The following is a 72,089-nucleotide window of genomic DNA, read 5'->3' as shown; positions in this document are numbered from 1 at the left end:
GTAGAGCCATGGTTTGAATTCAGATCTTCTGATATGAAATCTCAATTGGTTAGTGTCTGTTAAAGTTTTATATGTAGAATCATGTAATTTCCCCATAAAAGACACATTTTCCTCTATAATATACTCAATAAAATTTAGCCCATATTTATTACACCTTATATTTGCAAAGCACAATGCTTGGTAAGTGGATAGAAATCCCAGCTCTCAAGGATCCTATGTTCTATTGAAATATACAATCTGTAGGCAGGCATTTCAGGCCTTCCCTAAGATAGCTGAAATCTATTTTCCTCTCCTTATTGCACAGTCCTCCTCTTACAGATTCTAAATTCCAAGCCACCACTCTAGTCCCTAAGCACATTTTGTCCTCCAGCCCCATGTCTGTAAACACAATCTACACATTTAGAAATTATTCTCTTCCTTCAAATTCGATCTCTGGTTACCAGTTTCTACATAAACCAGGAGCAAATTCTACTGTTGACTTCCTTATAGGAGGATCTTATAGTTAGAGTTGGAAAGGACCATCATTGTCCTCAAGTATAAACCCTTGATTTTTTTAACTAAGGAAATTGAGTCTCATAAAGATTAAATGACCTATCAAGCTGACACAGAAAGGTTAGTCCAATAGCTTTTTTTTATCAGGGCAATGAGGGTTAAGTGACTTGCCCAGGGTCGCACAGCTAGGAAATGTCAAGTGTCTGAGGCTGGATTTGAACTCAGGTCCTCCCAAATCCAGGACCAGTGCTTTATTCACTGCACCACCTAGCTGCCCCAGTCCAATAGCAATTTGAAAGTAATTCATCCTAAGTAAAATTTTACTGTTCTGTCCACTGTGATGTACTACCTTGAAGATAGAAACTATGTCATATTTCATCTTTTCTTTCTTAGCTCAGAACACAATATTTTGCAAGTAATCAGCACATAATATATTTTTAAATGAACCAAATCATATTGGACAGAATGGAATTCTTGCTTTACTGCCTCACTAAAGTACCAGAGAATCAATGTTTATTGAGAGCAGAGTCTATTTTTTTTTCTTTTATCCCCCAGCACCTAAAACAGTGCTTATCTCTTAGTATATACTTAATAAATACTTGATGTTTTGAATGCAATTTTATTGAGCCAAGGTTTGGTTGTACATGGTTTCTGCTTGGTGTGCCTGGTACTGATTCCAAATGGCTTGTATTTCAATTCCTAGTTATTTTTTGTTAATTGGTACTTGACTGGTTTTGCCAAACATCACTGTCCTGAATTTTTGTTTTGGATTCCCTATAGTAAAGGAGTTCTTAAACTGGATCTTATCACCTTGATACTTATATACATAAATATATATATATATATATATATATATATATATAATATATTATTTCCTTTGTAATCATAATAATTTTCTACATTGAGGTATATTGTCCTCATAAGGGATCCATGGACTTTATCTACATGCAGAAGAACCCATGACATAGAAAAGCTCAAAAATTTCTAAAGGAAAATACATACATAGAGGTCTTAGAGGAGGAATGGACTTCCCTCCCATATGATGTATGCTGTCTCTTTTCACTCACTATAATAGAGTAGTGCAAAGTCTATGTCCCTTTCTTCATCATATATTGACTTTGATCCTTTTCTCCCTCTATTTACCATTAGCAATAGGGGACATGCTTATGATCTTTTTATCTCATCATCACTTACATTGTTAAACATTTTTTATCAATAATGTCAGATCCCCAAACTCCTGAACTTGTAGATCTTCATGGGAAAGCCTCCGAGCCTTATATTACTTGAGAAAAAACTTCTCCTCTAATAAGATAAATTTCTTGGAGTAAGCTTACCAAAAAAATCTTTTCTGTTCTAGCTCCAAGGAAGGGCTTAGGGAATCATTTTGCTTGGACTCCTCCTTGGGCCACATGTACAAGTTTGTTTCTGCCTCTCAGTTAAAGAAATCATAATAACCATCTTCCCCAACTTCCATATATATTTATTTTTCTCTCAATATCTCTATGGGAAAAAGACAGATGGGAAAAGGTCAATCCATCAATCCTTCAATAAACATTTACTAAGGGTCTACTAAGTGAGAGACACCGTGCTAAGGTAAAAGGTAAAAATATTTTATGTCCTCAGTGAAGATTGATACATAACTCTTGGCTCATCTGAAATTTGTTTGTCCTTAAGAGGTTTAGCTTACACATTCATCTTGGGGGTGGTCTCTATCCATGAAATTGATCCTATAGAAGGAATGGAGCAATAACTCTGAAACCAATGCCTTAATCTTGGGGAATCCAGTCTCTGACATGTAATAAGGAGAAACTTTTTCCTCTCAAAAAGGTGGCAATAAGTATGCCCACACCTTCCATTTTGGGGTGCTTCTAAAATTCTCAAACCAAGTAACCCAGTAAGCTCAATAAATTGATTGGACAACTACTCTGATCACTTGACTTATTTATATGATATACTGAAATCAAATTGGTGAGTACTACTATGCTGCCAATCCATTTCAATCTTTGGGTCTTTCCCATTATCCCATAATTAGAAACATTTTTTTAGATGAAGTCTGGAAGATAGGCAGCTTTCAGTGCCCAAGGTTTGTTGGATCAGCTGAGGAAGCATAGCTATTGGAAATATTTTGGTTAAATAATTCCAAAAGAATTAAATCCTTTAGGAATGATTGTTTAGAGTAAATTTCTTAGATTCCAGAGCTTTTTTGAGTAAGTAGAATAAGGTGCTTCCGTCCATACTTGAGTGCTGCAACAGATTGACTACCTCATTTTCTTGGCCACAGAAGAATAATTTTCTCATGGCAAAACATTCCAGTATCTTTGCCAAGAAAATCTTAAATGGACATCATTGGGGGCAGAGCTAAGATGGAAGATAGAAGCAAGTGATTTGCCTGAGCTCTCCCTTGGTTCCCTCAAAAAGAATATTAAATTAAGCCCCTGTATGGATTCTGAAACTACAGAACCTGCAAAGAGACAGAGAGACACAGTCTTCCAAACAGAGATAATTTAGAAGACTTCACCAAAGGTCAGTCTCACTCAAACAAAAGGGAGGTGCAGCACACCACAGCTAGGCTCAGCATGGAGGGGGTCAGGGCAAGTCAGCAGGAAGCTGTAGGCCACAGTTGAGCAACTGAGGCCCCTGTATCCTGGCTCAAAAAGCTGGTGGCACAGCAGGCCAGTGGTGAAGCCTACAAGCACCAGTTGAAAGGGCAGGCTAACAGCTGGAAGGCCACCCACTGGACAGGCAAGAACAGACCAGGCCATTCTAGTGGGCTGGGAAAAAGCCCAGGGTGGTGAGAAATCCACAAACCACAGAAGCCTCAGTGCAGAAATCCAGTGAAACAGCCCCTATACCACAGCACAAGAAGCTTGAAACAGGACCCTAGTGCCCCCAGAGCAGACCTCAATTAAAAAAAAAAAATAAGCTGCAATATGAGTTAGAAGAAAAAAATTAGCTCTTACCAATGAGATCATCTGTGTCAAAAGGGAAGAGGCAAACATAAACTCAGATGAGGACAATACTCTCAAATTGCCTACATGTGACTCCTCAAGAGGGAACATGAATTGGTCTCAAGAAGAAAAAGCCTTCCTTCAAGAGCTCAAAAAGGATTTTAAGAACCAATTTTGAGAGGTAGAAGAAAAAATGGGGAGAGAAATGAAAGCAACACAAGAAAATTATGAAAAAAGAATCTGCAGCTTGGAAAAGGAAGCAGAAAGATTGACTGAAGAAACCAATTCCTCAAAAAATTCATCTGGCCAAATGGAAAAAAAAAGGTGCATAATCTCAATGAAGAAAACAATGTCTTAAAATTAAAATTGGACAGTTGGAAGATAATGTCTCCATGAGACACAAGGAATCAGTCAAACAGAATCAAAAGAATGAAAAAAATAAAAGAAAATGTGAAATGCCTCATTAGAAAGACAACTGACCTGGAAAACAGATCCAGAAGAGATAATTTGAGAATTATTGGACTACCTGAAAGCCATGATCAGAAAAAGTGTCTAGACACCATATTCCAGGAAATTATCAAGGAGAACTGCCCTGATATTATAGAATTAGAGGATAAAATCATCATTGAAAGAATCCACCAATCACCTCCTGAAAGAGACACCAAAAGGAAAACTCCAAGGAATATTGTAGCCAAATTACAGAATTATCAGGTGAAGGAAAGAATATTCTAAGTAGCCAGAAAGAAGAAATTTAAATATCCTGGAGCCACAGTCAGGATTGCTTAGGACCTGGCAGCTTCAACACTAAAGGACTGCTAGGCTGGGAATATGATATTCTGGAAGGCGAAGGAGCTTGGATTGTAGCCAAGAATCTGCTACTCAGCAAAACTGAACATTCTCTTTCAGGGGAAAAGATGGAAATTCAATGAAATTGGGGACTTGCAAGGCTTCCTGATGAAAAGAGCAGAACTGAATAGAAAATTCTATCTTAAGACAGAAGACTCAAGAGAAGTTTAAAAAAGGTAAATGGGGGGGTGGGAGTTACTCAATAAGGTTAAATTGTTTACATCCCTACATGGGAAGATTATACTTATAATGCTTGAGAACTGTATATGTATTTGGGCAGACAGAAGGATTATACACAGAGGGTATAAATATAAATTGTCTTTGATGTGACGATATAAAGAAAATTAAGGGTTTAAAAAAGGAGTTTATGAGGAGAAGAGGAAAGGGGAGGTTGAATGAGGTTAATTACATCATATGAAGAGGTGAAAAAAACCTATTACAATAGAGGGAAAGAAGGAAGGGGTGAACATGGTTTCAACCCTACTCTCACTAGATTTGATTCAAAGAGGGAATACCATATACGTTAATTTGGATAATGAAACTTAGATTATCTTTAGGGAACTAAAAGGGTAAGGGGAAAAGGGGGGAACTGATAAAAGGGAGGGCAAAAGCAAGGGGGAAAAGGGTAAAGAAAAGGGAGGGGGTGATAAAAAGGGAGGGCAGATTAGGGGAGGCAGGGGCAAGAAGGAAAATGTTGCTGAGGAGGCATAGGGTAAAAGAAGCGGGGAAATACAAAGGGGGTAAATAGAATGGAGGGGAATAGACAGCTAGTAATAATAACTGTGAATGTGAATGGGATGAAGTCTGCCATAAAATGGAAGCGAATTGCAGAGTGGATTAAAAACTAGAATCCTACAATATGCTGTTTACAAGAAACACATTTGAAGCAGAGAGATACACACAGAGTAAAGGTAAAAGGCTGGAGCAGAATATATTCTGCTTCAGCTAAAGTAAAAAAAGCAGGGGTAGCGATCCTTATCTCAGACAAAGCACAGGCAAAAATAGATCTCATTAAAAGAGATAAGCAAGGAAACTATATTTTGCTAAAAGGTACTATAGATAATGAAGTAATATCAATATTAAATATGTATGCACCAAGTAGTATAGCATCCAAATTCTTAGAGGAGAAGTTAAATGAGTTATTAGAGGAATTAGACAGTAATACTATACTAGGGGGTGATTTGAATCTCCCCCTCTCAGAATTTGATAAATCTAGCTGAAAAATAAATAAGAAAGAAGTGAAAGAGGTGAATAGATTACTAGAAAAGTTAGACATGATAGATGTGTGGAGAAAATTGAATGGGGATAGAAAGGAATATACCTTTTTCTCAGCAGTACATGGCACATTTTCAAAAATTGACCATGTATTAGGGCACAAAAAGATCATAGTCAAATGTAGAAAGGCAGAAATAGTAAATGCATCCTTCTCAGTTCATGATGCAAAAAAAAAAAAAAAAAAAAAAAAAAAAAAAAAAAACATGTAACAAAGAGCCATGGAAAGGTAGACTGAAAATCAATTGGAAACTAAATAAATTCATTCTAAAGAATGAGTGGGTCAAACAACAAATCATCGAAACAATCAATAACTTTATCCAAGAGAATGACATAATGAGACAATGTATCAAAATCTATGGGATGCAGGCAAAGCAGTGCTTAGGGAAAATTTTATAGCTCTAATTGCTTACATGAATAAAAAAGAGAAAGAGGAGATTAATGAATTGGGCATGCAACTTAAAAAGCTAGAACAAGAACAAATTAGAGATCTCCAATTAAATACTAAATTAGAAATCCTGAAAATTAAAGGAGAAATTAATAAAATTGAAAACAAGTAACGTATAGAATAAATCCATAAAACTAAGAGCTGGCTTTTTTGTTTTTTGTTTTTTTTTTGTTTTTTTTAGTGAGGCAGTTGGGGTTAAGTGACTTGCCCAGGGTCACACAGCTAGTAAGTGTTAAGTGTCTGAGGCCGGATTTGAACTCAGGTACTCCTGACTCCAAGGCCAGTGCTCTATCCACTGCGCCATCTAGCTGCCCCAGAGCTGGCTTTTTTGAAAAAAAAAAAACAAGAAAATAGATAAACCATTGGTTAGTTTGATTTAAAAAAAAAAGAAAGAAGAAAACCAAATTACGAGTATCAACAATGAAAGGGGTAATTTTACCACCAATGAGGTGGAAAATAAAGCAATAATTAAGAACTATTTTGCATAACTGTATGTCAATATATGTGACGATCTAAATTAAATGGATAAATATTTACAAAAATACAAACTGCCCAGGTTAACTGAAGAGGAAATACGATCCTTAAATAAGCCTATATTAGAAAAAGAAACTGAGCAAGCCATTAATGAACTCCCCAAGAAAAAATCCCCAGGCCCAGATGGGTTTAGAGGAGAATTCTACCAAACATTTAAAGAACAATTAATTCCAATATTATACAAATTATTTGAAAAAATAGGTGAAAAAGGAGTTCTACCAAATTCATTTTATGACACAAATATGGTGGTGATACCAAAACCAGGCACAGCAAAAACAGAGAAAGAAAATTATAGACCAATTTACCTAATGAATATTGATGCTAAAATCTTAAATAAGATATTAGCAAGTAGATTACAGCAAGTGATCACCAGGATAATACACTATGACCAGGTGGGATTTATAACAGGAATGCAGGGGTGGTTCAACATTAGGAAAATTATTAACATAATCAACCTCGTCAATAAGACAACTAACCAAAATCATATGATTATCTCAATAGATACAGAGAAAGCTTTTTACAAAATACAGCACCCATTACTAATAAAAACACTAGAGGGCTTAGTAATAGGTGGAGTTTTCCTTAAAATAATAATCCATATCTACCTAAAACCTACAGCAAGCATTATACGTAATGGAGATAAGTTAGAGGCCTTCACAGTAAGATCAGGGTGAAACAGGGATGACCATTATCACCTCTACTATTTAATATTGTACTAGAAATGTTAGCTTTAGAAATCAGAGAAGAAGGAATTAAAGGAATTAGAATAGGCAAGGAGGAAACAAAACTATCACTCTTTGCATATGATATATCATGGTATCCTTAGAGAATCCTAGAGAATCAACTCAAAAAATACTGGAAACAACAACTTAAGTAAAGTAGCAGGATATAAAATAAATCCACATAAATCATCAGCATTTCTATACATGACCAAAAAAGTCCAGCAGCAAGAGATAGAAAAAGAAATTCCATTTAAAGGAATGGTACATAATATAAAATACTTGGGAGTCTACTTGCCAAGACAAACCCAGCAACTCTATGAACACAATTATAAAACATTTTTCACACAAATCAAATCAGATCTAAATAATTGGGAAAATATCAATTGCTCATGGATAGGCTGAGCTAATATGAAAAAAATGGTAATTCTAACTAAATTAATTTCCCTATTCAGTGCCATAGAAATTGGACAACCTAAAAATTATTTTATAGAGCTAGAAAAAATAATAACAAAATTCATCTGGAAAAACAGAAGGTCGAGAATATCAAGGGAACTAAAAAAAATGCACAGGAAGGTGGGTTAGCTATACCAAATCTGAAGTTCTAGTATAAAGTTGCAGTCATCAAAACTATGTGGTACTGGCTAAGAAATAGAGTGGAGGATCAATGGAATAGGCTAGGCACAGGAGACACAGTAGCAAATGACTTTAGTAATGTAGTGTTTGATAAACCCCAAAACTCCAGCTTCTGGGATAGGAACTCAGTATTTGAGAAAAACTGCTGGGCAAAATGGAAGAGAGTATGGCAGAAATTAGGAATAGACCAACATCTTACACCTTATACTAAAATATGGTCAAAATGGGTACATGATTTAGACATAAGAGGTGATACCATATGTAAATTAGGAGAGGAAGGAGTAGTTTATCTCTCAGATTTATGGAAAGGAGAACAGTTTATGACCAAACAAGAGATAGAGATTATTATGAAATTCAAAATGGATGATTTTGATTACATTAAATTAAAAAGGTTTTGTACTAACAGAAGCAATGCATCCAAAATTAGAAGGGAGGCAGAAAGCTAGGAAAGAATTTTTATAACCAGTGCTTCTGATAAAGGCCTCATTTCTAAAATATATCAAGAAGTAAATCAAATTTATAGGAATACAAGTCATTCCTCAATTGAGAAATGGTCAAAGGATATGAACAGGCAGTTTTCTGATGAAGAAATCAAAGCTATCTATTGCCATATGAAAAAATGCTCTAAATCACTATTGATTATGGAAAGGCAACTTAAAACAACTCTGAGGTACCACCTGACACCTATTAGATTGGCTAATATGCCAAAAAGGAAAATAATCAATGTTGGAAAAACATGGGAAAATAGGAACACTAATGCATTATTGGTGGAGTTGTGAACTGATCCAACCATTCTGGAGAGCAATTTGGAATTATGTCCAAAGGGATATAAAGCTGTGCATACTCTTTGACCTAGCAATACCCGTATTGTGTCTTTTTCTCAAAGAGATCATAAAAAAGGGAAAAAGGACCTACATGTACAAAAATATTTATAGCTGCTCTTTATGTGGTGGCAAGGAATTTGAAATTGAGGGGCTGCCCATCATTTGGGGAATGGCTGAATAAGTTGTGGTATATGAATATAATGAAATTATAATGTGTTTTAAGAAACAATGGGCAGGTAGATTTCAGAGAAACCTGCAAGGACTTGCATGAATTGATGATGAGTGAGATGAGCTGAACCAGGAGAACATTGTACACAGTATTGACAACATTGTGTGTTGATCAACTGTGATAGACTTGATTCTTCTAAGCAATAAAATGGTACTTGATAGTTCCAAAGGACTCATAATGGAAAATGCTCTCCAAATCCAGAAAGAGAAAAAAAAAGAACCATGGAATATGGATGCATATTGAACCATACTATTTCTCTTGTTTTTGGTGCTGTTGTTTTTCTTTTTTGAGGTTTTTCCCTTTTGCTCTGTTTCTTCTCTTATAACATGACTAATATATAGTTTATATATGACTCTTATAACATGACTAATATATAGTTTATATAACATCTGACATAGTATATATATATATATATATATATATATATATATATATATATATATATATATATATATATATATATATATATATCTTGCTGTGTTGGGGGATGGGAAGGAGGGGAGGCAGGAAGAAAAATTTCAAAGTAGACATCTTATAATAACAAATGTTGAAAACTATCTCTACATGTAACTGGAAAATAATATACTTTTATAATTATAAAAAAGAAAATCTTAAATGGATTCACAAATAAGCATACATGAGAGAAAAATAATTAAAAAACAATAAGTATGTAATAGAAACTATGCTAAGTGCTTTTACAAATAATATTTCAATTTATCCTCACAAGAACTCTGAGAAATATGTACTATCAATATCCCCATTTTACAGTTGAAGAAACTGAAGCAAATGGAAGTTAAAAGACTTTCACATTACCCACATAGTAAGTTTCTGAGGTGGAATTTGAATCCAAACTGCACCACCTAAGAATCAGTGACACAGCTTGGGATCATAGTTGTTCAGAATTGTAAAAAATTACATTTGGCTTAATTTAGACATGAACAGAAATTTTTTTCCCCAATATGCCCATTCTAAGTAGTGATGTACACCAATCATTTCCAGAGGAGAAGCTAATAAATAAACCAAAGGAATGTGACAGCAACTAATAAGAAAATGAGAAAATTGTTTGCATTCCATCCTTTCCTTCCCTAAAGTCAACTATTGACCTTTGTCCAATATACCACTTCAATCAACATACTTACCCTCTAATTCTGGCCTCCCTTGTTGCTACCTGGGGTGTGAGTCATCTGGGTAGTTATATGCTAACCAAACCAGACAACTGCCAATTCCCATTCTCTTTTTAATTCTTTACTGTTTACTCAGTCGAAATTTATTCTTTTTAGAGGTACCAGTGCTATCTTAACTGACAAATGTGATGGCCATTTCTTAGTCCTCATCCTTCTCAACATCTCTGCAGCATTTGGTGCAGTTTACCACCCTCTCCTATTGGGTGATCACTCAACTCTCTCTGGGATATCGTGGCATTTCTTTCTCTTCTGATCTGTCCAATGCTTATACTCAGAATCCTTTGTTGACTTGTCCATATAACACTCTCTAACATTAGAAATTCTTATCTCCTTGGGGCAGCTAGGTAGAGCAGTGGATCAAACATTGGCCCTGGATTCAGGAGGACCATAGTTCAAATCCAGGCTCAGACACTTGACACTTACTTGCTGTGTGACCCTGGGCAAGTCACTTAACCTTCATTGCCCCGTCAAAACAAAAATAGAGCAGAAATTCTTGGCCTTTCTTTTCTCTGAGCATTCTAAAAAGCTTTGTCAGCTCCCTTAAATTTAAATATCATCTCAATGTAGATGACATTTAGATCTGTATGTGGAGTCATAATTTGTTTCCTGAACTCTTGTGTGACACTACCAATTTCTTATAAGACATTTCAAGCTCAATGTCCCAAAGGTTTCACCTTCATGCTTAACATGAGTAAACTTTATAATTCAGGAGCCAATAAAAGTTAATACAATCTTAGGAGAAAAAGCAAGGAATAGTGTCCTACCCAGGGATGTTATATTCCCATAGTATCCTGCCTTTGCCTGAACTAAGCAATGGACTTACATTCAACAACAGGTGTTACATTTCAGTGAGGTAAATGTGAAATTCTCATTTCCAGGACATCTGCTCTACATCATGACTTCTAGGAGAACATAACATATTCCCTCTCCCACCCTTACGCTTTATTGTTTTATAATTCTACTTTGTGTGTTTTCTTCTTTCACTTGAACATGATATCTTTGAGGTCTGGAACTATCTAGTTTGTTTGAATCTGAATCTTCAGCGGTTAACACAGTGCTGGTATATGATGAATGCTTAATAAAAGTTATCTGTTCATCTTTCATTGATTTCCCTATTTCTCTCTCTCTCTCATAAAATGAATATCTCAAGATAATATCTGGATAAAATAACATATCAAATAAATAGCCTTGAGTTCAATCAATTTGTTTATTGATGATTTGGGAACTTCTTGATGTTTAACCTGGAGAAAAATAGTGGAATCCTTATTTAGTGATATTCAAAGGTCAAACATTTCAATGTTCATATACTAGACAAATTGGATTTATTTTTCTTGGCCCCCAAAAGAGGGAGAAATACACACACACACACACACACACTCAGATATATATACATACATATATACACATATGCACACACATATATACATTCAGACATATATACATACACACACACACACACACATATATATATATATATATTCAATCATAAATTATAGTATATGGTCATTGAGGACCTTACCTTTCTGAGGTTTTGTGATTGTGATTGATTGCCAGATATTCATGTCCTTGCTCAGGTTTTCATGATTCTATAATCAAATGTCATTGTGCCTTTCTGCATACACAAGTCATCTTCAAACACTCTCTCCTGAAATTCTATTAATTTTCAATTAAGCTTCAAGTAAACCAATTAGCATTTTTGTTTTTAATGAATAGCAAAGTCAGAATCACTAATGAGTCTGTGTCATCATTAAAATGTAGATAGATGGGTCAGATGTGCAGCATGGCCAAGCTTTCCACTATATTATTGGTAATAGAATCATTACTGATATGTATCTTTATGTCCTTTTATATTATTTTTATCCCTCTATAATAATGTTTCCAATCTCCAACCCCCCCCTTTCTCTAGAACTTTTAGGATAAAAAAACATTCATCACAGAAACACTGCCAAGAAATGGATTATTATGATCATTTTACAAATGAAGAAATTGAGTTCCAGAAAAATGAATTCAGTTACATGTGGATATAGAGTTCATTTCCAAATATACTAAATATTTCAGTTCCACACAATTTAATGTGTAAGCCTGAAGAGCTTTCAGAAGTTCATAGAGGGTATGTAACTTGCCCCAGGGGATGTAGCTGGTTAATTTCAAAATAAGGATTTGAAATCAGGTGTTTCTGATTCTAAGCCTAATAATCTATTTCCTATAAAACCCAGGTAATAAGGAAAGGTCCAAACTAACCATACTACCTTTTCTAAGGATTATTCTATAGCAAAGGTTCTTAACATGGGGTTTGTGAACTTGTTTTCTTTTTGTTTTTATTCTGATACATTTATTTCAATATAATGGTTTTACTTTGTAATTCTAAGTATTTGATTTTATGCATTTAAATGATTATTCAGACAATAGGTCCATAGGATTCATTGAATTGCCAAAGTGATCCATTACACATACACACACACACACACACACACACACTTAAAAAAATAAGAAAACCTATTCTCTATGGACATAAGAATAAACTAGGAGAGTCAGAGAAGGAAAGGGTGCATATGTTTATGTGTATGTGTATTTCCATCACTGTCCACTGACCAAACAATGTTGTACCTCAATTTTCATTGTAAGCAGATGGATCTGAAGAGTTTTCTCATGAGTTGGATAAGCCACTGAAAGGTGAACATTGGTTTATAACCATGCATTATCCATTCATCTTCTCATGTCTAATTGTTAAGAGAAAAAACAGAAACTCCATATAGAGTTTCAGTTCCTGATTCAGTCCCAAAATGAATTATTTGGTTAATTCATTTGGAATCATGGAATTTTTTTTGGAGAAACAACTGTTTGGTCTTGTCAATGGCTTCTACAATGTGTCTTCACTGAGGAATCAAATTCTTGTTTTATCTTTTCCAACCTACCTTTGTCCTAGAAATATCAAAAAATTCCACATTTGTGGGGGACAAGAACTATCATCCCCCTCCACTGAACAAAGGCTAGAATCAATTAATTAGTCAATCAAAAAAGAACAAAGCATATTTTGTATTCACCTACTGTGAATCAGGCACTGTAACAGACAAAGGTGTTTCAAATACAAAGCATGAAACAGTGAAGAGTAAATGGAACATGGCATAGTTTCTTTGAGATTTGGAGTGATTGCCCTTTTCACTCCTTTTGTATTTCCCATTGTATCTCAATCAAATTAGGATTATTGTACATTCATGGTAAAATCCTTTTCTCAAGTACACTCAGTAAATAACACACTATTATATCCATATAACAAAGAATGCTTTCCAGCTGTACTTGATGCTATTTTTGCATAAGGATGAATTGGTCAGAAGAGGAATGCATAAAATCATGCTAAGACACCCATTTCCAGAGGAATCTCAATGAATTTCACTCTTAGATTTGGAAGTCTTGATTGGAAGAGGGTGGTAATCTGAAAGAACTGTTATTCACTACCCTCATCAGTCAGTCCATATTCCATCCGAAAAGTTATATATTTTGCCCATAATGGAGTTCATATGGTCGTAGATCTATAGTTGAAAGGTGCCTCCGAAGTCATCTAGTCCAATCCCTAATTTTACAAATGAGGAAATTGATGCAGAGTTAAAATGGCTTGCTCAAAGAAGACAAGTAATAAGAGTTGGGTGTTAAATATTAACCTAGGTCATTTCAATGTAGAAGCAATACACATTTCTGCCTCCTTAGCACATTAAAAGAGACTGTACTTGAGTCCATGAGTTTTATTAAGCATCTACCATATTCCAGTTACTGAGCTAGGAAGAAAATAATGCTAAGCATTGTGCATGGCATATATTAGTTCTTAATAAATGTTTATAAACAAACTGGGAAAGTCTACATTTTAAGTAGACTAATGAGCATTGGATATGTTAGCTGAAGTAGACCAGCAACCCATGCTGTCCTGGATTCTTTGTTATGCATTGAGCAATTCTTAATGACACTGTTGGTCCTAAAGTCAGAAAGACTCATCTTCATGAATTAAAGTGAATTAAAATATGGCTCCAGACACTTACTAGCTGTGTAACCCAACTCACTTAACCCTATTTGCCTAAATTTTTTCATGTAAAATGAGCTACAGAAGGAAATGTCGAAACATTCCAGAATCCTTTCCAAGAGAACCCCAAAAGGTGTCAGGAAGAGTTGAACATATCTGAAAATAACTGAACAACAATAAAAGCAGATAGTACTGTCCAATGATAGATAAAATCTTTAAGGTAGCATTTATCTTTCCAGAAAGATTATACTATTCTTAGTGTATGTCTTCAAACCTACCATTTCAAATAGATTATGTGGATTGTGGGCAAGTTATAAACTGAGTAGCATTCTAGGTTTCTTTATTTGATTGACTTCATGGTCTTTGGGAAACCATAGGAAAAACTAGATAAAAGATGTATAATAGTGCCGGATTAGCTATAGCATGCTCTTCAGTTTGGAAATACCCTGTCAAGTATCCAAGTTAAATCATATCTCATTTTTCAATTAGATTTTATCTAGGAAATCTATCAACTCTCATCAGGTAGGTATATCTAAATAACTCTTTAAATAGGAAATTCAATATCTACCACAGTCTTCAGAGTTGCAATTTTTTCTGGTAATAAATAGGGTGGGAACAACAGGAAGGAACCTGAAGAAGGCTGAAGTCTCTCTCCATACCCACCCCCTGCCCTTAGGCCAGTCTTCCTCACGCATCAAGTATCAACAACATTTTCCAATCTCTGGAACATCTTCCCATTTTAATTAACTTAAGTTTATAGATAGGAACCAAAATGTGAAATGAAATCCCACACTCAGTTGGAAGTCTTCTCTTCTGGCAATGTTTCTTTTCATCAGATGACTTTTTTTTTTTTTTTTTTAGTCAGGCAACTGGGGTTAAGTGACTTGCCCAGGGTCGCACAGCCAGTGTCAAGTGTCTGAGGCCAGATTTGAACTCAGGTACTCCTGACTCCAGGGCCAGTGCTCTATCCACTGTGCCACCTAGTTGCCCCCATCAGATGACTTTCAAAGGGGTTGTTGTTCTTAGTCTAAGGTCTTTAGATTGAGAAATTGTAATTTGTTTTCATACTGTTAAGGTGTTAGACTAAAATTGGATGTATTGATTTTGACCCAAAACTTACACATGAAAGGGCAAATAAGAAACTAGGGCTTCTCTTCTATCATATGTCACCGATATTTGTGGACTTTTTTTGTGTTGAACTGACACTTTTTGTTTCAGTTGTATTTGAATGACCAGGAATCTTAACAACTGTATCATGAAGGTATATAGGAAAGGATTTAAAAAAAAAAAAAAGAATTAATAGAGCCACCTTTGGGAATTTACCCCACCCCCAACCAAGTGTGGGATTTATTATTGAAACAATGGCAGAAGTTAAAACTATGTGATAAAGTACTATACTGACGGTAATTGGTCCCACCCACTGTAGGGACAGTTGGTGCTACCTAAGCTTCTGTAATATATGGTCTTCAAATAACACATGAAGACTGGGCATTTGAGTCAAGAGAGATCACTTGAGGTTTGAATTATAGTAGATTATACTGACACAAAGTGCAACAGATTTTTATAAGCATGATAAATATTGGATATGTTCCAATTAAAGTATTATGAAATTGTATAATTCAAACACATATGTATATATATGTATATGTGTATATATATATATATATATATATATATATGTGTGTACACATATATATATATACACAGTCCATTCATGACTGAACATTTCACCTGATAAGTTTGCACGAGCAAACTTTATCAGAAATTATAAAACTTTTCCAGTGGCTAAGGTACTATGTAAGCATTAACAACTTCTAGGATCAGAAAGGGCATCCAATATGATTGTAATAGAACTGAATATTAAAGGGTGATTTCCAAGGTGATTCCTTGAGGTGATTCCAAGAGGCCAAGGTGAACAATTCAGTTACAGGGATAGTCAGACAAATAGAAACGGACAACAATCCACTAACTTGTGTTTTGATTAGAGAGATGGATGATGCCAGCCATAGAAGTGTAGTAGTAGCAGTCACCTTTACTTTATGCTTGTCCCACCACCAAGGAAAGTCTGCTGGGAGCTATGGACATAAAAGAGAGCATCACACATAGGAAATAAGGATTTGGACAGCTTAGCTAGAATGGGAGAATGTGAGATGGAGCTATGTGAAATTGATCTGGAAAGATAAGTTAAAGCTAGAGTGTGAAGGGCTTTAAATATTTGATTGTTTTAACCATAGAGGAATGTTTCCTGATTGTCCCTCCTGTATTCAGTGGCTGACTTAGAGGAGTTATTTTATAACAAAAACACACTGAAAATGATGACCCTGGCATATGAGATCATATGATCATAGGTTTATAGCCAAAAGGGAACAGTGAGGGAAACACTGTTTTTGTTTGTTTATTTAACAGCTGAGAAAACTGAGTCCCCAAGAATTTAATTGATGGTTCTTATTCCCAGGTATAGATATACCCCTTCCACATGAATTTAATTATTTTAATTTCCTCCTTTCCAACCATCTTTTCCAATGGCTTACCAATTATGAAGATTCCTCCCTAAAACATCGTTTTGGAACCATGATCAAATCAGCTTTGCCACTGTTGTTGGATGGCATCTTAGAGGTGATTAATAAATTATTTTTCATTCAGTAATTTACATATACATGAATGCATACATACATACATATAGCCATTTTCTCAATGAAAAGAAAATTCAATCTCATTTCATTTCCTCTCAAGAGAAACTCCAGGGATTCATTGTGTCCCCAAGGATAGAAGATGATGGGAAGGAGCTGAGTCCTGGACGGAGATTTTGAATAGTAATGGCAGCAGAACCAGTCCCAGCAGCACCACCACCAGCAACAACAACAGCAACACTGAGTCAAAGATGGTTTGATAACTGAGAATGATTCTTATACTTCTTCCTCTTGTAATATGAAATTTTAACTTATATTATGGAACCCAGATTGTCCTGTAGGTTTTTCAGTACTTTAGTAGGAAAGGCTACAGATTGTCTTATTTCCACAAATGATCTCAGATCATCCTTTGTGAGACAGTTGCAATACTGCTGTTTATATAAGAGCGACAAGTTGTAGAACAGAACGTCCTGTGTCAAGAGAAGAAATTCACTCCATTGGAAAAGAAGTAACTGATTACTAACGAGCTGATAATTATTATGCAATTCTACCTGCCCTGTTTTTTTTTTTTTTGTTCAGGAACCTATATCTTGGGGCCCAGTTCCAAATAGAGAGGGTGAAGGAGAGGCATTTGAGGCTGGTATTACATTCAGGGTGTGATAAAAATATTGTCCTTCATTCTGGAGTTGGGAATCTTTCCTAAGATGTCTGGTTGAGAAGTAGTAATTCAAGCTTTAAGAGATCCGCAGAATCCTAAATCACTTCAATTTTGCTCCTGTACTTTATGAGATCATCAAAACTCTTCAAGTAAATTACAACTTTAAAATCAATTTCTCTCCTTGCTCCCTCATCTATTACCCTATCCGATTGAAGCTTGGATTGCTTAACTGGTGTATTATCCCTAGGCAAAGTCAATCCCCCCTCCCCCACCTCAGCCCTTATTTAATGCCCTTTCTTGAGTTCCTTGGAGAAATAGAAAATAAAAATGCCAATCCATATAAGTCACTTTGTGCTGTTGTGTTAAGTTTTTATTTTTATGGGAATGGGAGGCATTGGAAATGGCAGGAACTGGAAAGTTTTCTTCCTATTAATTGAAAAAAGGGTTCATGAGAGAAAAGTGAACAAAATGCAGAATATTTGGATTTAGCAACCTTAGTTTCAAATCAGGTTGGTATTTACTTCCTTTTAAGCCTTTCACAACTTTCCTCACCTGTTTGTGTCTCAGTTTCCCACCACATAAAATAAGTGGTAGCCATGAGATGACCTCTAAGTTCTTTTCAGACTCAAAATACATTTGTATACAAATTCATGCCTTTCAAGTACAGGCCACCATTCTAGGAACGTGAAGGAGTTCAAATAGAAGTGTTAAATAGAAACCCTGACTTTTAGGAGTTCATAATATAGATGGAAAAATAAGAAATAACAAAAATAACTTATAAAAATAAGAAAAAGTACCATGACACCCCCCAAAACCAAACCAAAACCAAACCAAACCAAAACAAAAAAAAAATTGTTGTGTTTTTGTTGTTGTTTTTTTTTTTATTTAGAAGTTGAGATCAACGCAGAGTAAAACTATCAGGGAAAGACAGGTTTGGAATTGAACTTTGTTTTATTTTTTTAATAAACAAAAATGAAGTGTGTGTGTGTGTGTGTGTGTGTGTGTGTGTGTGTACACATCTGTCTGTCTTTGACTTCATAACTGTTAGAACCCTTTCTTCCCCTTATTCTCATGTTAACTGAGTAGGATTCCCTTCATCTTTCCCCAATATTAAACCATTTAAGTTATTCTCTTGTGTTCTTTATTTCTCTCTTAAGATCCCTGCATGACAAATAGTTATTTCACATTAGCAATGTTTTTTGGTTTTATCCCCTGCATCTTGGAAACAGACCAACATAGACACAGGCCTTTGCATTTTAATTTGCCCCTTTGGGTGTACTTAAGATGTTTGTCTTCAAAGATTGACTTTCACCCTTCTAAATGCATAATTTATCATATACCTGTCTGAACACTGTCAGGTCCATTTCTATGTTCACCACCTCCATTGTACATCTGAGCTTTGAACACCAACTGGCAAACATAAAATTCTCCTCGCCCTATAGTTCTCTTCACAGAAAGATCAAGAGACAGGCCTTTTGATTCCTAGTCTCAATATCAGGAAATGGCCTGGATATACTTTGTTGAGTCATATCTGTCTTCACAGGGGTTTCCCATGAAAACAAAAGCAAAAATTACAGCTTAATCATAATGGTGATGGGAATAGATGGAAAGTGATGAGTATTTTCATTTTTCATTACACTAATATATTTAGCCACTAAATATATAGTTTTACTTTTCCAAATAGTAACTCCAGGGGGGAAAAAAATCAGTCCTCCTTTTTCTGTAGACACAGCTGATCTATTCTTGCAAACTTCAGGTGCTCCCATAGATTTGTTATTTTAATTATGTTTTTAATGATACATGCTATCTGAGATGACAGGGTGGTTGGATTATTCTTTGGCATGAAACAAAACCTATTCCAAGAGGAATGTTAAGAGAAAATAGATTTATTAATAGAAGGTACCATGAATATGTATGAGCACACAATGAAGGAGAGATGTTTTCAATATCACTAACAGAAAATTCATATATTATGTACTATAAGGCATAATATATAATAATAATGGATGAGAAAGGGCTATAATTCTATTGAGTGCCTTTGCTACCTACATAAAGCATAAGAATCAGACATTTTTTTCTTCTCTATGAAGGATGGCAGAAAGGGAGGGCTGTCTGAACCCACAAAACAGCCACCAGCCATCTGTAGATTATGTGAGAGTAAGTGAGACCAGTAAAATTTGTTGTTTGGCAAGTGCATGATTTTTAGCAGCAACTCTTTTCTAATCAGCTACTGCTGATGAAATAGGGTTGCTTAATTTCTAGGGATTTAAGAAGCATCTATGCTGAAATAATGCCTAGCACATGAGAAATCATGTGAGTTAATTACTATCATATTAATAAGCTCATTGAGGACAGAAATTGTGAGATATCCACATATCTATATCTATAAAAAATCCCCTATGACTAAGACAGTCCCTGGCACATGGTGGACACTCAAGAAATGCTTATTTTTGATTGATCAGTATTGATAGGAATATTGTTGAAGAAATGGAAGAGACCTTAAAGATAATGTAGCACACTTGACTACCCTCTCTTTCCCATCACACTCATGGAGTTATTCTCTCAAGAGTCCTATAAACCCCCCCACATCTCTCTTCCTCAAAGGATCTATAATGGGATCTACATGGGATCTATAAAGAAAATATGTAGATACAATACAAGAGACACATGGCTGGATGATGATTATTGTAAATTTTTTCATGTTTTTTTATGAATTTTAAGAGGAATTTACAATATATGGTATGATATGATAGTCCTTCCTCTCTCCAAAAACAAACAAACAAACAAAAATAAAACTGAAAACACAAAAAACTAATTCAACTCAGGAATCATTTATTAGGCACCTAAGATATTCATGGTCTTGTGTTAGTGCTATAAATATGAAGAACCAACAAAAAAAGAATCTAAGTCAAAACAAAACAAACAAACAAACAAAAATAATAGCCCCATTCTAAAACAGTTTATATTCTGTTGGGATGGAAGAAGAAATACAGCAAATGCTTCCTTTGCCACAGAAAACTTCTCTTTTTATCCTAGATGTAATGCAAAGTCCCTCCACCATGGCTACCCCAGGATGCACATTCTTCACAATACTCCTACTTCATATTAACCACCCGCCCTGAACATAAGATGCATGTCTAATTATAATGTTAAATATCCACCAGGGGTGTGTTAGATATTATGCATGAGGCTTATTAAGTGCAATTTGAGATTAACTGGGGGGTACGGTGAGACTAATTTGGGTTAGAATCCTAATTTCCCTGATTCTGAAGAGAAATTGTCCTTTTGGAACAACTTCGGAATGGATGGGGATTTTATGGTCTTCTTGTTATCTGCCCAAGGCAACTGTAACTCACAGCTTAGTATAAGGGAGAAAAGAGAAGGGGAGGAGGCCCTGGGACTTGAACGATATGGCCTGTCCTATGTAAGGAGGCAATTGTAACTGCTAGCTCAGCAAGAAAAGGAAGAGAATGGAGGGTCAAGGGAGACAAAGCCCCCTAGATTTGCATAATGTATCCTGCCTACTAAGGAGGAAACATTTAATTCTCTCACTAGCTTGTCAATGGTCCAAAATGGAAAGAATTTTCTTAAGAGTTAGTAAATTCTGCATGTTGGACATTTTGAAGTTGTCCTGGATAACCAGATCCAGGATTGCAGGAGATACAGTGATTTTACTAAATTAATACTTTAGGTAGAAGATTGAACTAGTAATCCCATGAAGACCCTTGCCTCTTCATGGTATTATAATTAATTTCCTTTTAAACTTTTTTTTTCAATTCAATTCAATAAGGGGGAGTCATCTATTAAGTATTTAATATGCATATAACTATGACACTCAGCTAGGTTCTGGGGTTACAGATAAAAATCATCCCAAGTCTTCAAGTATCTTCTGTTCCATTGTGTCAATGCAAATTATACACAGATAATGCAAACAAAACACCTGTTTATATAAATGTGTAGACATATATATCTAAAATCTTTGTTCTTGATCATCCAAGTACGAATTGTTTTCCATTGCAAAACTTGGCCTCCTTAGGATCAGAAAGTTCATTTTTGTCAGTTTCCCTCATGCCCAGAACAGTATTTTTAAAATAGTAGATATTTAAAGAATACTTGATGAATTGGATTGAATTAAATGGAAATTAATCATATATCTACTAATATACTCATTAATATAATCATACATCCATTAATATACTCATATTCTGTGGCAAAATTTATCTCCATGTGTATCTAAAAACATGTAGCCTCTTCTCCCATCTATATACCCACAGTTTTTGGTGTGTGTGTGTGTGTGTGTGTGTGTGTGTGTGTGTGTGTGTGTGTGTGTGTTTAATATTCATGTAGTAAATGACCTCCTACCTATATTTTAAACTAGTAATGATTTGCTGGACATTATCTAGACTCTTCCTCTCCACCTCTAATATAACATTCTGACCACTAATATTTTTGGACACAGAGGGTTTTTCCATTCAAACTGTACAAATCCCTGTTCTTAGTATCATAGTGTAAAAGAACTTTGAATTTGGAGTCAGACAACCAAGATTTGAATTCCAACTTTGCTGTGTACTGGCTGTGTATCCTTGAACAAAATGTTTAACTTCTCTGAGTCTTGGATTCTTCATATCTCAATTAATGTTCATAAACTCTTCCCAATCTATATTATAGGGTTTATATGATGATCAAATAAGATAAAGGTGAATATTATATTTTTATTATTTGTAAAAAAAAATCTTTTAAACAATCTCTTTGCTTTGAACTAAAAGAGATCACAGGATATAAAGCTTAAAAGGACCAAGGGATCTTACACTCTAACTGGCTTTCTGACCTTGCATAACTGACTCAACATTTGTGTTATGTTTAAAATCTAATGGGATGTTTAAAAATTCTAATGTGTGGTTGCCTTAAATTAGAAGCTTTAGCTCTAGTCTTTGGGCATTAAGCATTTATTAAAGCATACTAGGTATTAGAAAAAAGACAACACGTGGTGTTCACAAATTAAGAAAAGGCCTATCTAGCCTAGAGTTCCAGCCTGGTCTGGATCTTCTTCAAGTCCTCCACCATGAGCCTGCTTCAACCATGAACTGCCCAGCAAACTGAGTGTGGAAGTTTTTTATTGGTCTGAAGCAAAGGCGGTCCTTACATACTGCTTCAAGCTGATTGGTTAGCATTATCCAAATCCATTGGTTCACTGGACTTGAAGGTGGTCTCCTGTTGAGTTCAAAGTCCTGAGCTATTGAGAACAATACCTTCTTTTTTTTTTTAATTTTTTTTTTTTTTTTTAGTGAGGCAATTGGGGTTAAGTGACTTGCCCAGGGTCACACAGCTAGTTAAGTGTTGTGTCTGAGGATGGATTTGAACTCAGGTACTCCCAACTCCAAGGCCAGCGCTCTATCCACTGTGCCACCTAGCTGCCCCCGAGAACAATACCTTCTTAAGGGCAGCCATGTGTGGTTACAATCTATTTAACTTTAAGTAGGCTAATCAGCAAAGACAATCACTCTCACTTAATTCAATCAGTTTAGATTAATCTCCAGGTGGGGCCTTTGAGTATCTGCCAAATCCCATTATTTTCTCACATTTGTGAACATCAGACCATTCCCTGACAAATCAATTCAATTACCTATTTAGGTGGGTTGTGAGGTCTGTCAGTGGCCTAGGGTTCCATATACTAAAAAATACCCCACTTTTTTTTTCCTTCATGAATTAAACAAAACACAATACTCATATCAGTAGCCTATAATGTTCCAGGCACTCTTTTGGGTCACCTAAATATCCACATGGGTTATGTAGCCCTTCTCACATACACGTCTCACTACACAATCCTCTCATTTCCATTTCCAGTTGTGTTAATTAAATTAAGGGGGTTCCAACTATTTTTGGTGGCAACCAAATTGTGTGACCTAAATTACTGGGGAGCTAAGCTGTGTTTTCTAAAATATTGCTAATTATATATTAATCAATATTTATATATTAATGCCTGTTACACCTATTTTAGTGGTATTTATTATTAAAGAATTGACTGTGTGGCATTTAACACAAGCAGAAAAAAAAAACAAACCCATAACATTTTGTCTCTACATTACCAATACTGCTCACCAATTGGAAAGCATTCTGAGCCTAGAGTGCAAGCCAAGAATGGCACTAGCCTCTTGATTGAGTTTTTTTTCCTCTTTTCAATAGAGGCTGCTCCTTGCACACTGATCAAAGCTAATTGGCTAGCATCATTCAATTCCATTGGTTGACATGACTTGAAAGTGGTCCACATTAAAATGAACACTATGGTGATGACATCAGGTTCTACTGGGAGAGACCCCCTGAGAGCCGAATTCAAAGTCCAGATAGGTGTGACTTAATCCTATCTGTTCACTGAACTAGTCACAAAGAGTCTATCTCCATTTACATTGTATGCCCTGAACAGGATTAGAACTTTCTCCTAAAAAATGATCTTTCTAAAGTGGGGGGGAGGAAGAGAAAAATCCCCCCCAAAACCTATTTTTAATAATTATTTTCTCACAGAGTCATACACAGCTATCTGATGTACTGGGACATCTCTATGTGAGGTTAAAACCCTATAGACAACAATAACCTATATGAACTCATACTTCAATGACTAACATATATTGTCTGTTGAATATTAAAATATAGTTTTTTGTATCTGCCTGTCTCCTACAAACCAATCAGAGAAATAATGTTTAATCTCTCCTACAAAATTAATAAAGAGATCAGAGAAATTATAATACCTTATAATATCTGCTACTCACTAGATCAGAGAACATGATACCCATACCTGTCCTCCTATGAAACATCAGAGACAGACAGAAAAAAAAAAAACATAACATCAATTTAACATTTTGTCCCAAGAAGAAAGATAATACAACATGAACATGTGGAGACTCCCCTCCTAAAATTAAAGCTTGGGGGACTCCCCATTTCTGAGGGTATATATGGTTTCAGTCCACTCATTACAGGACATTGTCAGTTTCAATTGTATGATACAGCAATCAACCCAGAAGCAAAAAAAAACAGTTTAACAATCTTAGTTATAACAAGTATGGAGGGAATACAGAAGCCCATGATAAGATTGCAGGATTGCAAAAAAGGATTTGGCAAGGATGATGAGGCCCAGATGTTATCATAAAATAGGGACTTACTATTCTGAGGGGAAAAAAAGTCACTAGGTAGGGTCTTTTATCTGCTAGCAATTTGGTTTCAGGTTTGGAGTTCAGTTGAAGGATATCTTGCTCCTATTAATGCAGGGCTTCATAAAAATACTTTGGGATAATAAGGTACCTCCATCAAATGCTGGTGATCTATATATTCATATTAATACCACCCATAATAACCACCAATTCAATATTTCTAAACCTCTAATTGCCATCATTCAAATTATATTCCTTTATTCTCATCGAACTCAACCCAATGCCCCATTCCCAAATCCCAATTGAAACCAACTATTTCACATTGCAGAAATGCAGAATGCCTACTCCATAGGTAAAAACCTCACTTTCATCTTAAACTTCTTTTCTTCTTCCATTTATTTGGACTTACTAAGACTTAGCTTCTCTCCCCCACCACTCCCATCATGACACAGCTTCCTCAGCTATCCTTTCCAAGACTGGATGCACTTCCTCTTATTTCCCAAACTGACTTTTCTTGATGGGACAGTTGGGATAATTCTTTCTCCCCATCACTAATTTCAGCCTGTCTCTATCACCATCGCTCAGTGACCTATCTTCCTTTGTGATTCATTCAATTATTTATCACCCAACCAATTTTCTGGTAGTTACTGACTATCAAACTCTGAGACACTCTTTGTCCTTTATCAATGAATTCCATGCCTGGCTCCCAGTGTTTCTCTCTTCCCCTATTCCTGTCCTTCTATTATAGGACTTCAATAGATAGAATGACATTCCTCAAAAAAATTGGCTTTCCAATTCTTCAACTTATTTGTGACTTATTCCTTAAGCAACTACTTAGCAACCACATGGCACAATAGATAGAGCACTGGACTCAGAGGTATGAACACATCAATTCAAATCTAGTCTCTGGAGTATACCTAAATTTCCCCATGTGAAAAATGGGTATGATAATAGGTCCTATCTCTAAAGGTTGTCATCAGCATAGTATGTGATAACATTATCAAGTACTTTGTCAATTATAAAGTTCTATATAAGTGTTATCTATTGTTATTGTTACTATTGGGATTCCTCCACCACTCCACAATTATATGTAGAAATGCTCATACTCTGGATCCTACAACCTGCTACAAGTCTTCCAAATTCATATTCATGAACTCTGAATTTCCTCTATCTCATCATAATTTGTTATCCTTCTATCCCTTCTACTGTTGTGCTACTCCAAATACCACTCTTCCTCATCACTACCTATAATCCTTCAACTTGGATTCCTGTTGCCTTCTTAAAACTCATATCCGTTTAATTCTTTGTTCTACCCTGTAAGGACAAACAGAACAAGTCTAATGTGTCCTCCATGTGAAAGCCTTTCATATCCTTGAAAAATACACCTCCTATCTCATTTTTTTTTACCAGACATATTACCTCTACATTTGTACCCTTTGTTTGAATGACCAATTTTGAACACTTGAAAATCAGTTACCCTGTAATAATAGATTCCCATGACCTATTTCAATAGCCAATATCTAATTTGACTTGAAATGTTTTCTGCATCATTTCCAACCTAATCAAAAAAGGAATAGTATTGATTTTCCTTTTTGCCAATGACATTGTAATGTTGGGAGGCATTTTTGTTACAAAGAATGGACAAGTGTGACCACTCATGGTCAATAAGCAAATCCACCAATTATATTTACCAGAGCATCACTGAAATACATGGAAAGTACAAACAGGTGTTTTTGTTTGTTTTTTGTTTTTGTTTTTGTTGTGTTTTTAGGGGTATCATTCTGTTTTTCTTTGGCTAGTTTAATTTTGTTTTGTGTTTGTGTTTGGTTTTAGTTCAACAGCCTGAGGGTTCAACTCCCCTGCACCATTATCCAAATGACTTCTCCATTCCATACTGAACTTAGAATTGAGGACCTGGGCATATTCTTTCAGCTAACTTTTCTCTCTACCCATTTCTATCCCAATAGCTGATTCCTTTCACTATCTCAAGAAGAGAATACCAATTTCTTTCTTCCAGGACTCTTCCTTAGATTCTGTTTGTCTTCCTGAAGGACTTGAGGTATTTGTTATGGTGAGGGAAACTAGGCCCTGCAATTTTCCCAGATCATGCTAGAGTTGATCCAGAGACAACAACAGCTCAAAAAATGCTCATGTCCTATTCTCTGCAATACTGTATCAAGCATGGTGTCACTCTAATAAATTATCCAGCCAGGGAGACAGCTCCTTTCAAGCAGCCCAAACTGAACAAACTTAAGTTTTAAAAGGATTGGGGGAGAAGGGAAAAAAGCCCTTCCAGGCACTGGTTCTGAATTCTAGGGTTTTGACAAATGAAATACTGCTCTGAACTTTTGGAAAACTCTAAGGCAATCTCTTTCAGTCATGGCTCCCACCTCTACTTTGAGATCTTCCATTCTCATCACTAATCCTCTACATTTATAACATTACTGTGATGGGTAAAAGTAAAGGTGTGTGGTTACCCTATTTGTCCCTTTGTGGAGAAAGCTAACTAGGACAACAGTTTAATAATTTAGGTATTATAAATATATTAGAGGTTAACAAAGAGAGATCAAGTGTTTCTGAAAGAATAAGAAAACCTAATCTACCCTTGAGGAGAAATCAGAGCTACCAACCCCACAATGTTCCAACCACCCACTCTGAAAACCAACTGACAAAATCCACTGCCTTACACAGTTCTTCAAGCTGATTGGTTGAGAGTGGTCACATGCTCACACAGCAGGGGGCCCCAGTAATATTAATATTCTCAAATTACACAGACTTTGTAAACCAATGTGGTTTCATTAAACATCAAAGTTATAGGAAATTTTTTGCATTATTCCATTGCTAAGTGCTTGATAAAATCTATCTCCCAAATCCTTTCAACTTCCTTTTTAGGGATGGGGTACAGAGATGTTACATGACTTCCTGAAGATATTTTTCCTAAGTTGTTATGGGATGGGAGAAAATAGCTGAGTCTGATCTATTGTGGCTTCTACTACTCCAAATTCAATTTAAAGAATTATTTTAAAGTTGTTTGGAGGGGCATTTGGGGAGAGCCTAGATGCAGTGCTTCCTCTACTCTTTTGTCAAGACTCCACCCCTGGAAATCAGAAGGTGGAGTTGTAATTGAGACTTGAAAAGAAAATCAGGAAATCAAAACATTGAAGGAGGAAATTGCAATCTCCCAATCAAGCCAGGAGAAATGTGTGGGGTCTATACATAGACCATCAAGTCCAAGGCATATTAAAGGAGGCTGGGACAATACATGGCAAAAGGGGTAGAAATTGAAAGACTATTGGAAATGTAAACAGGGGTCAGCATAGGTAGAGCTTTAAAAACCAAAAATATTTTATATTTGACCCAAGAAGTAATAGGGAGACACTGAGGTTTATTAAATATAGGAGAGATATAGTCAAACTTGTGTCTTCAATACCATTTGCCCTTTCCCTTCTGATTACCACTGCCTTTGTTCATCCCCCCTATTTTAATCAAGTGCTAGCTTATGCAATGGTGTCTTAACTATGGCAATTGCCTTCAGTCTGTCTCAGTTTTAATTCATTCTGCAAAGAGAATAATTATCCTCATGTAAAGCCACTTGGATCCTGTATACAGAGTCAAGTAGTTTGCTTCTCTTCCCTCCCAGAAGACAAGGAAGGGTAGCATAAAATAATCCTTTTCTACCAGGAGCAATAAATATACATACATACATACATATATATATATACACACACACACACATATATGTATTTATATAGAGACAGAGAGAGATTGAAGAAAATAGCCCTGATTTTTTAAAAGAAAAACAAAACAAAACAAAACAAAACACAAAAATCAAATGTATCTAATCCCTTTATTCCTTTCCTTTGCAGTATTCTAACAATAATGAGTTCATTGGGGTCCCAGGAAGGTCAATGCAGCACTTCTTTCTTGCATCCTTCATATGCCAGCCAGCAGTGTATTACAAAGCCTGAGGAAGGAAAGTTAGCTATTTTGCTGATGGAGCTGGTTTTTGTAATAAATGGAATTATTTTCATGTCAATCAAACCTGATGACTTAGGCACTGAGGAATCATTGAGTTTGCTCTGGGATTTTCTGTGACTCTCAGGCCAATTTGACAGCAGGAAAAGCAGTTTATAAGAAAAGGTACTAAGGAAGGTTGCAAGGGTCATTGCCTTCTCTAACAGTCGAGCAAAAAGACCAATCACCATTATATTCTGAGTCACTAGCTATGATCAAAGATATAGTGTAGGGGTATTTTTCACTTCTGTTTAATTGAAAGCATTGGCTAGATTAAGTTATTGGAATAAACTCAGTGAAAATCAGTTTAACAACTATTTATTAAGCATTTACTATTTGTAAAATACCCTTATAGAAATTGAGAATAATTTTTAAAAAAACAAGCATAAAATGGTTCCAGTCTCAAGAAGCTCCTATTCTATGGAAACAAAACAATGTAAGCCACACCGAGTAAACATCAAAGCATTCATTATCTGTCCAATAGAGAAGGTCTACTTATTAGTGGGGATTAGAAAAGACCATTTTTAAAAGGCACTATGATAATTTTGCCTTGAATCGAGCTGAAGATTCCATAAAGCAGCAATAATGTGAAGGTGGGAAATTTTCCTGACATAAAGGAGGTTATGTGAAAGAATATGTACTCAATTTATCAAGAAGCAAAGGGCAATAGGTCAAGAATGGGAATGTGTACCTAGAAAATTATGTGAAAAAAATCTAGGGCTTTTTCATGGACTAAAAAGTCAAAATAAGTAATATTGTATGACATGCTAGTCAGAAAAGATAACATCAGCGTATTCTGAATAAGATCTTTCCAAAGTTTTCTGTCCTAGACAAACCACATATGGAGGACTGGGTCCAGGTTTAGAAACCACAGTTTAAAGAGGACCCTGACAACTTGAGGTGTGTGTTAAAGAACCTGGCCAGAATCAACAAAACCCTGAGGACAGCACCCATTTTTCTTGTCATCTGAAAAAATTTTGAAGACCGTGTAGATGTTTTGCATGGAGAACAAAAGACAGTGGGACAGTTTTAGGTGTTTATCAGGGTCTAAGGAGCTGTCACATGTGAGAAATATTAGTCTGTTTAGATTTGGCATTAGAGAATTGATGACAAGATACATGGTTTAGTGAAAAAGTGACAGTTTTGAAGTCAGGAGATTCATCAGTTTGAATTTCACCTATAAGATTGTTGTTTATTGTTCATTTTTAATCTTGTTCAAATCTTTATGACATAATTTGAAATTCTCTTCACAAAGATCCCAAAGTTATTTGGCATTTCCTTTTACAGCTTTTTTTTTTTCAGATAAAGAAACTGAAGCAAACAGGGTTAAGTCCCTGTCACACAGCTACTATGTTACTGAGGCTATATGTGAACTCAGGAAGATGAGTCTTCCTGACTCCAGCCCCAACATTCTATCCACTGTGTCTCATAGTTATCCACCTATGATGCTATGATGGGTTACTTACCTATCTACTGTCTTTTCACCTTAGTGGGCTGCTATTGTGTTATACCATCGGTCTGACCTGGATAAGGTGCTCAGTCCCCAAATCATGGCTGCCTCACCTTGTCCAAGTAAATAAATCAGCTACTGGACACAGCATCTCTGCTTGACTGATGGTTGTGTTTGACTTCTAGGACTTTCTCTTCAAGTGATAGCTACAGTCATAAATCTTAAGCCGTGACTCCAGTTGAATGAAACTATACCTTCTTCTGCTAAAATGATACTTTGTGGGCTCTTTCATTAAAGACAAATATACTAAGCCTATAGTTAAGAGAAATCTCTGCCTGGCCCCCCAGTTTTTCTTCAGAGCATTGTCAGAAGTCTAGCCTCTCTTTTTCTCCAGTTATTTCTATTTTGGAGTTAGCTTTGCTTATTTGTTAACCCCATCCTTCCTTATGATGATAAGTTATTCCTTAAATTCCTGCTGTGTCTTATGCAGATGTGTGGCTAGGAAAAATTTTGGTTTTAATTGGGTGATTTTTTCCCTCCTTTCTGAACTTCCTCTTTGCTACACCAAAACACAGCAGGTTATTATGGAAAAAAGGAAGGAAAGAAGGAAGGAAGGCAGGCAGGAAGGAAGGGCTGATTATATAAGAATTATATACGACATTTATAGAACACATTAATATTTGCAAAGTATCATTATATCCTTATAGAAAGCCTATGAGAAAACCTTATTATCCTTTCCCATTTTACAGATCAGGGTACTGAGGTTCAGAGGGTCCAAATGGTTCCTTCTCCATCTTCAAACTAAGCTCCTGAGGTCCAGACTTTACCTCTGACAGGACACTTAATTGTAACCCTGGAAGTCTCCACTTCAACAGTTGTGGCCTCACCCATTCTACCTATCTGAAAGTAATTTTTTGAGGGTGAGGACTATCTTTTTTCTCATCCACAGGATTTGGTTCAGTGCCTAGAAAATAGTAAATATTTAACCAGTATCTTTGATTCATATATTCATTCATTCAGAGAATTTATGTTACTTATCCAAAGATCACAAAGCTATTGAGCATGTGAGGCAGGATTGGAACCCAAATCTTTTTGAAACCAAACCAAAGTTGTATCCATCATGCAGCACTGTCTCATTTGCATGTGTGGTATCTAACAAGGGGCATGAATCATTTTTCTCAGAATGATACATAAGGTTTCTTTCTTAGTGGCTCCCTAAGAAACCACAGGTGTGCTCATCAGTTATTTACTTAATTGAGTATCTTGAAAATAGTCCTTCATAAATTGACTATAAAAAGATACCTGTACAAAATTATACCCAAATGAGCTGTATCATACAAATACTATGTGGATAAAAATGTTCATAAAAGGATATATTTTTAGCTGAATTGATATTTTGTCTAATATTTTCTCACAATTTTTTCTATAACATTTGTTGAAATAATTTAAAAGATTTAGCTAAAATGTGTTGCATACTTATTCTTTAAAAATGTTTTCCTCAGGGACAGCTAGGTGGCACAGTGCATAGAGCACCAGCCCTGGAGTCAGGAGTACCTGAGTTCAAATCTGGTCTCAGACACTTAACACTCACTGGCTGTGTGACCTGGGCAAATCACTTAACCCCAATTGTCTCACTAAGAAAAAAAAAAAGAAAAGAAAAGAAAAAATGTTTTCCTTAACTGTTCTTTATTATAAAATTTAGACTATTTTCCTTAATACCTGTTTATTTTTGGTGCAGTGAAAAGAGGCCTGCATTTGGAAAAACTGAGGTCTTACCAGCTCCTCACCCCTCACCGCAACCTTCAGTGAATATTGCCTTTCACTCTGAGGTAAACTGTCTGCTCAGAAATTGTTTTATATATACTCATATAGCTATTTTTAATATGTTTATGTATACATATACACACATATATATACACAAACACATATACATGTCATATATACATGCATACATATTATCTATATATTATTGAATTTTTATTTATTTGCTATATATTCCCTAAGTACATTTTAATCTGGCTACTTGGGAGTGCCCACAGGGCAAATGCTTGACACATGTGGACTGGACGGCTTCTGAGGCTTCTTCTGGCTTTCTATAAATCTGATTTAATATAATGTGATACAAATTGATTTTGTTTCAGGTCAGTATTTCAATATGTTGATGACTCTGTGATATTACTGATATAAGTAAAAGTTCAATTCAGCAGTATATTTCTTAATTCATCCTAGCCTCATCATTTTGAATTCAAATTAAATTCAAGTTAGTTCAACAAACATTTATTAAGCACCTGCTATGATCCAGGAATGGTACTAGATGCTGGGATTAAAGAGAAACTAATGAAATAGCCCCTGCCTCTAGGGGTCTTGTGGTTTTTTTTTTGGTAGGGGTTGGCGACAAAATGCAAGCAAGTACAAAACATATAGAAATTAATGCACAGTAATTATAAGAGGGAAGAAGAACAAATACCCATTGAAAGACAGATGATTCTTTTGAACCTTGCCAATGTTTTCTCAGAAATCCTCCATAGAACTGTGTGTTCTGGGTGTTTTCCTCAGGATTACACATGATTACATGAATGCCAGTGCAATATATGAACTTGTCATCTCTATCCCTCACTTTTAGAGAATGACCAAGTCACTTCCTTTTCTAATCCTACATTTTCCAATAATTTCTTTTTATACAATTTTGAGAATGTGATTATTCATTAATAATATGTTGCACGCTATTTACATCCATTATATGCTATAGCAGTTTCTTTTAAGGGATCTCCTCTTTCAATTTCTTGGAAAGTATGATTTTCTGTGATTAATAGCTATCTAACATCAATGGAAGAGTATTGACATTAATGATCACTTGCCTGGTATAGGCCCTCATCTATTTTTATATAAACTGCTGAAAATCCTCCCAATTGGTCTCTCTTGTTTCAGTCTTTATCCTCACCAGACGTTTTCTTCATATCTGGCAACATAATATCCCTAAAATAGAGATCTAATTGTGCGACTTCCCTGCTCCAGACATGAAGATGTCTCCAAATTCCTCTAGGCTAAAATGCAAACTTCTTAGCTTGGCATTTAAAGCATCTCAAGATCTAGCCAATGTACCTTTCATGACATTACAAAGTACCTACCATTATCACATCATAAATACAAATTTATCTATTTGTTATTTTCAGGATATAACATACAGCATCTCATCTCCACGTCTTTGCATAGACTTTCAATTTATGCCTAGAACTCATTTTTGTCTTTTTTCTCTAGCTTCCTTCCAAGATTCAGGTATGATATCCAACAGGGAGTTACTTCTGATCATCTTAATTGGTAATGATCTATGTTACCTATCTGAAAATTAATATGATATGATATCATACAATATAATACAATGCAATATAATATATCATATCACATCAGATAACATAACATATGATATATGATGTCATGTGATGTCATATGATATAATCTAATACAATACAACATAATACAGTACAACACAAAACCAGACAAGACAATGCAAGACAAAATAATATACTGCAAAAATAATGTGTGTGTGAAATTTACATACTTATATATATACTATATCACCTTTTAGAGTGCAAATCCCATAAAGTTAGGGATTTTTTTTTAAAGAAGGTTAGGTCAAATCTCAGGGTTATTATTTTTTTCCATGAAATTTGTGTTGCTATGGCCAGATGATTGCTGAAATTGCTGAACAGCCAGACATCAGGTGACAAGCTTTTCTGTGCTTAGTCTACTAGTACAATGTTTAGCAAATAGGATATAAATTAATTAATCAATATGGAAAGCTTATATGATGTGATGTACTCCCAGGGAGAACTAGCTTCTAGTAATGTGAACTTAGGTGGGTCTCATGTTCTCCACTCATGCCAAATCTAAACACTTCCATTGGGTGATAGGTGCTATGTTGTAAGGACATCAATAATCTGAAGAAGTGTGTGGAAGGCAACAACCAAGGTGATCAAGGACCTGAAGTCCATGCCATAAGGGGATTTTCTGCAGGAACTAGGAGTGTTTAGAGAAGTGAAAATGAAAGGGAGACATGGTAACCATCTCCAAGTAATTGAAAGGCTGGCATGCAGAAGGTGTAAGTTGGTCTGAGTTTGGCAGAATGTCAGAAAAAACCCTCATGTCAAGGAACTCTTTTTTTTTTTTGTGGGGCAATGCAGGTTAAGTGCCTAAGGTCAGACAGCTAGTAAGTGTCAAGTGTCTGAGGTCAAATTTGAACTCAGGTCTTCCTGCATCCAGGGCCAGTGATTTATCCACTGTGCCACCCAGCTTCCCCTGGAACTCTCACTTCTTACCGATTATACCTGAGTATCTCTTCTCAGCCTCTTTTGCTGATGGTTCCCACTACCTGTAAATGTCCCTCGTGGCTCTACCCCAGGCCCTCTTCTCTTCTCCTTGTATATTATTACATTTCATTATCTCATCAGCTCCTATAATTTTAATTATTATTTCTATGCTGATAATTCTTAAATGTTCTTATCTAGTCTTATTCTCACATCGCCAATTGCTTTTTGGCAAGGTAACTCAAATTGGTTGTCCCATATAGATCTTTAACTCAATATGTCTAAAAATGAAGTCACTATCTTTCCCCTCAAATCCTCTTCTCTCCCAAATGTGTCTAGTATGGTCCATGTTGTCACCATCCTCCCAGTCAACCAGGCTTGTAATATAGGTGTTGCTCTTGACTCTTTGCTCTCTTTCATTTTCTGACCTTGTTTCCAATCTGCTTCCAAGGCCTGTGAGATTTATCTTTGTAACATCTTTCACATATGTCCCTTCTCTCTTCTGACACTGCTACCACTCTGGTGCATGTCCTCTTCTCTTCAGATCAGGAATATTGGAATACCTTCCTTGTTACTCTTTATGCCAGAAGTCTCTATCATCTTAGGGCTATCCTCCACTCAACTCTCAAATTGGTCTTCTTAAATTTCAGGTCTGACTATGTCACCACCCTATTCAATCAGTATCAATGATTTACCCTCCCCTCTAGGATAATTTTTTAAAAAATAGTGTTTGGTGTTCAAAGCCTCTTATAACCTCCTTCAAACCTCTCTAATCTTAAATGCTGTCAACAACTCTCCACCAATAACGTTTATGACCTAGATACACTTGTCTCCTTGCTATTCTTCATTGAAAAACTAAAACAAAAATGAAAACAAATAAAGAAAAAAAAATTCCCTCCCGCATCATTGGATATTTTAATTTGCTATCTTCCATGCTTGAAATGTTCTTCCTTCTTATCTCTTGGCTTCACTCTCTGCTTTCTAGTCCCATGGACAATCTCATCTTCTACAAGAAAACTGTTTTCACTTCCCTTAATTCTAGTGCTTCCCCTGTCTTGATTATTTTCAGTTCATCCAGTGTATATCTTGTTTCTATATAGTTGTTTGCATATTAAATACCCCATTAAATTTTGAGTTCTTTGAAAGCAAGGACAATTTTTTTTTTGTGCTTTTCTGTGCATCCACAGTGCTTAATATAGAATCTGGCTTGTAATAGATACTTATAAGTGTTTATTGACTTGCTGTAAATAAGAGCCACAATCAGAATGGACTACCGGAGAAAGTAGAAGTTCCCTCTAACTGGAGGATTTCCTGCAAAGTCTGAATAATCCCTTAAAATAGAAATTCTTTTTCAAGTATGAATAGGACTCAATAACTCTTATGCTCTCTTCCAGCTCTGGAATTCTATTATCACATTCACATTACAGCAAAGCACCTGAGTTGGGCTTCTCTGGAACACAGTTTTTGTTTTCATAGTTATACCCAAATAAGATGCATTTCTATTATATGCTTACTCAAGTTTGATTGCCATTCAGCTTAATTGAATGTGACAATCTAATGTTCTAAAATAACTTTCTTTGAAATTGTCTCCAAATGGTGGGGTGGCTTGCCCGGGTTCACACGGCTGGTGGGCGTTGGGTGTCTGAGGCCGGATTTGGGCTTGGGTGCTCCTGGTTCCAGGGCTCTGTACACTGCACCACCTAGCTGCCGCTGGAAACACATTTAAATTTTTTTTTTTTTTCTCTTTGACAATTCCTCAGTCTGAAGTCTTGGGAGTTTTTTGACTGTTTTCTCTCACAACCTAGCTAATGTGGGAATGTTTCCCATGACTACTCATGTATAACTTATTTTGAAATGCTCAAGTTCTAGTGGGTGGGGGGTGGGAATGGAGGAGGAAGAGAAATTGGACCACAATTTTTTTTTAAAAAATTGATGTTAAGATTTGTTTTTACATATATTTTAGAAAATAAAACTCTATTCAAAAATAAATAAATAAAATAAAATAAATTGTCTCCAAATAAGAAACTTTGCTCCTCACTAACAAAAATAGTATATAGAATATGGAATATGTTGAAACATCACATAGTACTATTCAGAAATTGGGAGGGTCAGTTCCTAAGTGTGGGAGAAACAATCCCAAAACATTAACCCAAAGGCATTACTCATTACCCTGCAATCATTCATTTTTGAAACAAGATAATCAGAAACCATTATTAACTATAAAATCCAGTTAGCACCAGAGAATCAGCATCATCTGAAGAGAAAGAGAACATTTCATTTGGTGTCTCCTCCTTCACATCTTCATGTTCTGGGGGAAAAAAAATTGATGATGGTCATAAGGAGGAGGAGGAAGACAATAAGATCTGATATTTTTATACAATAGTTTAAGAATGTTTATGAAATTTATCAGATACAATAAACTGATGAGGTCACTAGTGAAAGTATTTTCATTTTTAGTGGAGACATTGAGGCTCAGATCATGTAAATATTTTTTTTCCAAAGTCACATAGTTTGAGCATGACATGACATATACAGGTCTTCCAAGTCTACATTCAGCATTCAAAGTGCATGATCCCTCTTCAATTTGTTCAATAGGATAGAAAGGGCAAGAGCAATCATCAATGGAGCCAAACCATACGACAGACATCATTTAATTAATAAAAAATGGGAAATAGCCAGCTCTGTCTCCAAGGAAGTGTCCTTGTTGGCAGGACTTTTAATTGAATTGAATTCTAGGTCTAGAAATTAAAAAAAAAAAAAAGGAAAAAGAAAAAGAAAAAAGGTTCTCAGCTTCTCTGTGAGCATTCAGGCTAACAAACAGAAAATAAATACTTCATTTACCGCAGGAAAACAAACAAACATACAAACAAAACCCATACACACACACACACACACACACACACACACACACACACAATACTGCTAAGTCATAAATTATCAAGCTATCACTTCTTTCCTTTTCCGTAATCTTCAATCTCCCTAAGACCTATAGAGTCTTCTTAAATTTGTAGAGTAGACCTCTATATTTGTAGTACTGGTTAAAGTCATCTGCTGTGAAAATTTCTAAGTCTCAGGGTTAGCCAAAGAAAAAATAAAGTCTCTGAGCAAAATAAAACAGGTTTATTGAGAGAGGGATCCTGTCTCACATTAAAGCCAGTCTCAGGCCTAGGGCCTAAAGACCCTGAGCCTCAGGATCCAGGATCCACAATGACTCCTCCAACACATTAAATACAACCCAAGTGGTACATGTACAATAACTATTAAATAGAGAGAAAGAAGCCATCAGTTTTTCATCATCCAAGTGACCAACTGATTGGATTTCATGTTCCACCTAAGATGATGCCTCCTTGGGTGCTGGAAATCACTAGTTTTGAACCAGATGCTTGCAAGTGGAATAGATGAATGTCAGTTAGATGGTTTCTTAGACCTGATGGCAATATAACATTTGAATTTCCTTTACTAGTATCTAATGTTCCAAATTTTCTCTAAATCTGATTGTTCCCTTTCAGCTCAGAGAATATTATTTTTTGCTATTTGACCTTTAAGCTGATTGCTAGATGCCTAGCCATAACTGGAATTGAGTTGACGGTTTCAGTTATCCAGACCAGTTTACAATATATCATATATATCAGTTCTACCAATATCTCTTTTACTTACTCCATTAATATTTGCTTAAGCTACTAAAGAACATCACATTTCACAGTCAATAAACTGATTATTACCATAGTTAAACCTCTTATATCTATGGGGTTTGGAAAATCTCACTTACACATCTTTGTAACATGAAAAAGAATTTAATTGATTTTAGTAAATCAAATAACTCTTTCCGTAGGGAACTTTACCTGTCACCTTGTTTTTAATCAATGACAATCACTTTTTAGGGTCTAACCCATGTCCAAAAAGGGGAAACACTTCAAATGAGTTAAGAGCAACTAATCCCTTTTCCAAAACCTATGTTGTGCCTCAACTCGCAGAATTAGTGAATGATAATGTCTAGGTTTGTTCCGCCAAATCATGACTTGTCCCTTGCTGCTTCCCAGTTCCAACTCCTGCTTGGTTTGGTACATTGTCCATCATCAAGGCCATCAGAAGCAGAAAGGTCATCAAGACCACAAGCCGTCAACCAGGAACTTCTTCACGTAGATGCTCTACATCTCATGCAGGCCTTGACCCATGGATGTGATTTCCTACTATAGCAGTGGTCAGGGACAAAGGTTTTGCTAATCAGTTTTATCAAGAATGTAATGTGACTCAACTCACCCTAGTGTGAGTTGAATTACTTTTCTCACACACTTTTTCAACTCCTACATTTAGAAATAATTTTCCCTCCCCTCATTCTCTTGGCCTGTGGAGAAGTGATTTTACTTTTAAACTGGGCTTAAGGAAATAATGGGAAGCAAAATGCTGAAAGATCTGCTTATTTCTAATTTGAGTCCAGGTTGTCATAGGCCTGCAGCCAGTCTTATTACCTAGTGAGGCCTGGGTTCATCTTCAATCTCATCTTTGGCAAGTTATAAAAGTGCATCAATGATTTTCTTTTGTTCAACTTCAAGTTCCCAGCCATAAAAAACACTCTGGTAATAGAGCCTAGCTGTAAATCTCTCTCCCTCCCTCCCTCCCTCTCTCCCTCTCTCTCCTTCTCTCTCCCTCTCTCCCTCCCTCTCTCTCTCTCTCTCTCTCTCTCTCTCTCTCTCTCTCTCTCTCTCTCTCTCTCTCCCTCTCTCCATCGCTCTCTCTCTCCCCCTCTCTCTCTATCTCTCTCCCCTTGTGCTACCTTATGGGTCCACTCAGCTGCTTTTGATCAAGGATATTTATATATCATCATTACCCATGTTTATCATACTTATAGGATAAGGTAAGCAGAAAGATAAGCATAGTTTTAAGAAACAGAGATAAATTTCCTGGAAACAGACACATGTCCTCTCAGGAGAGTGAAAGGGGAAGGAAAGATTTGGAAACATTTGAAAAAAAAATTGCCACCTTGTAACTCTGAAGACTGGGGATGGAGTAGGGACATAAGTGATGAAATCTTCTTAAACCTGTTGACCCTCATGTAATAGAGATGATATAGTTTTAATCCCAGGGTCTAGATCTAAGGATTTCCTCAATGACAGGAATTCTTTCTGATTATAGCCATCCTGGCCTCCAGCACTGTTGCTTGCTGGGAACATTTCTTGCTCTTGATCCTCTTACACATATTCCTCTACTTCTGTTGTCCTTTATCTTTGATTCTTGTGATTGAAAGTTTCAGTTTCCCATAATCCTTTAGGTTGTAAGGCTGTTTCTATAAGGCATTTCAGCCACTCCATCTCTCCTCCTTTCCACCAGTTTCCAGGTAGACCCCTGGAATCAGGGGTAGCTAAAATAAGGATGGAATACTTAAATATCTTTACCCCTAGACCAGCATACTTTCATCTCCATGCTGACCTAATCCCTTTTGGAGCACCAAGGCCATGTGTATTACCTAAGTTAGGCCACATGGGTGCTTAGACTTCATTCCATCCCAAACCTAAGTATGATTTATCAATTTACTTTCTATTCAGAGAGATTTTCTTCTCTCTGAACCCTTGTGTTTCTGTCCTACCTTTAAAGCCCATGTCTAAAGTTTAAGCATAGGTTTGGGAATCTAAATTAGTGCTGTCAATAGAGAATCCCAGGAAAAAAGCAAGACATTCAAGGTCCCTAAAAAGGACAACATAGTCAAAGCGGTTCTAAATGTTATGGAAACAATATAAATGTCAGAGTAAAATTTTCACCCTTGGTGGTTGTGGTAGTGGTGGTCAGGGACAACAAAGTCCTTTGCATTTTCTATAGAAAGTATTCTGCTCTTAGAATGAGAGGCTAGTCCTATGATAGTTTAAGTCTGACATCGGAATACGAACCAGGGGATAACATGGTTAAGTGGATAGAGAGTTGGCCTTTAAAACCAAGAAAATCTGGAATTAAATTATATCTCTGGCAAATACTATCTTTATGACCCTGGAAATCCCCCTATTTCTAGGAAATGCTCTAAGATCCAACATTAGCTAGCTAGCTAGTTATCTAGGTGGATGGATGAATGGGTGCATGGTTGGGTGGGTGGCTGGAGAGAGAGAGAGAGAGAGAGAGAGAGAGAGAGAGAGAGAGAGAGACTGCTGACCTCTATTGGTAGACTATTTTTTATAACTTGGAATTCCATTATACCAAGGAAATCACAGGTCTGTGCCCTATCCCTTTCCTTTGGAATGAAATAAGGTATAGGATATAGATTATAGAAGAGTTAACAAAAGGAGATTGACTCAGCCATATCATAGAAAGTATACAAAACAAATATTCAGATCATCATTACAATAACTCAACTGGTCAGCATGTCAGTGGATGGTACCTCTCACAGCCATAGAATATCCTCCTGCCAAGTTAGATCCATTTGGGGAGGCTTTATTATGACTTTGGGTGAACAGGAAGCCAAATAAATACTGTCCAGTGTTACTGTTAAGCTGCAGGCCTTGAGCATTACTTACCTAGGACAATCAAGACTTGGGGACAACTTCCTTGCTGTTTACAAGAAAAATAACCTATAGCATGGTGATGGTAGGGAAGAGCCCTGATAATGATCTTATTCTAGAAAGACATCACAAACATTAAAATGAAGTCCAAGGTCAATGTCTGAGTTATATTAATTATGTTAATTTTCAAAATAAACTATTTTCTCTGACCTTAGTAAATGGTAGCATTTACATATCACCTTAAGGTTTATAAAGAACTTTAAAATGTTATCTGATCCTACAGACCAGGAAACAAGCAAACACAAATCAAGTGCCCTGCTTAATGTCATAACAATAGTAAGTGTTTGAGGCAGGACTCAAACCCAGTTCTCCCTGAATCCAGGTCCAATGCTCTATCTGCTGCATAACCCAGACATTTCAAGGATTGTTTTACTCCAGGGAGTTCTATAGGCAGAGATTGAATGCAAATTATTAGGTATGGTGTAGTTGGGATTCCTTTCACATATGGTTTCTGAGGTTCCTTAAATCTCTCAAATTCATTAATGCTGTGATCAGTAAGTCTCCCCATCATGGGATCACTAGATCATAAATATTAAGCTAGAAAGGACTTCAATTTTCATCTGTTTTAGGCTTTTAGCTAGACAAATGTAGAAACTGAGGCACAATGAGGTGATAGTACTGCCCAAGGTCACAGACATAGGAAACATCAGAAATAGGATCAGAATCCAAGCTTTCTGACTTTGAAGTCAGAACTCTTTCTACTCTGCCATCATGAAAAATTGAACAAGTACTTATTTGCTTTACCTGCAGTGTGTGTGGTATAGTGGGGAAGAAGAGTTATTTGTAAGCAGAAAGTCTTGGTACAAATTCTAGATTTGCAACTTATTAGCAATGTGATTCTGGGAAAGGCCCATGTGTTTTCTGGACTTTCTCTTCCACTACAAAAGCAGAATTAATAGAACATGACCCTCTACCTGCTAGGATTTCAGACCAGTCAATATATGTAAAATGTGTTTTATTTTAATTATTTGGGGAGTGGACTAGGGATGGGGAGTTGATCAGATCTATCATTATTGTGGTACATGGAAGCCCCAGTGACAGAGTGATAAAGCAAATGGTCTTGAGTCACATTGCTAACATGTGTCAGAGATGGAACTTGAACCCAGGTTTCCTGATGCCAATGTTGTATATTAGTTATGCAGCTAACTTTTTTAAACAATAAAGTCCTCAGTATCTTCTATTGTAAATCAGAAGCCAACATGAATAACATCTCTGATTAATCAATTTTTCTGCTTTGTACCAAATATCACTTTTGGTCTGAGATATGTATGTCCTGCACTCATGGTGGGTCAGAAAGATGGGGTAGATTTTTCTTTTTTTGAGAGAGGGCTATTCATGGATAGTCAAACAATCCTTTATCCTCTCTGGTATTTTCTCATGTCTTTCTTCTTTCTGCCTCTGCAGGGAGTACTTTAGGAGAATTTATGCTCCTGTTAGTGATAATATTTATGAAAGGTTTTGAATTTTCTCCAAGAGGAAGGAAAAAAGAGATCAAGAGAGACCTTTCATGAAGGCAGCAAAGGGTAATTTCTAGTTAAAGGTTTCCAAAGATGAATTATACTTTGAAGACTTAGTTTTCTTCAAGAACTTGTATGCCTTTTTCCTCTATCCAATTCCCCTAATCATGGAAAATATCAGGGCCAGAGCTATTTAACTGCCCCTCCACACCCTCCTCCAATGTAGTTTCCTGTGGCAGAGTAGCCAATCCACCCTCCACCATCAGTCTTGGTTATCTATCACTCCCACTCTTGTTGATTATACAGCATGACCCCATGAGTTCTAATCCAGGGACTGAAGATAGTGGACTGAAGCTAATTAGTATTGATGGATTCAGCAATAGGAAACAGGGATGCAAAGTTTAAATGGAGCTATCCAAATAAGTCAGTACTCATGAGCAAAGAGGAAAACACAGTGGGGTTTTTTCAGGTCTCAGGTTAGAACAACAATTGTCTGCCTAGCCTTTTTCTGCTGTACCATATTTACATACCAAGCCTTAGCCTGCCATTATTTATCTTCAATACAAAACCATTTCCAGGACTTTCAGGGAGTGAATTGCCAAGTCCTTGGAGCCTATTATCCAAGAATAAGCTTGTTTCATTATGTGCCTAAGTTTTAAAAAGGGCAATTCTGTTTTGCAGGGAGAAGAATCAATTGGGCATTTTGCTGGGTGAGAAGAAATTGTTGTTTTCATATAACAGACAACCTACTATATTTTATTATATTAGATTTCTTTTCTATATATTTTGTATATATTTCTACATGCAAATTTTCATACCATGATAGATTATAAGCTCTTTGAGGGAAGGGGCTTTTCTTCTCTCCTCTTTTTCTTTCATTCTTTCATATTTTAAGTGTATAAAATGGTTCTTGGCAAATACTTAGGATTTTAATAAATGTATTTTTATTGAAAGACAGCCTTGGAATTGGGGAAGTGATAAATGGGTTCAAATGTAACTCTTGAAAATTTATTTAAGTACTCACTGTATTAAGCAACTCACTAAGACTATATATTACATTAGAATAATCGATATGAATTGTTGGAAGGAGTATTTTTACCAATGTAATTTCAACAGAAATGCCCTAAAATATAATTCCCCTTGATCATGTGCCTAAAACATAATCCTTGTCACAACAGAGCTTTGCACACAGAAGGTACTCAAACTATTATTTTGATAATTTTATTCAGTTATTATGGGTTTAGACCCATGGGGTGTGATTATTTAATCTAACCCTTCACTTTATAGAGGGGGAAATTGAGTCCCAGAAAGAAATGACGAAGTGACTCGCTCAGTGCCACAGAAATATTTTGCTTTAGCTGGGATTGGATTACAAGTTGACTCAATTTTGATCATGCTCTCCATAGGCTTTTTCTCTTGGATTTGCAAAACAGATGATAAAAACATAACAAGGTATAAAGTACTTGATAAGGTACTGGATCTGCAGTAAGGAAGACCTGGTTTCATATTCTTCCTCCTATATCATGGACAAGTCACTTGAACTCTGTACCTCAGTTTCCTTTTTCTATAAAATAAGGCAGTTGGAATTGATAATCTCTAAGAAACCTTTTACTTCTAAACCTATGATTCTATGATTCAGGGTGCACCAAATCTACAGGGAAGTATAATGTAGGTATTAGCCCTTTTTAAAAATATAACCTTAAAAAAATAATATATTTACATGTACACATGCATACACATATGTGTATATATGTAAATGTTTATATATTCATATGTATATGTATTTTAAGGCCAGAAAAGTCACCTTCTTTTTTTGACATGTGTTAAAATGAATTATAAGGTTACAAGAAAGATGCAGTAAGACACAGGGGCCTCACTTGTCCATATTGGAGATACTATTTCCATACTTTGCCCAAAGCCTTGTCTTGACTCAACTTTCCCCTATGTTCATGTTGTATAACAGATGGGGGTAAAAACAAAGAAAATCACCCCACAATGTAATTGTGTGTGTGTGTGTGTGTGTGTGTGTGTGTGTGTGTCCATGCGTGCGTGTGTGTGTTGTCGAGAGGCAATTTGATCCTGGTAGGGGAGTGATTTTAGCTGGATACTAAGGCATGAAACAAGAACCAATCTGAACCATGCTGCTCTGGGGACCACTAAGTGTTGCAAAATGTTCACTATGCTCACCTTATGAGGGGGTGGATGGATGAGATTACTTATAAGACTAAAAATGAGTACTTAGTATTTGCATTCACTCCAGAAAGCACCTTACTTCATTCCTCTTACCCCTATACATAGTCTGTGAGCCAGTGACATTGGCCTCTTTACTATTCCTCAAAGTAAACACTCCATCTCCAGAGCTGGACATTTCCCTTTCTGTTCCCTATGCAAAGAATGCTCCCCCTCAGAATTTCTGCCACATTCTTTCAGATCCTAGTTAAAATACCACCTTTAGTAAAAAGATTTATTCATTCCATTCCCACTTAATGGTAGTTAACTATCTTCAATTTGATATACATATATGTGTGTGCATCTATATTATAGATTAAATAGACAGACAGATATGTATATGTACATATATATGGTAAATTGGAGAAAATTATTTGTGTATGGAAGTGTACATAAAATCAAACACACATAAACATACATACATATGCATATGTATTTGGAAATAATATTGTAAGGATTATAGAAAAATCAGATTGAAGCAAGGAGACATTTTAAAAGGGAAGGTCACTTTCCTATGATTAGTTGTACAAGTTGTATGGCCAAGTTATATTTGAGTTGGATCTTGAAGGAAAAATTAATTATGATGGGGGAATGGCAGAGCCAAGATGGTAGAGGAAAGACAGTGACTTGCCTGAGCTCTCCCAAGGCTTCTCCAAATACATTCAAATAATTCCTTAAGACAATTCCAGGAGCAGCAGAAAAGGACAGGGTGAAATAATGTTCCAGACAAAGAAAACTTAGATGATCAGCAGGAAAGGTTTGTTGAACCAGGGTGAGTGTGGAGCACAGTCCAAGTCAGGCCATGCCAGCAGAGCCCCAGTCCCAGCAAACCAGGAAAAGGCATTGGGAGCCATTGAATCATCAGCAACAGCAAGAGAAGCAACTACATTTGGAACTCTTATCCCATAGAGGGTAAGGGGTTGAACAATTGGTCAAAAAGAGATTGCAGAGGTCTCTTTGCTAACACTAAAGCAAGACTCTGTTGTGTATCCATACATGGACCCAGATCACACTCTTTTTTGGTGGTCCCAGGCCGGGGAGGAGCACACTCACACCAAAGCTTGCAGTCACATTGGAATTGGACACTCCTCATGGTTCCAGGGCAGAAAAGCAAGCTTGTAATTTTTGAAGCCCAGAGTACAGGCCAGGAGAGTAATAAACATACTTCTCCTGAGATTATACCACCTTGGAAGAACTAAAAACTTACAAATCCCTAGAAGTATCTCTGAAAACAGCTACAAAAATCCCCTGGAGCTTGGGACAGTACACCCTCTACCTTGGAAGCAAGGCCCTAATTTAACAAAGAATTAAAAGTCAAGAAAAAGTCTGGGAAAATGAGGAAAAAGAAAAACAAATTCTGATCTTAGAAAGTTTCTATACTGAAAAGGAAGATCAAAATACACCCTCAGAAGAAGATAACAAAGTCAAAGGTCCTACATCAAAAGCTGAATTGGTCTCAGGCAATAGATTTGCTCAAAAAGGACTTTGAAAATAAAGTAATAGAGGTAGAGGAAAAAATGGAGAGAGAGATGACAGTGGTGCAAGAAAATCATGAAAATGTGAACAGTTTGGTAAATGAGATGCAAAAAATACTGAAGAAAATGACACGTTAAAAAACAGACTAGGCCAAATGATAAAAGAGGTACAAAAAGCCAATGAGGAAAAGAATGCCTTGAAAAGCAGAATTGGCCAAATGGAAAAGGAGGTACAAATGCTCACTGAAGAAAATAACTCCTTAAAAAATTAGGATTTAGCAAATGGAAACTAATGTCTTTATGAGAAATAAAGACAGAATAAAACAAATCCAAAAGAATGAAAACATAGAATGGGATGTTAAATATCTCATTGGAAAAACAACTGACCTGGAAAATAGATGCAGGAGAGACGACTTTAAAATTATTGTCTACCTGAAGACCATGATCAAAAAAAGCCTAGACGTCATCATCTTCCAAAAACTTGTCAGGTAAAACTACCCTGATATTCTAGAACAAGAAGGTAAAATAGACACTGAAGGAATCCACTGGTCACCTCCTGAAAGAGATCCCAAAATGAAACCTCTTAGGAATGTTATAGATAAATTCCACAGCTCCCAGGTAAAGGAGAAAATATTGCAAGCAGCCAGAAAGAAACAATGCAAGTATTGTGGAGCCACAGTCAGGATAAGACAAGATTTACCAGCTTCTACATTAAAGGATCAGATGGCTTAGAATATGAAATTCCAGAGGGGAAAAAATGTCATTACAACCAAGAATCACCTCAGCAAAACTGCATGCAATCCTTCAGGGAGAAATTGGATAGTCAATGAAAGAGAGGACTTTTTGGAATTCTTTTTTTTTTTTTTGCAGGGTAATTAGGGTTAAGTGACTTGCCCAGGGTCACACAGCTAGTTAAGTGTCAAATGTCTGAGGCTGGATTTGAACTCAGGTCCTCCTGAATCCAAGGCCTGTGCTTTATCCACTGCACCACCCAGCTGCCCCCACTTTTTGGCATTCTTGATGAAAAGATCTGAACTGTATAGAAAATTTGACTTTCAAATACAAGACTCAAGAGAATCATAAAAAATGTAAACATGAAAAAGAAATGATAAGATATGTTAAAAGGTTAAACTGTAAAAATTCCTATATGGGAATATAATGCTTGAAACCCATAAGGAATTTCTCATTATTAGGGCAGCTGGATAGAGTATATTTAGTCAGAGGGCATAGGTGTGAGTTGAATATGAAGGGATTATGTATTTTAAAAAATAAAATTAAGGGGTGAGAGAGGAATGCACTGAAAAAAGGGAAAGGGAGAGGTGGACTGGGGTATAGCATCACATAAAAGTAGCAAGAAAAGGCTTATACAGTGAAGGGGAAGATGGGGAGTGAGTGAACCTTTATCTCATCAGAATTGGCTAAGAGAGAGACTAACATACATACTCAATTGGGTATAAAAATCTATCTTACTCTGAAGGAAAGTAGGAGGGGAAGGGGATAAGGGGGTTGATAGAAGGGAGGGCATATTGGGGGAGGGGCAGTCAGAAGGAAGAGAATTATAACCAGACAAAGATTGTAGGGGAAGTAAAAGAAGAAATTCTCCTTTTCAAGTACTACATATAACATTCTCAAAGACGTGAAGACAAGAGAGTAAAGGACATGTATGTAAAGGGGAAGGGATCCATTTGGCTGGAAAGTAGAGTATGTGAAGGAGAGCATGTTTGGAAAGGGAAGGATTACAAATTTATTCTTTGCAGACAATGGGGAAGCACTGTCTTGGGAAAGTGCCATAGGAAGAGGAAGCACAGGGAGTTCTATTCCTGTAGTATCAGTAAGCAAAATATATAGTGCCAAGAGTGCTGGATTTTGGAATAGGGTGATTGGATTTTTTTATAAAAGTATTTTTATTAGCTTCCAGTTACATGTAGAGATAGTTTTCAACATTTGTTTTTATAAGATTTCTAGTTTCAAATTTTTCTCCATCCATCCCCTCCCTCTCCCATCCCCAAAACAGCATATAATCTGATGTAGGTTATATATGTATTGTAATGATTAGAATGATGCCGCCTACTGGAGACTTGCTGTGGGAAAGCTCCACCATGAGGAAAATGCCTCAGAGGCATTGTGGCTTTTCCTTGGCGTCAGGAAATGACATTTACTCATGGATGCTGTCTATCAAAGCTACCAGCCAATCAACTTGAGGAGCCTCCTATTTTCTGGGAGGAGACAGGAAGAAGGAAAGGGAGCCTGCGTGGAGAGCTCACTCTCTTTTGGGTTCCTGAATTGATGGTGGTGGTGGCGGCAGAGAACTTCACAGGAAATTTGAGGAAAGATAGGAATGCCAGGCTGTTGGAATTTCGTTCTCAATCTTTTTCTTTCCATTTTCCAATAAACCCTTAAAAACCTAAACTTGTTTTATCAGTGATTTTATTCAGTTTCCCCCAAAACTGGGGGAACAGATTAGAATCCACATTTAGAATCTTAAATTACACAGTATAATCACATTAAACATATTACCGCATTAGTTGTTCTTTGAAAGAAGAATCAGAGCAAAAAGGAAAAACCTCAAAAGAGAAAAACAACAGCACCAAAAACACAAGAAATAGTATGGTTCAATCTGCATCTAGATTCCACAGTTCTTTTTTTTTCTTTTTTTTCTGGATTTGGAGAGCATTTTCCATCATGAGTCCTTTGGAACTCTCTTGTACCATTGTATTGCTGAGAAGAATCAAGTCTGTCACAGTTCATCAACATTACATGTTGATGATACTGTGTACAACATTCTTCTGGTTCTGCTGATCTCACCCAGCATAAGTTCACACAACTCCTTCCAGGTTTCTCTGAAATATGCCTGCTCCCTATATTTCTTACAGCACAACAGTATTCCATTATATTCATATACCACAACTTATTCAGCCATTCCCCAATTGATGGGCAACCCCTCAATTTCCAATCCCTTGCCACCACAAGAACAGCTATAAATATTTTTGTACATGTGGTTCCTTTTCCCTTTTTTATGATCTGTGACTGGATTTTACATCATTGGATTTCAAATCCTAGCTTGCCTTCTTATTGCCTGTGACACACAGGACACGTTACTTAATCAGTTTATATCTGGGTTCTTCATCTGTAAAATGAGGGGATTGGAGAAGCCCTCTAAGGTTGCTCCAGCTATAAATCTTTAATCCAATGACACTAATGGCCCATCTACCTCTAATTCTTTGTATGATTTTCTATTCTGTTTCTGTCTAACTTTGTATTTATATCTAAGTAATGAAACATTTTGGGGCTCAGTTGCCTTATCTGTAAATTGGGGAAATATAAAAAATAGAGATTGGTACCTCAGAGCCACATGCTTTGTTCCATACCTATGTCCCCATGAGAAGTCTAAGGATTTCTCTTGGTTTCTTTTCTCCCTCTCCCACCCAACTCAACCTCCCAGTTTAGTCACAGAGAGGGAGAGGTGGTCAGCTTTTGTATGCAACAGCAGATGGGCAGTGTGGGTCTCCCTCCCTTCCAAAAGCTCATCTTAGATGTCCGAACCAAGGTCGAACCCTCAGACTCTATGTTTCTGGGTAAGAACTTTCGTGCTTGTGTGTCTACCCTTTGCCAGCACTCTGTGACTGAGACTTCTCTTTGTCCACTGGCTGATCTCAGAACCAATCCCCTGTGCCCTCCACAGCTAAGCTTGGCCACCCTGGGAGTAGATTTCAGTATTCCTCTGTTTGCCCTACACAATAGTAGTCTCCACAACCCCTGTAACAATCTGAGGGAGCCCCAATATGTACTCTATTCTCCTATTTCTTTCCATTCAGCAGCCACTCCCATCTGCTTTACCTAATATGTAGTCACCTATGCCCATCTCCTTTTCCCCATCTCCACCCACACTGCAGGCAGACTGTTTCCCCTCCCACCCTGGGCCCTCCTCTGTCTGCGCCTTCACCTGAGCTATCTCACGAATCAGCTTCACCCAGGTCCTTACCAGCATCTCCCACTGCTTCCCTGACTCCATTAAGGGAATTTCCCATTGGGGAGGGCACAACATTAAGGCATGTTCCTTTTTCCATGAAAAGTTTATCTCATATTAAAGAGAAATTGGGGGATTACTCAGAGAACCTCACAAAGTTCATAGATAGCTTTAAGTCTGACAATAGAGTTTTACCTTTCCTGGACCGATTTGCAAATTATTCTTGCCAGCTTTTGTACCCCCGATAAGAAAAAAAGATTTGGGACCTGGCGGTACAAGTTGGGGATGAACACTCGCAGGTTGGGAATTAGGTTGGGGTCCCTGGATTTACAGCTGTCCCAGTTGTAGAACTGAGATGGAACTAAGATAACAGGGAAGAGAGGGCTAGTAGAAATCACATGACTACCTGCCTGGTTGAGGGAATGAGAAAGGGGGGTTAAGAAAAAGTCAATTATGGAAAGGTGAGGGAGATATCACAGGGGTCTGATGAAAATCCTGCTGTCTTCATGAGCTGCTTAGTGGACTCTCTGAATAAATATACCAACCTAGACCCCCAAAGAGATGTAGGAATAACTGTCCTCAATATTCATTTTATCAACCAGTCTGCTCCTGACATTAGGAGAGAACTCCATAAGTTAGACTGGGGTCTCCATATCCCATCCTCACAACTCCTTGATATTGCTTTTAAGATTTTTAATAACAGGGACCTGGCAGTAGCCAAAGAGAGAGAAAAGATGGCTTGTGCCCACTCCATAGACTGAGCTTCTATAATAGCAGCAGCCATCACCACTTCTGCTACCAGCAGAACTCCGGCTGGCTGAGATTCTGGCAGCTACAGTAAACCGGGACACAGAAGTGGGGGATGCCACTGGAAGATGAGGCCAGCTCTCCTACCTCTTTGTCCCCAGGGCAGCATCTGAGAGAATGGCTTAGTGAAAACCCAGTGCTCTGCAGCTTGCTCTCCTGGCCAGCACCTTGTCAGGCCCATGGCCAAGCTGGACATAGGAGGCAAGCCTAGGAATGGTTTTGGGGCGACCTCTGTCTTACTCTCTGGTTCAGGTCCTAGCATTCAATCAAGGCACAAAGTGGGGATGGGATAAAAGGACCCTAAAATGTAGACAGACACTGCCCCTCACAGAACTAGGCTTTGATCTGATTACTTAACTTATGTAAAGCAGGCCATGCCCTGTCCTGCATTCAGCCTTTCCAGCTACCACTGGGAAAAAACGTGGTCACACTTTTACTCATGATCTGATAAAGTCCCTTTTCATTTTTCTCTGGTCAGTTTTAATTTTTTTGTTAAGTCTGTTCTATCTAGGCTCAAGGATTCATGGCACTGTGCTTACATGTCACCTCTGGACCCTCTGGGCCTCACAGCTATTCATACTCTGGACCAATCCTTCTCCACTTCTCTCCCCTCCCCGTCTCTTGCACTTTGATTTCTTCAACCCCCAGTCAGCATGAAGCAATTTCAGAAGAATCTTCGTCCCCTTTCCTTATATATAGAGAAGTGGGGAAATGTTGTAGGCCCAGAGTACCCCAGAAAGGAAACTTCTCCTGGAGAAACTAAACCATAGGACAGATATGCCTAGAGAGGTAAGCAGAACCAGATGGGACTGAGCTAGCTTCAGGACCTCCACCCTTCATTCTGGTCTCCCTTACCCCTGGGGAGAAAAATTTGGATGTGGCTGTGGCCTTTGTGTCCTGAAGAGAGAGATTGCTTGAGAGATCCTTAGGCACCCCTCACCCAACTCCTCTAGCCACCACCAGTGGGGGATGGTCCTCCCTCATTAAAGGAACTTTCCACAGTCAAATGGTCACCCCTTCCCCCCATCAGTCCTCTATAAAAGTACCTGCCAGTCTCCTGCTCAAGGAGATTGGTACCTCAGACCCACATGCTTTGTTCCATACCTATCTCCCCATGAGAAATCCAAGGATTTCCTTTCCCTTCCCTTCCCTTCCCTTCCCTCCCCTTCCCTTCCCTTCCCTTGCCCCTAAATAAACTACCATCTTATTCTAAAAAAAATAATAATAATAAAATAAAATGAAATGTAAAAAGACATCACCTAGAATGTAATGGCAACACTAGAAAAGAGATCTTATAAAATTTTCTTTTAAGCTCCGGAACCAATGATTCTTAAAGTTCAGAACTACCTTCCCTCGAGGATAAAATTTTCCTTTAAAAATTCCAGTATCACTTGTTTCCTGGGAATGAAGAGGTTAGAGACATTATCAACCATTAAATGTTAGTGATTATCCAAAAGAATTTTACCTAATTGCTCTTTCCTGATGGGGAAACAACTTAAATGGCTGCTATTCAAAATACGATATTTTAATTACTGCTTTTATTTCTGTGTTGTAATGAATGTTTTTTATTTATGTATGTGTGCCCTCTAGAGAAGTGATCACCAAGGGCACAATTTGTGTAAAACTACCAAGCCGGAATCTATTGCACATCTCTGTAATGTAATTGCCTCCCCAGCTGCAGACTACCTGGTTGTCACATGAAATGTGACACCGATTAAAAATTACAAACCCAAGCTTATCATCTCCAATTTTTGTCCTGGCTGCTCTCCAGGCTTCCTAACCCATAGTACTACTGCAGAAAAATAAACACAGGGGAAAAAATGAGCAAGGACACAGATAGAACTATTGGCAAACTTTGGGAGGTGGGACATGTATGTATGATGGTGGGCTTCTTCCAATAAGGATCTCTAGGGCTGTTTAATGAAATGTGTAGAGGAAGGGAAAAATACGCAGAATTATGGACACAAAGTCAAAATGCCCCAATATGCCCCACAGTCATAGAGCCCTGAAATTTAGGACTGCAAGGAGGCAGGGATTACATAATAGTTTTATTTTTTTTCCTAGGGATATCCATGAAGAAATGAACCTAACAGTTTCATTATTAATACTTTTCAATCAAATAGTAAACTAATAGTAATTTTCCTGTTTCTTAAGGTCTTCATGAAGATACAGAAAGACCATTTATCTAGGAGAAAGACATTGGGGAAATCACAACCTCTCTGGGTCTAATTTTCCTAATTTATGGCATAAGGGGATTAGATCATATGACTTCTAGTGTCCATTTAAAAATTAAATTCTATGATTGAGAAGAATGTAAGCTATTTGAATGTATAGATTATTTTCATTTAAAATCATTTCAAGAGGAAGCTAGGTGGCACAGTGGATAAAGAACCAGCCCTAGATTCAGTAGGACCTGAGTTCAAATCCGGCCTCAGACACTTGACACTTACTAGCTATGTGACCCTGGGCAAGTCACTTAACCCCCATTGCCCTGGAAAAAAAAGATAAAATCATTTCAAATTTGAACAAGCATGTATTATATGCCTCCAATATTTCAGGTACTGTGTTGTTCACTGTGGATTAAAAGACAAAAAGGAAGAAACCTGGGGAGCTTTCATTCTATTGGGAAGGAAGCAATACCTATGTAAAATGTCAGAAAAAAATATTGATAGAGTAGATGATGGCTGTACTCCATTCTAGAAGAGGATGAAAATGACATTACTATATCAGAGTCACATTACAGTGTGTCCAATTGTGGCTGATTAGATTAATACAAGCTTAAAATGCTCTACCACAGGTCAGGCACAAATAGTCCATCTGAACATTTAGGTAGGAGTCTCTAAATTTGTGCATATTGTGCTTCTTTTGAGCTACTTCAATTCTGCATTGCTCATAGAGCACAACACCTATGTTGAGGGCATGCCTTGCTGGGCAGTCCCGCGCCAGTATCTCCCATGTCATTCAATCATTTCCACCATTTTAAAAGAGCCCTTGAGTGTTCTTATATTGCTATTTCTAACCACCATATGAGCACTTGCCCTGTTTGAGTTATCTAAAAATAGTCATTTAGGCAAGTATGCATTTGGCATTTAACCAAAGTGGCCAGCCCATTGGAGTCGATCTCTTTGCGGTAGAGTTTGGCAATTTAGTTTGAGAGAGGACCTCAGTATATGGTTTCTTATCTTGCCAGGTGATCGTCAGTATCTTCCTAAGATAAATCAAATGGAATGGATTCAGTTTCTTGGTTTGGTAGAAAAGGCAATCACATTTTCATGAGCTTGTCATTTACTCTATAAGCTTGTTGACTGAATTACTTTTAATCGTAAAACTTATGCCAAATTCATGGTGCTTCCCTTCACTGGGGTCACTCCAGAAAATGTCTACCCAGCTCCAAGTTCATTTGGCAGGCTTGCTTCACTCAGGCCTGCTATTTGGATGCAATAACGGTTGGATCCTCTTGCTATGAGAGTTGTTCATCTTTCAGGTTTATTGGATTTTGTATTGTCTGTAAATGTATGCACATCCCATGTACTGATGGTGAGGGGAATCGTCTTTGTAGAAGTTTCTATACATTTTTTTTTTTGGTGTTTGGCCATGCTATGGGATCCCTGCCTGCCATAATGACTAATTAAGGGTTGGAGAAGCAGCTATTGTTATTTAGGGCAGATTTTCTAGCCCTTCCTCAAACCAGGAGGTGAGCAATGTAGTCCTTAAATGGCTGCTCAGCTATGGGGGGTTGTGACATTCCACTGCTGTTTCAAGTGAGAAGACGACCCTATGGCTTGGGCTACCTGGGTGCAGACTACAGCTCCCAAGGTATCTGCACCTGCTGCTGTGTCCTTTACCTGTTGCTACAGTACTTTCAGATGAGTAAAATGGTAACGTGGTATGAGTGATGACTTTTGACTCAAGCATCAATAATATGTAAGTGAGGCAGAATTGCACGAAGTCGATGGACTCACTTTCCTTTCTAGAGCTGTCACAGGCCAGTGGCAGGACAGAGACAAGATGACAAATTATGGCTTGAGATGTGGTGGGTGACCTCAATGTCTTTGATGACTAACCCAGATCTCAGTTCTCCAAAGAACCTGCTTCAAATTCATTCCTGGCCATTGGAACAAATTGCTCTCATTCGTCCATTCCACCAGAGGAAGTCTTCACATGCTTAGGGTAGACATAATCACTTGGGGCAGATGGGTTTAAACCCATAGGTTACCCTCAACCTTGTTTAGCCCATCTGCTAAAATGGGTTGGTGGGATATGGCCACTGCACATTCTACAGCTTCTTGGAGCCACAGGTGAGAGTTAGGTGGATCAGATAGCCACCAAAGGTGGAAAGCAACACTGAAAGGGGTTCAGCAATGCTCACTACAGAGGTAGCAGACTTCCCTGAGCACACTCTGCAACCTATACACTATACCTTGGGCATCATAGTGGATACAGCACTGGCCCTAAAGTTTGGAGGACCTGAGTTCAAATTTGATTTCAGAAACTTACTAGTTGTATGACCCTGAACAAGTAATTTAATCCCAATTGCTTTAAACATCCAGGGCTATCTCCAGTATTCCTGAGATATATCTTACCACTAGTCCTAGATAACCCTGAAGGAGAGAGTGTGGTTAGTCACTACCCTGCCTCACTTAAATCCAGTTCACTGGAAGTCATGATACCACCTCCTGATGTTATTCTCCTCTTTGAGAACAAAGGAAAAACAACGACAAGGTACAAAGTAATTTACTAATGGGGGGAACAGGTCTAACAACTAGAAAGTTAAGGATATTCTTTTATGAAGTATAACATGACCTGAGCTCTGTGTCCCCATTGCCTAAGGTCATTTGGCAAGAAGAAAAGTTTAATAAATTCTTACCCCAATCAATTGACAAGAAATCATAAAATTGTGTTTGATGTTTTATTGGTGCTTTTCATATGATTTCCTTGTACATACTCTTTGATGCAGCAATATCAATATTGGATATGCATCCCAATGACATCAAAAATGGGGAAAGGACCTATCGGTATGAAATTATGAATGGCAGCTTTTTACTTTTTATCATAAAAATATTTCATTATTTTACAGTTACAAAGAAAGATAGTTTTAAGTATTTGTTTTCATAAAAGTTTTAGTTCCAGATTTTTTCTCCCTCCGCACTCCCCAAGACAGAAAGCAATCTGAGATAGGTAATATATGTATTGTAAGGGCCAAATTTAGTATGGGGAGAGTTCATTGGGTGGCTCGCCATAATATTGGGGTAAGAAAGAAGATTAACAGCTTCTTTCAAAAAACAAAACAGGTTTTATTAATGGGAACAAATCTTAAACACAAGTGAGGTTAATAGAGCTAAGGATAATGAGAAAAGGAATAGGGGTAGGAAAAAAATATGACCTGCTCCCCAGATGATTAGAATCTAAATCTCTGGGGTAAAAATGCCCCAGTACCCCGCACCTGCCTCCAGCCCAGCTAGCTTCACCTCAATAACACAAACTAACCACCATCCAGAATCTGCAGTTCCAAGGAGAATCAGCTGTGCAGCATCCCTCTCCCGCTCTCTCACACACCAAAGCGAGTCCTCTCCTCCCTGGCTTTCTCCTGAAAATCTCTGCACAACCAGAAAACCAGGCAATCCACATGCCCAGCCCCAAGTTAATTGGCTGGCAACTTTGATTGACAGAACTAACATGTGGCTCTACAACTGCAAGCCAGCTAGCATCCTGATGCCAAAGACCACCTGACTTGTCCTCACTGGGCTTCTCATCATGGTGGGGCTTCCCTACAGTATCTCTCCATCAGGGGGTGGTATGCCAACTCTCAGAGTATAATCACATTAAACCTGTTTCTGCATTAGTCATGTTGTTAAAGAAGAATCAGAACAGAAGGGAAAAACCTAAAAAAACCCCACAGAAACAAAAAACAACCAAAAAGTAGAAATAATATAGTTCAATCTGCATTCAGAATCCACAATTCCTTTTGCTGGATGTGGAGAACATTTTTCATTATGAGTTCTTTGGAATGTCTTGGATCATTGCACTGCTGATAAGAGCCAAGTCCGTGACAATTGATCATCACACAATGTTGCTGTTACTGTATATGATGTTCTCCTGATTCTGGACACTTCACTCAGCATCAGTCCACTTAAGTCTTTCCAGGTTTTTCTGAAATCTGCCTGCTCATCATTTCTTATAATACAATAGTATTTCATTATATTCATATACCACAACTTGTTCAGCAATTCCCCAATTGATGGGTATTCCCTTGATTTCAAATTTTTTGCTACCACAAAGAGAGCTGCTATGAATATTTTTGTGCATATGGCTCCTTTTCCCTTTTCAAAGATCTCTTTGGGACACAGACCTAATAATAATATTACTGCGTCAAAGGGTATGCACAAACCCATAGCCCTTTGAGCATAGTTCCAAACCACTCTCCAGAATGGCTGGATCAGTTCACAACTCCATCAACAAAGGATTAGTGTTCCAATTTTTTCATAGCTTCTCCAACATTTTTAATCACAACTTTTTTTGTAGCGTCTAAGAATTGGAAACTTAAAGGAAGATCATCCATTGAGGAATGGCTCAACAACCTGTGGTATAAGAATGTGATAGAATATTATTGTGCTTTACGAAATGACAAGCAGGATGATTTCAGAAAAAAACAAAAAACTTGGAAAGACTTACATAAAATGATGCAAAGACAAATGATCAAAACCAGAAGAATGTTGTATACAATAACAGCAATATTGTAGAGTGTGGTGTGTGAGAAAATTATTAATAATAGGGTTTTGCAAACTCACAAAGGGCCCCTCTGAGAGAGGCTGGCCTGACCTTTCTTAAGGCCAGCCCAGAGTCAGGAAGTTACATCACTCAAAACCACACCCCCCTGAAAAGCCTTGTTCCTGCCAGAGGATCTGTTCTCTGGGTTCTGACATCAGCACACACTTTGCTGAACCACCCTCAAATCCAGTGAACCAATTGATCTTAGCCAATTAGCTTTAAGCCAATTAATGTAAGGGCTGCCTCTCATCCTTCCCTGAGGGATCTTATGCTGGCTTATCCTCTCTCTTGGCCTGGGATGCTCAATGAGGCAGAGGGCAGATGATTCTCTCCCCTGGATCCTAGCTAGGCTTTCCTAACTTTCAGGCCCATGTTCTCTATCTTTACTAATACATAATATGTTTTAATAAATGCTTAATGACTGAAAAGTGGTGCAGTAGCCTCTAATGTCTAAGTAACAAATAGATAATAAACCCCAGTCAATTTTCCCTAAACTTGCAACAATAATAGAGTGAACAGATTTCGTTAATATCACAAGTGAAAAACTGTGAAAAAATTAGCTACTCCCAGCAATATAATGATCCATAAAAATTCCAAAAGACTAATGATGAAGCATATTATCTGCCTCCAGAGGGGAAATAAAACAAACTGATATTGTTTCAATACAGAAAAAAAAACATGTACTTGCCCTTTCTTTCTTTCTCTCTTTCTTTCTTTGTTTCTTTGTTTGTTTGTTTCTCTTTCTTTCTTTCTTCCTTTCTATCTTTCTGTCTTTCTTTGTATTTTGAGTCTTGTACAAAATGACTAAAATGGAAATGTTTTGCTTTATTGCACATGTATAAACTTCTGATTTCTTATTGTCTCAGGGGGGAGGGAGGGAAAAGAGGAAAGGGTAGAGTTTGGAAATCAAAACTTCAAAAAATGATAAAAGTAGTTTTAACATACAATTGGGGAAAATTAATATGTATGAAAAAATCTATGCACTTAACAGTAACATTTGACAGTGTGTCTAACATCACAAACCTATAGACTCTCTATTCTATACTGAGAGAAATTTCAGAAAAAAAAAATGATCAACTAGAACTGTGTATTTGATCCTCATGAGTTATAAGTTTAAATATGTGTCCTGAACTTGTCATTCTTTGAATCACTATATCAAGTAATCAACATGGACCCAGAGAAGTTGTCAGCAATGCATCCATCACTTTCAAAGTGGATGCCAGATTTTATAGTAGGGATTCCTTCATTCTATAAAACCACCTCTTTCTAACCAGCCCCGAAATGCTACATGAAGACTTGTACCAAACTCCTAGACCATTTGTGAGGAGAGTGGTCTGGGGGTATAGCAATTGCATTCAACAAAGGATAGGAATGGGGGATATTTCAGTTCCAAAAGCCTTAAGGCTTTAAAATTTTTTTAAAAATGCCTATAAAAGTTGGTGAGAGTGATTTTTGTCTGATTTAATAGCACATCAGGAAGTAACTTGCACAAAGGCTCCTTACTACATGTTTAGCCCTTATATAAAGATCTTTGCTATTGGAATGAGGCCAGGAATCATGTCTCTGACTTTTTTTGGGGGGAGGGGGATGGATCCTCAAAATATTTAAAATAACAAAGAGAAACAAGAACAAAATTACCTTAAAGAAAGGTTATTTGCTTTTATATCCTGTGTATAGAGGTATTCGTTACCTTAAATTCCACCGCAGAACAAAATTTTATCCAGGACTGAAAAGGTTATATTCTCTCACAATACTAAATATGTCTTTAAAGTGAAGCAGACACATAGAAAACGTAATTCTCTACTTTCAGAAAATATAAATTAATGCCCCAAGCTCTTGGCTTTTAAGAACTGGGTTTAATTCTAGGGATGACTTCAGAGAATTATAACTCTAGTTAATATTTATTCCATGTGGAAATGCCTTTGGGATATATCAGAATATTATACAAATATAGGTTTCTCCAGATGTAGGTGAAATGATTTCATGATCCCTTCTAAGCATGCAGGATAAGAAGGCATGTCTCAACATAATACAACCTTTATTTCACCAAGTAAGCATCCAAACCCACATCCACACACACACTCACCTGACCCTCACAGCCCTACATACAAATATAGAAAACACACAGTATTCACATTACTTTCCATTAAATTCAAAATTCACTAGGTTCCAAAACAGATAAGAGTCATATAATTTAAAAATTCCATTCCATTAAAAATCAATTCAATTCTCCCTGACTCGTGAGCTTCACCTTTGCCCTATAATGCCTCTCAGACTCCAATATTATAAGCAAAGCCAATTGGGTTATATAAATTGGACCACATGTGGGAAATGACTTTTAGATGAATGCTTAAGGTTCATCAATTTAGTACTTGTAAATTGCTTTGTCAAGTCAATGAATCTCTTTTGGTCTCAGTCTTCTAATCTTTACAATGAGAAGGTTGAGCTAAATAACCTCTAATGTCTCTTCTAAATGTAGAACTGTGGGCCTATTATGTTTAATATTTTATAGAGCCAGGTTTGAACTCATAGGGATATGACTCCTATCAGTTTTAGAACCTAGTGAACTTTAAATTTAAAATCAAATTTTATTGAATTAGGATACATCCGTGTGATGAGGAACAATCAAAATGTATATGAATATATTGAGAACAAATTCCAATTCAACAAATTCTCATGTCTCTAATAATAGTCTTTGGGGCAGCTAGGTGGAGCAGTGGATAAAGCACTGGCCCTGGATTCAGGAGGACCTGAGTTCAAATCCAGCCTCATGTAACGATTGGAATGACGCCACCTGCTGGATACTTACTGTAGAAGAGTTCTGCCCATGAAGGGAAGGTCTTTGAGGGCAAGACCAGGAGTCAGGAAGTGACGCGGGCTAGTGGGAGGAGGAAGGAAGAGACTGGCGCTCAGTCTCGGACTCTTTCCTGAGGACGCTGGCGGAGAAGGGAGCTAGAAATGTGCTCTCCCTTTAATAGATAGGAATCTAGGCCTTTCTCTCTCTCTTTACCAAATTCTTATTCTCCTTAATAAATGCTTAAAAGTCTAACTCTTGCTAAAGCTTATAATTTATTGGCGACCACTCATTAGATATTTTAGACAGACTAGCTAGAATTTTAGCCTTAACAGATGGCTGACCACGAAGAGGAAAGCTAACCCTCAGTCTTCTTCTGATCTGCTGGTTGGGTAAGAAATTTCCCCTCCCTCTCCCTTTAACTGCTAAGTACTGGTGTACTGGCTGTGTTTTTCCTTTGAATTTTTTCGAATGGACCTTTTAAACTCCCTAATTATCCTATTTTTGATTTTGGTCTGTTTAACCAGACAAATGGGAGATAAGATCATGTTAATGCTTTGTTTTTGTGGATTTTCTATTTTTCTTTTTATTTTTGTTAAAAGAGCCAGCAACTTACTCACACAAGGAAATATCTCTCCCTCTCCCAACCATGCTTTTTCAGAGAAATCTGAAGAGATTCCTGCAGCCTTTCCCAGTTCTAACACTAATTGTTGCTCTAATTTTGCATGCCTGGAGGCAATGACCCACCCTCTAGAAGCTTTTAATCCCCTAGCACCTGGAGGCAAAGTGGGGGAAGAGGAATCCAGGCCTGAGTTCAAAATCAAGTCTGATTCAAATTGCTCTGGTCCCTCCCCTCCTCCCCAGACCCCACCCTCTACTCCTCCCATGGCCAAGCCCATTGCTTCCCCTGCCTGGGAAGTCCAGAGATCTGATGCGCATGCTCAACTTTTTCTACCTGCATTTGCAGCTTCAGGCTCAGCCCTTCCCCGGCCTGGCTGTGCTTTTGAGACAATCTTAGAAAACTCTTTAAATTCCAGATATGCTCGTTTTGTTCATAATTTTGCTAACCTGCTTTTGTCTTTAATTAGTAATCTTATAAAGCATTTGTATGGTGAAAAGACTGACAGACAATATAGAGGGGTTAAAGAAGAAAAACTTAAGCTGAATAAGAATGACAATCAACATAGTTCAAGACTCTGCCTCTTTTGCCGTGGAAGGGTATATATTTTACAGAAATGTAGAAGTAAGCAGCAAGGTATTGATATGAGTATTGGGGATTTTAGATATCGGAATCAAAGGTGTTCTGAATTCACTCAGAGTATTAATATCAGTTCAGAGGTTACATAGGATTTCTATGCTATTACATATACATTTTGAAATTAATGGTATGGGTTTATTTTCATAGAGATTTTCATGCTTTTGAGATTGTGTCTTATACTTAGTTTTTAAAACAAGGAGAATATTTGTAAAAGCTTTTTATAGTCATGTGATCAAGTTTATATTTTATAATACTCTTATTAATATTAAGTTCACATTCATTTAGTCCTAGTTTGAATTTCATTGTTTTTTATTGTTCCATGTGTATTTTCTTCTATTCGTTTATCTATCTAATTTTGAAAAATTGCAAGATGGTTTTGATTTCATAATACAATGTTAATTCTAGGAGTATTGTGCTCCCATATTCTGAGTTGTTTGTTTTTGTTTTTCTCAACTGATTATTTGATCAAACTCTTTAAAGCATTTCCTTGGCAAATTGGTTGCCATGGCAAGTGTAAATTGATTCTAGAAGTATTATTTTTGATAAGCACATTCAAAAAAAAAAAAAAGAGGGGAACATTTGTAAAAGTTTTCTTTTTTCAAAAAAAAGTTTTCTTTGAGATTCTGTTGTGCTTTAACTTGTATTTAAATATGTTCAGATTTTTCAAAAAAGTAATTGTATACTAAGTTAAAAAAAGGGGTATTATTTGAAATTGTTGCATAATTATATATTGTGTTCTGAGTCAAGATGTATTCACATTTTTTGCAATCATTTATTATCCTCAATTTTTAAATCCATATGAGACTTGGATTATGGGAACTTATCATTTAAGACACTAATTACCTTTATTCTGAGTTATCAGATGCCAGTTGGCCAAGGTGCCATCCAATCACAAGAGGAATACATGCAAGAGCAGACACTGAACTGTCACATGAGGGGAGACATGCATGAAGTCAAGGTATGGCCGAGAGAACGGCTTTTGACAAATGTTGAGGTTGGATTCTCTTGGTTTAATATTTTATTTTATTTTTCCCCACAATATTGTACAGATGGCTGGAAGTATTCATCCCACCCATCTCACTTCTACACCTGGCTTCTATGCTCCCTCCTATATGCCTGATGCCATGGACATCTGAATCCCATGGATCTGATTAAGTCTGACTCAGTTTCCTCCAATATGTTCGGTGGCATGGACGTATATTCCATCCACCTATTTTAAGCCTGGCATACTGTATGGGCAGTACATATTGCTCAAGTGTGGGAATGCTCATATCCCATCATTTCTCTGTTCTTTTATGGTAACCCCCATAATTATCTCAGGAGTCATGATAAATACAGTGTTGAATTTGGCCTTGACACCTGTTACCAATTATATTAGATTTTTTAATTTCTCATAGTGGCATGAGGATAATTAGGCAGATGATGCAAAAAGTGATGAAACAAAGATAAAAATTATTTTTAATAATTAATATCGTAGCAATTGTCTTCTCAATTACCCTCCATAAGGGGGGGACTATAGTAATATTATAATTTTAAAGAATGGTTCAATTTTTGTTTTATTATATGTTTCATGTGTAACAACTAAGATTCTGAATTCCCTTAGACATGTTTTTGAGAACTTTCATTGTTTGATTTGATTATTGACAAAGCTATTTTAAAGTTGTGTTAAGCTCAATTTTGTAGGAAATTTTCCTGGCTGATTACCAGTATCCACACATCAACCCCTGAAAAGACTTCCATTCCACGACTACACCTAGAGGACATCTGAGAAAAGACTTTCAGAGACTTTAAATGAACAGTTTTGATTTGTTGTTTTTGTTGTTTTTTTTTCTCTTTCTGTTATAATATACACCATCTGTAACATGTATTCTCTGCAGAGGCCCTCCCTTTGCAAGACTAATGTCAAAGCGTCGGTTCATGAGGACAAAAAAAAAATCTCCCCTCTGGACAAAACTTTCCTCTCTTCCTTTTCTATATTGTTGTTCACATATTATTAGTTAGCAATAGTTATTATATTGTTTTTACTGTTCCGTCAAGGAAACATTTTGTTTCTTGAGGAACAACAGGGGGGACTGTAACGATTGGAATGACGCCACCTGCTGGATACTTACTGTAGAAGAGTTCTGCCCATGAAGGGAAGGTCTTTGAGGGCAAGACCAGGAGTCAGGAAGTGACGCGGGCTAGTGGGAGGAGGAAGGAAGAGACTGGCGCTCAGTCTCGGACTCTTTCCTGAGGACGCTGGCGGAGAAGGGAGCTAGAAATGTGCTCTCCCTTTAATAGATAGGAATCTAGGCCTTTCTCTCTCTCTTTACCAAATTCTTATTCTCCTTAATAAATGCTTAAAAGTCTAACTCTTGCTAAAGCTTATAATTTATTGGCGACCACTCATTAGATATTTTAGACAGACTAGCTAGAATTTTAGCCCTTTAACACTCAGACATTTGACACTTACTAGCTGTGTGACCCTGGGTAAGTCACTTAACCCTCACTGCCCTGCAAAAACAAAACAAAACCATAATAAGTGTCTTTGCATGACATTGTTAGCAGTATTTACAATGAAATCCAGGTGGCTGGACTATGATAAGGGTTCATTCCTCTTTCCTTACACCTTCTCCTCTTCCTCCTTTTCTTGCACTTTCTGCTCTTCCCTCACCTTTTTCTTTCTCCTTTTTTTTTAACAATATAAAATATTTAGATAGTATTGTCATTTTTACTACATTAGATCAGCCTATCCATGAACAATTGCTATTTTTTCCAGTTATTTAGATCTGATTTTAGTGGTGTGACAAGTGTCTTGTAATTGTGTTCATATAGTTCATGGGTTTGTCTTGGTAGGTAAACTCCCAAATATTTTATATTGTCTACAGTTACTTTAAATGGAATTTCTCTTTCTATCTTTTGCTGCTGAGCTTTGTTGGTCATGTATAGAAGTGCTGATGATTTACAAACATCTTATTTTTAAAGCATGTCCTGTAAACCTGGGTGGCCTACCGGAAAAACAACATAATAATGACAATGGCAATGATGATGGTGATGATGGGTGGTGATAATGAGAAAGCAGAGAACAAGGAGGACAAATTGAAATGTACCCATTTTTACCTTATTTTTCTGTAAGGTGTAAGATGTTTGTCTCTGCCTATGTTTATATAGTTTTTGTCAAATACTGAGTTCCTATCCCAGAAGCTGGAGTAGATTACTAAAGTCATTTACTACTGTGTCTCCCCTGCCTAACATATTCCATTGATCCACCACTCTATTTCTTAGCCCCTCCCAATAGTTTTAATGACTGCCACTTTATACTATAGCTTCAGATTTGGTATGGTTAGCCCACCTTCCTGTGCATTTTTTTTTACAATAGTTCCCTTGATATTCTTGACCTTTTGTTCTTCCAGATTAAATTTGTTATTATTTTTTCTAGCTCTATAAGATAATTTTAGGCAATCTATTTGGGATTAGATAAAAATGGGTACATTATTTAGACAAAAAGGGTGATACTGTAGGTAACTTAGGAAAGGAAGGACTAATGTACCTCTCAGATCTATGGAGAGAAGAACTTATGACCAAATAAGAGATAGAGAATATTATTAAATGGAAAATGGATGATTTTATTACATTAAATTAAAAATGTTTTGTACAAACAGAAGCAATGTATCCAAAATTAGAAGGGAGGCAGAAAACTGAGAAACAATTTGTACAGCCAGTATTTCTGATAAAGACCTCATTTCTAAAACATATAAGGAACTAAATCAAATTTATAAGAATGCAAGTCATTCCCTAATTGAGAAATGGTTAAAGGATATGAACAGGCAGTTGTCAGTTGAAGAAATCAAAGTGATCTATTTTCATATGAAAAATGCTCTAAATCAATATTGATTAGAGAAATACAAATTAAAACAACTCTGAAGTACAACCTCACACTTATCAGATTGGTTAATATGATAAAAAATAAAATAATAAATGTTGGAGAAGCTATGGAAAAATTGGAACACTAAGGCATTGGGGGTGGAGTTGTGAAATGATACAGCCATTCCGAAGAGCAATTTGGAACTATGCCCAAAGGCCTATAAAGCTGTGCATACCCTTTAACCCAGGAATACCACTATTAAGTCTTTTTCCTAAAGAGATCATAAAAAAGGGAAAGGGACCCACATGTACAAAAATATTCATACCTCCTCTTTTTGTGGTGAAAAAGAATTGGAAATTGAGGGGCTGCCCATCAATTGGATAAGGACTAAACACGTTGTGGTATATGAATGTAATGAAATATTATTGTGCTGTAAGAAACAATAAGCAGTCAAATTTCAGAAAAATCTTTAAATACTTACATGAACTATTGCTGAGTGAAATAAGCAGAACCAGAAGAAAATTGTACATAGTATCAACAACATTGTATGATGATCAACTGTGAAAGACTTAACTATTCTCAGCTTTTCAACAATCCCAGAGAATTCCAAAGACTCAAGATAGAAAATGTCCTCCAACCCAGCAAAAAAGAACTGTGGAATAAGGATTCAGATTGAACCATACTCTTTCTACTTTTTAAAAAAAATTTTGGGTACTCCTGAATCCAAGGCTTGTGTTTTATCCACTAAGCCACCTAGCCGCTCCTGCCCTGGGTGTTTTTAAAGCAATTTGAATTAAGTGACTAGCCCAGGGTCACAAAGTAACTGTCTGATGTGTAATTTGAAATCAGGTCCTCCTGACTCCAGGGCCATTGTTTTATCCACTGTACCACTTAGCTACCCTGTGGTAGTAGATGGACAAAACAAATAAATCCCTTGATCAGTCAGTACACATTTTAAGCAGCTACTATGTTCCAGGAAATGTACTAAGTACTGGGGATATACATACATGTTAAGGTCCCTGCTTTTAAAGAGCTCTTAGTCCACTGGGGGAGAGAACATGAAAATGCATGTGCCAACAAGATGCACACCAGATAAATTGGAGATAGTCAATTGGAGAAAAAAAAAATAGTGCCAAGATTTGAGAGAACCAGAAAAAGGTTCCTTGTACAAAAACCGGTGAACAAGATTAGTGTGATGAGCATTCCAGGCATAGGGGATAGCTATTGAAAATACCTGGTGTCTGGAGATGGGCTGTCTTATGTGAGGAATAGCAACAAAGCCCTTTTCACTGGGTCACAAAATACAGAGAGGGGTTGGAATAAGGTATAAGAAAACAGAAAAGGGAAGAGGGCATCAGGCTGTGAAGAGCTTTTAATTCTAAAGTATTTCCCATTTGATCCTGAAGGTTATAGGGAGTCATTGGATTTTTATTGAATAGGTTTCAGATATGTACTTTAGAAACAGTCATTTGAATCAAAGTTCTGCACATATTTTGTGCCTGAGAAAGTTTTTGGTGAATGAATGGATGAATGAATGAATGAATGAATCCATCAGTCAATCAGTGGATGAATCACTGACTTAAAGGTACTTGTCAACATAAGCATACAATGGAGTCCATTTTAGCAAGGAAGTGGATCAGATATAGGTTTCCTCACTAGATTCTTCCTCTAAAACCAACATTACATACACTGCTTGTTTGATGTATACATTTCTCGCTTGACTTCATACTACTGGTTTTTAAAAGCTATTCACTCTTATTGCTCAAAACGCAGCACTGGTGGACAGAAAAGTCTACCTTGGGAAAATACACTCCTGTTGAATATAACCGATTTTATCCTTTCTTACTCGACTATATCACATGGCCTGGTGGAATCCTCAAGAACACTCTTTCTTCAGGTGGGTTCTATTTTGACTTTCACTCAGAAATCCATCAATTGCTTGGTTTCCTGAAGTGCAGACAGCCTTTACGACAATAGGAGAATCCCTGCTTTTGTAGGATAGAAAGATTCCTAGGGTAGTCAATCTGGTGATTATGTTCTGTAATTAGCACCAATGTGAAACATTGTTTATCTCATTGAATACCTGTCAAAAAACCATTATAAAGCTATTGGCTTTAGAACCTTTCAAGGGGAAGCAACTCAACAGCTTCCAATTAGATCTGATAGATGAATATTCATTGATCAGTAGGAAAGCAAAATGAATGGATTTTTGGTCCTATTCTATTACTGCTTTTGTATGTGAGCAATTCAGCCTAAGAAAAGTGTTTCTTATAAAATGACAAGAGAAATACATAGTTCAAAATGGTGACTCCCTTCTCAGAATTTCCTAGAAAACTTTAAACCTTATCGTGTTAATCTATGTGCATGTCATATCTCTCCATTAGATTGTAAACTCCTTGAGGTGAAGGACTGCACTATTTAAGTGATTTACTGGTCACTAGGTGCTGTGGTAAAATATGAAAGTTTTTAACAGTCGGTTAGGATAACTGAAAGACGCCAGTTTTTCAAGGACCACCCTTTTGGGGAGGAGATGAACAGTCTGCCTGCTGCGCATGTCAGACTGCCTGCCGGGTACAGTCTGCCTGCTGCGCATGTCAGACTGCCTGCCAGGTACAGTGCGCCTGCTGCGCATGTCAGACTGCCTGCCGGGTTTTGTGGGGACTTCCGGGGTGGAGAGAGGGAGAAGCCTTCTTTTGCCTGCTTGGCGGGACTCCTGACGGCGCGGAACAGATTCTCTCTCCAAAGGTGGCCTTGTCGGTTTGGTGAGTTGTTATAAGGAATATAGACTAAGCTTAGACTTAAGACGATTTGTATTGTGTTTCTACTTTCCTATCCTTCTAACCAACATCACCTTGTGACTATCATAACTATAAATAAAAAGGTCTATCTAGAAAACCAAAAGCTGCTTCCATTTACTAGTTTGGGAGATAAATTAAGGGAAAGGTTAAGCAGGGGAGATTTATGATCTAATATCCAATTTTAAATCTCACAGTGCAAAAATATAAAATTAACTATTTCCTGCTTTCAAGAAGGATGGATTCTAGTGGAATGAAGGTGTAGAGAAATATACCCATTTAAACTCCAAATTCAAAGATAATTTAGACAGAAAAGCTGAAATAAACAATTTAGAGAAGTAAGGAAGAAATCATCTTCCCCATCACTAGAAACAGGAAGAATCCATGACCAAACAAATGATAGAAATAATCACAGAAGTCAAAATAAATAATTTTGATTCTATAACATTAAAAATGTTTTACACAAAGAACTATAATACAGTTAAGTATTACAAGGGAAATAGTTTAGTGAGGGAGAAAACCATTTTTGTCCAGTTTATCTAATAAAGATAAAGATCTAAAAATGATAAGTGTTTAATAACCATCATTATTAACATTCTCTCTCTCTCTCTCTCTCTCTCTCTCTCTCTGCGATGAAGGTTAAGTGACTTGCTGTAATGATTGGAATGACACCACCTGCTGGAGACTTACTGTAGAAAAGTTCCACCATGAAAAGAAGGTCTTTCAGGGCAAGAACATGCGTGTTTTCTTTGGCATCAGGAAGTGACATTTGCTAGTGGGAGGAAGAAAGAAGAGCCTGGCACTCTGCCTCTCTCTCTTTTCCTGGGGACGCTGGTGGAGAAGGGAGCTAGAAATGTGCTCTCCCTTTAATAGATAGGAATCTAGGCCTTTTCTTCTCTCTTTATCAAATTCTTATTCTCCTTAATAAATGCTTAAAAGTCTAACTCTTGCTAAAGCTTATAATTTATTGGTGACCACTCATTAGATATTTTAGACAGAATAGCTAGAATTTTAGCTTTATCATTGCCCAGGGTCACATAGTTAGTAAGTGTGATGTGTCTGAGGTCAAATTTGAACTCAGGTCCTCCTTAATCCAGGACCTGTGCTAGGTTTTCTCTCAAGTGCAGATAATCAAGAACATAATTTATAATGCTCTGATTTGTAACATTTGCCTATTTCCTGGGTGTAAATGTTTATTCCAAAAAATTAACAATGGGCTTTCAGGAGCCAGTAAGAACTGGATCCAACATAACCCTAAATAGGCAGATAAAACATTCATTGTGCTCTTTTTATGCTCAGGCAGTATAAGTGTTAAGAATACAAATAAAAGCAAAAAAAGATAGTGAGTACCCTCAAGTAGCTTATATTTCAAGAGGGATGGGGATGGGGTAGACATATCATAAAATGGAGTTGTAACAGTGGGAGTGGGTAGAGTTGTTGGCTGATATTTGCTTCAAGGGAGTATGATTGGTATGGGTGCTCCTCATAGAAATTTAAAGACAAATTCACTAATCAGACAACAAAGCCTTAGATGTCAGTGGTCTTGGCAATTGTCAGTATGAGAATTCTGCTAGGGTAGAGTTAGGACCAACCAGAAGGCAGGCATTGGCCTACATTTGAAGATAAGGTTCTTATTTAAATTTAAAAGACCAATTGACATTCCATAATAGATAAATGGTCAATGAAAAGAAACAGGCAGTTTTAAAAACTAGAAATCTACACTTATAACAACAACTTTTCTCCTCCCACCTTTTCAGTTCTATTTTAATTTGTGGGGAATTTGCCTTCCCCCCCTGCAGGGCATGAAATGACAAAGAACCTGGAGGCCCAAGGATCTCACTAGGGGTGGTAGAAAAACAAGTATAAACCATGCAACCCATGTAGGGTTTTTTTGTTTTTTGTTTTTTTATAAAATTTTTTTTTCCCACCCACTGCTTCCCTTAATTTTTTGAAAGCTTCTAGCAGGGAAAAGCCTTAGTATTTATACTTGACCATGACTGAATATTTTTTTTTTCCAGGCGTAGCAGGAGGAGAGAGACGTGTTAGAAAGCATTCAGGTTGTACATTTTATTTCCCTGTATTTTTATGTTTAAATTGTATCTCTTAAATAAACTCTGCTTTGATTATTTAGTTAAGAGGCTTCTTAACCATTTTCTTATCAATTTGGGAGCAGAGCAAGTGTGGGGGAACTTTATAAATGGCCCATATTAAATTAATAGCAGTCAGTCAGTCAAAAGTACCCAAATTAGTCACCCAGTCAGATTAGGCCCCCCAAATTAGGCCTTGTCAGTTAAAATAATTCTTACATTTGAATGGCACCCAGCCAGTGAGAGAAAGTTAGCATGCTGTAAGTCCTATTGAATTTATTTGTTTTTTCTAGGTTCCCAAATCAGTTATATTTATATGACTGAAGGAGTACTCCTGTTAGCACAGTACTTACTCCACTCATGCCTTTAAATGTAAGTGCTCTGGGATAAAACTCTTGTTTGCACTGACCTTGTTAAACATCTGGCTATACCTGCAGTTTAATACCACCTATCTCTGGTTAAGATAGAAGAAACAAGAAATGAAGCTTAAAGTGTGTTCAGGACAGAAGTTTTACCTTGATAATAATATATTTCCTTAACTCTTCAAAATACCTACCCATCAGTGGTCAAAACAGTACAACTTCATATCCTGCCAGACATATCCCAATACAGTTATGACCTATATTTTCCTTCCTTCCTTCCTCCCTCCACCTATCCTCTCTCTCCTTCTCTTCTTCTACTTCTTCTTCTTCTTCTTCTTCTTCTTCTTCTTCTTCTTCTTCTTCTCTCTCTCTCTGTCTCTCTCTCTGTCTCTGTCTCTCTCTCTCATCTTAGAAGTAGCATAAGAAACATCAACCAATTCAAAATGGAGAAAAGATGATTGATTATGAGTTTCCTTTTTCCCCATTTCATTTTTTTTTTTTTTGGTTTTCCTCTGAACAGTGTAACTGGAATAAAATGTTAGAAATCACTCATGTCTTTTAATCAGATCTGCTGTTGCATCAATTAAGAATTCTAATATGACTGATTGGAAACTAATAATTTTAGGTATTCCTTATGGAAAAAAAAAAACATCACTTCAAATACCTTCTTAGATCTCAGATTGTTTTTTTTCTGTAGTCCTTTTCTTCCTGTTGGGTGAGTGCCTGCTTTTGGAAGTTTTCCTAATGAATTTTATGTAAATTTGTACAATCTTCAATTAATCAACATGTGATTTCAATATAAAAGCTGAGAATCATCTCTCTGCACTAACAGACATAATTAGAAAAAGAAGTATACTCAGAACTGTAGCCAATGCTAGGAACAGCTCAATGAAAACTGTTTCCTAATAACTTCAGTCTCAAGATAACCCTCAATAAGAGCATTTTTCTCTCTTATCAAGAAGGTTGTTTTTTCCCCTAAAATTATTGCGATTTTTCTGTCATCTATGTCTGATTATATGAATGAAAATTTCCAAAAAAGAAAAAAAAATATTTGATCCTCTGAACCTGTTCTTTCTCCATCAAAAGAAAAATCAGTAAGTTTATTTCTCATTTCATGAAAAACTTATCAGAGATATTTATCTAATAATAGTTAAACAATGATACTAAAACATTTCACATTCTTTATGCTGGTACAATCTCAGAATGATAGAGTACTAGAACCATAGACTACAGGGCAGCTAAAGTGGCACAGTAAATAGATTACTGGGCTTGGAATCAGAAAGGCCCATCTTTATGAGTTCAAATCTGGTCTCCGAAACTAACTAGCTGTGTGACCCTCGGCAAGTTATTTGATATGAC

The sequence above is a fragment of the Dromiciops gliroides genome, chromosome 2 (assembly GCF_019393635.1).
Source record: "Dromiciops gliroides isolate mDroGli1 chromosome 2, mDroGli1.pri, whole genome shotgun sequence".
Taxonomy (NCBI): domain Eukaryota; kingdom Metazoa; phylum Chordata; class Mammalia; order Microbiotheria; family Microbiotheriidae; genus Dromiciops; species Dromiciops gliroides.
This window is presented reverse-complemented; position numbering follows the sequence as displayed.